General features: G+C 45.0%; 4 protein-coding genes, 1 long non-coding RNA gene and 1 pseudogene across 7 annotated transcripts in view; 3 read left to right on the top strand and 3 right to left on the bottom strand.

The window, feature by feature from the left end:
• Nucleotides 1-351: 351 nt before the first annotated feature.
• Nucleotides 352-6008, bottom strand: EMB3101 (Tetratricopeptide repeat (TPR)-like superfamily protein). Its single transcript, XM_088717526.2, has 2 exons — nucleotides 3492-6008; nucleotides 352-2931 (listed from the first exon to the last, which is right to left on the bottom strand). Exons 1-2 carry the CDS (start codon nucleotides 4941-4943, stop codon nucleotides 2917-2919), a joined length of 1467 nt encoding a protein of 488 aa, XP_088573652.2. The 5' UTR covers nucleotides 4944-6008; the 3' UTR covers nucleotides 352-2916.
• A 2946-nt stretch (nucleotides 6009-8954) lies between these two features.
• LOC103722918 (RING/FYVE/PHD zinc finger superfamily protein) lies at nucleotides 8955-19507 on the bottom strand. 2 transcript variants are annotated; one of them, XR_015976065.2, is made up of 9 exons: nucleotides 18224-19472; nucleotides 17733-18100; nucleotides 13265-14479; nucleotides 12992-13171; nucleotides 12750-12839; nucleotides 12500-12613; nucleotides 12351-12421; nucleotides 12139-12261; nucleotides 8955-9691 (listed from the first exon to the last, which is right to left on the bottom strand). XR_015976065.2 is itself a non-coding variant. In XM_008813649.6 (8 exons), the coding sequence occupies exons 1-8, from the start codon at nucleotides 19071-19073 to the stop codon at nucleotides 9326-9328; spliced, it is 3513 nt and encodes a 1170-aa protein (XP_008811871.3). In that variant the 5' UTR covers nucleotides 19074-19507; the 3' UTR covers nucleotides 8955-9325. The 2 variants fall into 2 exon arrangements, 1 of the variants encoding a protein (XP_008811871.3); XM_008813649.6 differs by having other exon boundaries at nucleotides 12500-12839; nucleotides 18224-19507.
• A 37794-nt stretch (nucleotides 19508-57301) lies between these two features.
• LOC103708299 (uncharacterized) lies at nucleotides 57302-59549 on the top strand. 2 transcript variants are annotated; one of them, XM_008793146.6, is made up of 6 exons: nucleotides 57302-57791; nucleotides 57922-58057; nucleotides 58144-58270; nucleotides 58362-58401; nucleotides 58502-58742; nucleotides 58838-59549. In XM_008793146.6, the coding sequence occupies exons 1-6, from the start codon at nucleotides 57582-57584 to the stop codon at nucleotides 58918-58920; spliced, it is 837 nt and encodes a 278-aa protein (XP_008791368.2). In that variant the 5' UTR covers nucleotides 57302-57581; the 3' UTR covers nucleotides 58921-59549. The 2 variants fall into 2 exon arrangements, with proteins under 2 accessions (XP_008791368.2, XP_038979690.2); XM_039123762.3 differs by having other exon boundaries at nucleotides 57434-57791; nucleotides 58819-58962.
• A 3195-nt stretch (nucleotides 59550-62744) lies between these two features.
• Nucleotides 62745-63668, top strand: LOC149767872 (uncharacterized). Its single transcript, XM_089929362.1, has one exon. It carries the CDS (start codon nucleotides 62745-62747, stop codon nucleotides 63666-63668), a length of 924 nt encoding a protein of 307 aa, XP_089785488.1.
• A 2277-nt stretch (nucleotides 63669-65945) lies between these two features.
• LOC149767873 (secreted RxLR effector protein 161 pseudogene) lies at nucleotides 65946-66575 on the top strand (annotated as a pseudogene).
• Nucleotides 66576-70717: 4142 nt separating this feature from the next.
• The window catches only part of LOC149767874 (uncharacterized), a 4107-nt gene continuing 3833 nt past the window's right edge, over nucleotides 70718-70991 (bottom strand). The window contains exon 3 of the long non-coding RNA XR_016399744.1: nucleotides 70718-70862. This is a non-coding gene — a long non-coding RNA (uncharacterized LOC149767874). The remainder of the gene's footprint in view (nucleotides 70863-70991) is intronic.

Consider the following 70991-nt stretch of genomic DNA (forward strand, 5'->3'; position numbering starts at 1 on the left):
ACAAACAACCTATTTTAAGTAGGTTCAGATTTGACATAGATAAAAAGGTTTGGATCGTAAATGGGCCAACTCTTCCAAACCTATTTATAAATAAGCTGGATTCATATTTAAACCTTTAACCCGTTTAACCCATTTTTACCTATTGAATCATAACCCGACCCATTTAACACATGTTTAACATTTTTAAAATCTGCTTAACTTAACATATTTAATAAACGGATTATGTAAATTAATAAATAGGTCGAATTTAGATTTGGATTTTTGACCTATTTAATAAACAAGCTAAGTTCAAATTCGCAATTTTTTGACCCACCCCACATCCAACCTGACCTGTATCCGATCTGATCCAATTGCCATCCCTAATTCTAGTGTGTATACTTGCATGTCTTCGTCGAAGAGTTGGGATATCTTATGGAAGATCCGTTGTACCACCTAGAGAGTAGACTTTGGAAATTGCTTTAGGGCTGCCTTTCCACATATGAGGACCTTCATAATTTGCACCTCCGACCTGATCATATATGTGTCACCTTGTTGAGGAGAACACTCCTCATCTTTTCTCCAATGCAAGCATGCTAAAAAGAGTGGCCTTTGTTTGATGCAAGAGCAAAAGACTTAGAAGCACAATAATATAGATTTGAGTCATGGGACAGCCACTTTATACAAAACAAACACCAAAGTTAGGCTGTCTTCACTTTACCCCTCAGTATCCCCGATTGTCGGAACAATAATTAGGTAATGGTCCTTTTAGATATGTCAGGAATGTTTGAGAAAAATTTAGAAGCAACCCGGACCTACATGAGCTTAGCCGCAATGATTGGAGTGAAGGAGCTTGGCTTCTTTTTTATGGCAACGGAAAATGATTATTCTTGGCCTATATATCTTGTTTGCTTTTGATGGTATGGAAGCCAAGAAATGGTAAAATTTTCCATGACAAAGTTAAAATCTCGAGGTTACCAGTTTAATAAAATATTAAGTTAGGGTTTGAATTTTTGACATGCCCAATAAAAAAAAGTCAGATTCAAATGGATAAATTTTGACCCGTTATATATCCAATACAACCCGTATCTAATCCGACCTGACCCGATTTCCTCCCCTAGGTCAATTGCCTTTTACAAGGACTAGAAGGATTCTAGCTAAAGCACATATAAATATAGCAGCTCTAGAGAAAGCAGTGGAGCTGCACATCCATTGAGCTCATCGTCGGAAGGGCTACTCTCACCCTTGTCTTCATTGTTGGAGGGGAGAAGAGGATTCCTTAGAGGAATTACAATGCTATAAATCACATTAGGCTTTTGCTTCCTATTATTTGGTAGTGAGTTGGCCTTTGATTCAAATTGGTCAATAGGAATCATATTGAGCTAACTCAAGTTTTGTATTTTGATATTTCAGGTGCATAGTCTAAGACATACAAAAAAATTTAACTGGGGCAGATATAGATGTTACCCTTTAACCAAAGAAGAATTTTTTTTTAATAATCAACAATTATACCAGAAGAAATAGAAAAAAGAAAATTATCAACTGAAAAACACCTTAGTAGTAGTAGTAGCAAGGGTCCATGCCAATATAAAAGAACAACTTTTGAAAAAAGGGAACATATGAATTTAAACAATTTAATAGGGCCTGCTTGGTTGCAAGGAAAATAACTAAAAACTACATTTTTTTCAAAAAATATAAAATTTCATATATTTGGTTCAATAGAAAAGCAAATATTTAGAAAACATTTTTTCCTGGATTTTGGGCATAACTAGTCTTTTTCATTTTCTATCAAAAATATTTAACAAATGAAAAACAGAATTAAGGCCCTCCTAGAAAAGTAAAATCGAAATATTTTTAAATTTCTAATTTTCTTATTTTATAAACCAAAGACTTTCAACTGGGACTTCTCCACTAAAAAAGATCCATTTTCTTTTCATTTTCCAGATCTCTGCTTGCAACCAAACATATTGCTGTCAAAATACTACACTGAAATTGTAATTCTCCACTAACTTCACCTTCGTTAACCTCCATATTTACCACAGTGATCAAAGGAGGAAAGAAAAATGAAGCTATAATTTGTTTTTTCTCAAACGTAAGATAAATTCCTCTATTGTTCTGATACAGTGCTCTCTCACATGTTAGAAAAGAATTTGACCATTGATGCACAGGCATAGTATAAGAAAGTCAAATGTAAGGTAGAGATCTCTCCTAGTAGATCTTTTCATGCAAATGGATTTAAGTGGATTAGAAAAGAATGTTGTTTCCTTGAATACTTATTATGAAATTCAATGATTAAAGTTGCTTATACATCAAGTCTTCCAAGATATAAACTTTTATTTTGAAATTAAAAGTCTATTTATTCTAGGATGATTTGATGCATCTAGAGGATTGTAGTCTCAAACATAGCAATACAAAATCATTGATGAATAATCTGAATGGAGATTCCACACCATTAATCATAATTTATATTATAAAAAATATCTAAAAGGTCCAAAAATGGACTATTTTGATGGCTCAATAAGATGAATTGCTGCAGAAGTGAGACTTGGGGACCTGAACTCAGGCCATCAATACCCAACCTCTAGTGATTTTACCAACCGATAGCAGGTGGCACCCTCATCCAAATTTGTTGGATTTCAACCTACCACTGCATTCAACGTATTTACGATCAATGGTATGAGTTTTTATTGTGTATATCATTTTATATAATTTACCACACTAGCACCAGTAGTACCATTCTTTTCTTTCTGTTTCACATTTGATACATAGATACAAGGCTTCCAAAGAAAAATTATTTTTACTTATACATGATGTAGAACATGATCAATCGTATCGACTCTCAATCTAAAAATTTACATAGCCAAATTTAAGAATGAAGGCTTCAATCCTTTTGTGAAAAGAGTAGACCATCTCTTCCCATATATAGATGTTGGTAGAGCATTATACCTCAATGCGCTGGATGCAAAATCAATATAGGCAATTTAAAATGACAACCTATGCTAGTACTAGGGATACATAGTACCTAAATACCTGTAAATTCCCAATCAATTAACATCATATATGTTGAATGTCACTTACCTCTAAAGTCAGTCAGAAAAGCTGAGCATGCCTTAATTCAAAAGAGACCACTCAAGGCAGTTATTAGATCCTCAAAAGCGAATAATTGCTGGGTTACCAAACAAAATTTTATTTTCATAACCAAAAAAAAAAAACTTGTCATCATATTTCTTGATAAATCATATGGATTTTTCATAATTACATTTATGTTTTTTACAGCAGTATTAAATATTTATAGTCAAAGTTCGCCGTCGTGGTACCAGACTCTGTGCCGATATCATTCTATCACGTCCGGCACAGAGACTGATTCAGCATACCGAGTATCAATATGCCCTTCATACTACTTACCAGTTTAGTACTGGTATAGTATGGTTGGTACGGCAAAGTCAACAGCTAGGCTCATGTTCCAGAAGATCCCAAAATGAAGAAGATTTCACCAAGTCATCAACCAAACATACCATGGACACCAATGAGGTCCAGACATCAGCTTGAGGGATCTTCCCTTGGCTGATCATTTCCTCCAGCCACAGCACAGCTTCATAACTTCTTCCACTGGAACAAAGTCCTCGAATCACATTATCAAAGATGGCACTCTGAGGCCAATACCTCCTCCTCAGCATCCTCTCCAGAATTCGAGCCGCCTCAAGAAACCGGCCTTCCGAGCACAAGCCATCAACCAAAAGCTCAAAACTCTCCTTGCTCGCAACACAACCCACCTGCCTGTCCATCCTGTCCAAGTATCCGGCCGCCCTCGTCGCCTTCCCTCCCTTGCAGAGCCCTTCCATCACCAAATTATAAGCTCTCACAGTCGGGACGCAATCCCTCTCCATCATCTCCACCTCCACCACCCTCGCTCCATCCTCCACTCTTCCTTCTTTACACAGCGCGGCGATCTTGGACTCGAACACCGAAACCGGTGGCCGGAACCCTCTCTGAATCATTTCATCGAACAGCTTATCCGCGTGCCCGAGCTTCCCCTCGGCATACAGATCAACGACCATCGCTTTGTAGCTCGCGAGGCTCCGCACGCCGCCAGACACCAAGGCGTCGCCGATGATGCTCTTCATGTCCTCCAGGCTCCGGCCCTGGAGCTCCGGCGGCCGGAACGCGCGGCGCCGCCGGGGGTACCGGAGCCCTTTCAAGAGGACCTTGGCGAGGAGGTGCTCGGCCTCGGCGACGCGGTCGGCGGCGCAGAGGGCCTCGAGGAGGGTGCGGTAGACGACGACGTCGGCGTCGCAGCCCTTCTGGGAGATGCGGCGGAGCATGGAGTAGAGGAGGTGGACGGCGTCGTCGAGGCGGCCGGCGTCGCAGAGGCCGCGCATGAGGGCGCGGTAGGTGTCGCGGTCGGGGTAGCAGCAGTAGGCTCCGAGATCGGCGAAGACGTGGAGGGCGAGGTCCGGGCGGCGGGCGCGGCAGAGGGCAGCGACGAGGAGGTTGAGGGCGGGGGCGCCGAGGGAGGCCTCGCGGCGGCCAGCGAAGGCGGCGAGGAGGCGGAGGGCGTGGGGGAGGCCGTCGGCGGGGTTGAGGGAGAGGAGAAGCCGGAGAAGGGCGAGGAAGGAGAGGGGCCAGGAGGGGCAGTTGGAGAGGGGGAGGAGGCGGAAGAGGGGGAGGGCGGCGGCGGGGGAGGGGGAGGAGGAGATGGCGCGGGCGAAGATGGGATCGGAGACGGGGGAGGAGTCGAGGGCCATCTGGGAGAGGAGGGAGTGGAGGAGGGGGAGGCGGGGAGGGGGGTAGTTGGAGAGGAGTTGGTCGGCCATGGCGGCGTAGACGACGGAGTTGTGGCGGTACGCGGGGTAGCGGAGAGGGGCGGTCCGGAAGAGGTGGAGGGCGGTCACGGGGTTCTTTTGCCGGCGGATCAGCTGGGCGAGGTAGGTAGGCGTCAGGACCCGCGGCCACCGGACGGTAGCCATGGCGGGGACTGGAGGACGAGGAGAGAGATTTTAAGGTACAATCTTCATCACAGCCTTCTATTTTCTCTTTGGTAAAAATAAAATAATTAAGGTTTTCTTTGGCAAATAACAATTTCATTGGGGTCATTGAACTCATATAAAGTGGCCTAACGACACGAGCATAAGTAACAATATTCAGGAAGTTTTTTTGTTTGGTTTGAGTGGATTACAAAAGTTTTACATGAAATATCATCAAAAAAAAACAATGAGACAACAATCCCACACAATAAGAAATATTGCAACAGCAAGAAAATGTAGCCAAATCTCTCTCTCTTATGTGTGTTTGTCCTTGTTATGGATGTGTGGCTGCATGCATGAAAACTATATATTAAGATAGTCTTATTTTAAAAAATATATGTACAAATTATTAACCAATGTTATTTTTTAAAAATATATGCATAATGCTGTGGTGGCTAAGAATGAGTTTTTGGTTCAATTGCAAATTAATCACAATTGGACCAGATACCAAATGTTACCTTGCGGCCTCCTAATCTCGATCATAGAAAACTTATATCTTCTCTGGACTTTTTCTAAAAGAAAACCATATCTTCCTTGCTTCCCCATGCATCGCCTCACTTCCCCATGTCCTGGATTTCACTCTAGAAAGATGAAGTAGAAGAAGAAAGAGGAGGAAGCGGATGGATCTGAAGGAAGAGAGAAAAAGGACTCGATTGGGCCACTTCACCTCCATTCCATCATACGTATTCTTGGCACCTCATACATGGTTGCAACTACTTCACCCCACCCAAATCTAACTAGTGTTTCATAGGGTTGGAACGGTTAGGTTGGGATCTTCTACCGCTTTGTCCCAGCTCGAGAAGATATTTTGGGCTTTGGACTAGGCTTGGGCCAAGACTAGCCTGAAACCTGGATGACTCCAATGTAAGTAAGCTCGACCGGGCTGAAAAGCTTGGCACGGCACAATTCCCAAACCTAACCCATTTAAGAAACAAAAGTAAATCACCCTTGTGCTATCCAACTACATTCCTGCTGGACTATGCAAAACGTGTATGAAAGAGAGAAGAGAAGGCCCCAGTGGGATGCGGCTGATTCAGGATATCTGTCGACTTTTGGGTGAGTGCGCATTCTATCGAATTGCTCATGCCTACAGAGAGACAAATAATGCGGCAGATTGGGTGGCATCCTTTATGGCTCAGTATTCCGGAGGCTTTATTTGGGACAACCACTCCTCGGTTCCGTCTCCATTGTATTCTCTTCTCCTTCTTGATCTTATGGATAGCACCCACACCCATTGTGAGTCACCGATAATCAAGCAACCAATAATATGCATTTATAAGAACGAAAAATTATGTATTTGCTCGTAGTTAAAGGAAAAATAATTTTTGAAAATAGTAATTAGCTTTCCATGATCTCAAATATCAATAATGTGTTTATCTAACAAGATGTGTAATTGCATGCTCACCTATGTCACATGCCCCTTATTTCTCAAATTTAAGATAAACACATACCCGATGGAATGGAGAATGAAGAGGCACCCACCTTCCATCAAGGGGTGTCAAGAGAAAATTGCAAGCTTGGGTAGAATGTGGTGAAGGAGAGGAGTGTAGTTTCGTCTGTTGTAAAAATAGGACATACATAAATTACATCATTTACGACAAGGTTTTCTTAGAATAGTTATGCCTGTCTTAAAGAACTTTGACTGGCATAACAATTCCTCATTTATGCCAGAAATTTTAAGACTGTTTGGAAGGCATAAGCCTTATTTCATTCCTTATGCTAAAAAAAATGCAGCCTTAATGCCCTTTAACCAAATAACTTTCTAGAATTAAAGCCTATACAGTAATTACATTTCTAATAAGACAAAGCTGTATAAACTGATTATAAACAAAGAGATTGAGAAAACACATTCTAATATATGCAAATATAAAACAATCACTTGCAAAATATTATATTAATTGTGCAGTGGTACTTACTTATAGAGGCCTAAAAGTCTTGGATCAAAATCGTCTTCTTTTATTCTAGCTGATTACCCATTTTTTATTTTGTCTTTTTTGCTCTCTCTTTGCTCTCACTACTATTATTTTTTGGTACATCCTCTCACTACTTTGCTCTATAGTTGTTATTGCTCTTTGCTGTAGGAAAAAATATTGAGGGATTGCTACATCCTCCTATTTCTAGGAGGTTAATTTTGATCAAGTGTCCAAATATTATAAGGTAATAATTAGGTGTCAAACTAAGGCAAGCTATGTGATTCACTTGTAAATAAGGTGGCTATTTTAATAGTGATAAGCATGATGTAATAGCTTAGCAAAAGAGCATGAGATGGCAACATATTAGAAAGCTCAAGTTGGTAGTTCTAAAGCAAGCATGAGGTGCCAACAAGTATGAGGTGGTTGTTTAATAGGTAAGATAGAAGTAGTAGCTCACCAAAGAAGCATGAGATAGCATCTCAATCCCATGCATGATATGGTAGCTCACTAGGAAGCTTGAGATGGTCTAACTATTGGATATTTATGATTGCCCTTGGATTTTTCTTAATTATACTTAGGGTCTTGGTTGCACTAACATTTTAGTCCTAATGCATCATCTGTATCTTTAATATAAGCCTACATAAGTAAATTTACTTCTATATAGATTACATACAACCCAACTCAACTAAGCCTTAATTCCAAGCTAGCTAGGATCAGCTACATGAATCATTTTCATCCATGCTGCTTTGTTTAGAATCACAAGTTTTAAAAGATGTACAAGTTCTTCCTTACCACTTTATTCCATGTAATTTTTAGTGTACCTCTACCCATCTTTCCTTTTATATGTATCAAATCATTCACGTTCTTGGTCATATAACTATCTTATAAAATTATCCCTTCAACTTGGCAAGAATCCTACCATCATATCATATCCCAACTATACTTCATTTTATCCGTCTTACTTTAATGTTATCGATAATATCCTCTTAAATTTTCACTTCTTTATTAATAATCTATCCTAAATATCGAGAAAATAATCAGTGTTAGACACTTTACAACAATTAGTTTTCATTACATCTTATTCTCTATTTTAAATTTTATTAAAACTACATTCCATGTATTCTGTCTTAGCCTCCTTACCCTAAAATCATTAGATTGTAATGCACCCTTCCGTAATTCCAACTTATGATAAACTCTGATCTTAATTTTGTCAGCTAAAACTATAACATCAGCAAATAGGATGCACCAAAGGACACATCTTGCTTGGTAAGCCGATCCATTAATGGTGTAGAAAGACAAAAATTTAGAGCGGATTTTTGAAGTAAACCTATTGTCAACCAATTCATTTTAGAAAGAATCACCGGAACTTTGCCATCTTATTCCCTCCTGCATCCCAAAAAAACCAGGCTCCACTGCATCATTCACGATCATCCGCGAATATTTGACTGCCATGAAGGGGAATCGATCGACTACTAACATTATTATTATTATATAATAATCATAGCGTTGGTAGTCCAAAGACTAACTAAATCCACAGAGAAGCCTTCCCACGGTCTCTTGGGTACGAGCACGGGCTCATACACTCTTCTTGCCACCTTTTCTTCCTGACAAGGACGACACGGCTAGACAAATCTTTCAGCGTCCAATATTAAATAGATTACATAGATATAAGCTGCTAAATATCCAGATCATCATACAAGTAATCATGAATAAGATGCCCCAAAGTTGGATGTTACAAGAAGAATCCTAATGACTCAGGAACCTTACTGTAGAGATTGAAAGCGATCATCTCATTTTACCATACACTATCAGACGGGCGAGTTTATCCCCTTCAACTTCTATACCCTGTTTCAAGACCGCATCAATCTTCTTGTTGGATTTAAAGACATTCATATCATCAGTGATAGGACCATGCTCCTTGGCCAGCCAAATTGAGAGCCATTTTTGCTGATAATGCACCTTGCTCTTGCATAAGTTCTTTGCTGTTTCCCTGCTGTTAAAATTGGAAGACAAGGTACAGGAAAAAGAAGAGTACCAACCATTGTCATAAAGAAGGATTGCTGCTATTATTGAGAGAACTCAAGCTCTTCTGTTCACTACACTGCTGCGAAAGCTGGCAGCAACTAGGTTTAAGATGCAATTTTACATATACACTAATGTTACACTCGCAGACGGACGTCCCAAGCCCACGATACAACATTTAATGTCCAAAAATTGGGTGATATTCTTCCTTGTCAGAGGGAGGTGCTGTCAAAATTACTTTCTCACACCTGTGGTATCGGCATCTCCTGAGACAGATCCAGGGTAAATTTGTGGGTGGGCAGTGCAACGAGTCTGCAAACCAAACATCAACTAAGTATCCATGTTCTTGATGATGTGTTTCTAAAAAAAAACAACATCAGCATTGCTTCACTAAGTATCATCGGAGCTAGAACTGGAGAGATCGGCTCCAACAGCATGTGACCCAACTGCCGGGCTTTCATCCTCGCTAAATAGGTTTTCTTTACCCTCGTTGCTAGAATGAGAGAAGGTATCAGGATCATCATCGGAAGCAGCATCCTGATTGCGTCTCTTCCGGGCCTCCTTCACACCCCTGCCTCGCAGTTCAAGCCATCTCCGCTTTCGGGCCTTTCGCTTGCCCTTTGGGAAATCTTCATGATGTGACTCCGCACCCCTATCTTCTACCTTCCCGGATGCCTTGTTCTTGGCCTTTTCATTTTCTGATTCTGTGGTTGGCATGTCAGAATCAAGCTTTCGCCTCTTCTTGCTGGAATTGGTCTGAAACAGATACTATTCTATTCATATCTTTTACGCAGCCAAGTGCAGAAAAATTTAACCAAGTGATTCATAACAGGCTTTGATAATGCAGCTCTGATCATAAAGTTTGATAAAAAGAATGTGATGCAATGACAATATCCATGTACAGCAGCCGAAGACCATGTTTCAGGAACCAGTAACAGCCGATCAGTCATCTAAGATGGACAACAGAACCATACCAAAAAAAGAATTTTTTTTTTTTGCATGTATGCCCTTCAAAATATACAAGATTGTATGAATACCTTTATAAAATTGCTACTTATATGTATATCCTCATAAAATACTTATTTTGCTTGTATGCCCTTCTTTTTCTTTTTTTTGTATATATGTACCCATACCATCCAACATTGTTGAAAAAATAAACGATTTAAATTTAAAATGACTGAAATACCTTTACAAATAGACATGCAAAAAAAAAACTTTATAAGAATACACATGTAAATAGTAATTTTGCAAGGATATTCATACAATTACGCATATTTAGGAGGGTATACACTTAGAAACATCCAATAAAAAATGATCAAAAATTAGTAAAGATAATATAGTTGTTCTTAATAGAAAAAGATGGCAAAAAAAAAACTAATATTATCATATTATATCACATGATCTCATATTAATATCAACTCTTATAGAATCAATCATGCTGTTTTTATAAAATTCTCACCTCAAAAACAAACAATAACTCAATATTTACAAACCACTAAAAAGTATTTTACTAATCTAAGCATCTATAATTAATTTAAATTTGATATACTTCAATCTTTTAAAAATAATGAAGAATATATAGAAATCATAGATTCAATATTGATAATTATATCAAAATCAAATGGAGAATAGCATTACCAAAATGATTACCTAATATTCCAATTTGACTGAATCATGATCTTAAAAAAGAACTTTGACAATGTGGCTTAATTTTTTTTTGACTTGTCAATCCAACTAAATTGTAAAAGACTTAGCAAGTTTCAACCAAGTTCGGATCTTTTTTTTAATGAATTTTTTGAATGTATACCTTCATAAAGTTACTATTTTTGTATACCCTTATAACTTTATTTTGCATATCTACCCATAAGGGTATTTCAGTCATTTTAGTTTTAACTATTTATTTTTTAACGACGTTAGATGGTACGGATACATATGCCAAAAAAAAAAAGATATAAGTGCAAATAATAAATTTACAAGGATATTCATGCAATTTCATATATTTAGGAGGGTATACATACAAAAAAACCTAAAAATGAATAACATAAACTTCTTGGCTGTAGCACTTTATGATGTGTTATGACCCAACTTTCAGATTTGCATGGCTTTCAACTAATTGCTAGGTGTATTATATTCCAGTCAAGGACCACTTGTAAACTGGACAGCAAAATTCTGGCTTGGTAAAAAAAAATGCACATTCGCTAATTCTATATACAGCCTGTCTGGACAGCCAACCCATTTATCTATATGATAAATGCATGTTGGAAGGTGTGAAGAGCCAAGCCAAAAGGATAAAAATGATGGAGGCAATGCAGGAATCTATAGGACCCACTAGAAAGACTAGAAGCACATTGTTAAACCACCAAACTTTAGCTCGGATGGTACAATCCCTTGCCACTTTAGGCAACAGGCAGGGGTTCGATTAACCAGGGTGTCCTCCCTGTTTCAGTGCCTGTTAAGTCAATTCCCTGGTATCATGAATGCTAGGCTCAGTCTGCCTGGAGATCGGGGCTTCAGCCAGCTAAGGGGATTTGGGGTGGGGGGAGGGTTTTTTTGTCTTCTTTTTTCTCCACTCCTTAGAGTGGGATGGGGTGGTGGTAGAGGCCCTTCCCATTCTCACAAAAAGAAAAAAAGAAAGAAAAAAATTTGTTAGATGCATTCCAGTATCCTGAAGACATTCATGGCTGAGGAAAACAGCCTATGCTGAGTCCTCCTATTCGTATATTCATTCCCTTTCACTACTTAGCAGCCCCACCTGCAAGGAAGAAGTCATGGATAGACGCTAGAGTACTTGGGCATACAAACAAGTCATTAATATACTTCTATTCACAGAAGCATTCACTGTCATTTGTCATTTATTTCAAGGTCTCCAGCAATGAGGAATAAATATCATTGCATCAACCTACCAACTTTAATCCCGCCTGAATGGGCGGTCATCGAAGGAGGAAGCAACAGCAAAACACTTGCAATGGAATCCAATTATTCTCACAATTACCTGGCATATGGGTACCCCTTATCCTGTAGTATTACTAGTTGAAATAGAAAAACATAATAGAATAACGACTGCATCTAATAATCAGGCGTCAAAGCTATAAACTAATCCATTAGTAAGGCTGGTTGCCTAAAATAAGGGTATTGCCAAAGAAAAATAAAGAAGAATGAAATAGTATAGATCAATACAGATGGAACTGATATTGGTTGCATACCTTCGGGGCTAGATCAATGAGATGAGCCCATTCACTCCTGTTTCTCAGACAATCATGAACAGCATGTAAATGACTAGGATAAGCATAACGTTCCCCATTTGGCTTTCTCAGATCATTCCAGTACTGCAAATAACACACAAAGCAACAGACAAGATCAGAACTATAGCAAACACGTAAGGTTAGCAGCATCTGATAGGATGGTAAAGTCATACAGGGTGAACGGCGTCACATAGCTCCTCATATGTAATGTGCCTGTTCTTACTCATTATCTCGTCAATTAACCCTGAAAATCAAGTATAGGAAATATTTGTGATAGAGCCAATGATTTGATCTGTTGCACTTTAAGCAAAACTGGACGTACCTGGCAAAGTGCGTGAAGCAAGAGTACCATCATCACTCGGAACATCCTTAGGTGAGTTACGTATTGATGAAGTTGATCCAGTGGCCTCAGATGAAGGAGGACCACTGTTTGTACCTACAGTGGAGGCAAGAGGAATATTTTTCTTCACTGATGTCACAGTATCAGAAGATCTATTCTGTGTATCCTTCTTGGCAGAACCATCGGACATGAAGGAAGATTCTTGATGTTTCCACTCAGGTGAAGACTGTACCTTGCAGATCCTTCTGGTTTCATCATTTATCTCACGAGAATTACGGGAACTCTCTCTGGATGCATCTTCTTTATCCTTCCTTTTAGAACCCTACAAAATGCACTAAAGCCCAGATCAATTAACCCACATAAATACAATAAAAAAGATCATCTAAATAACGATACTGTAGCACAGAGCAAAGGAAACTGACGTTACTGCAGGCGATACTTCTAGATGGACAGTTTATGGGAAACTAGTCTTACCGAAACATGATCCTTTCCACCAGACCGAGAAGAACGTTGATCCTTTCCACTAGACCCAGAAGAGCGTTTTGAAAGCACACTCGTAGTTGGAGCCAACTGCATGCCAGCTGCCTGCCGCACACGTGGTACCCTAGGAACCCTAGGAGAGCTGTTTAGCTCTTGATGCAGAAGTAGTGCAAGCTGTCAAACAGAGGTAGCGAATATGAGAAACCTGACAATTCATTTTTCTCCTTTATCAAATATGTTACATAGCAAATGCAGTTTCACTCTCACCTCTTCATCACTTAATGTTGTGGTAGCATTAACAGGTGCTGGCGGATGCATAGGCATTGAACTATTGAACACTTTTGATGAGGGTAGGGGAATTGGTTGATGGGTCTTTTCATTTTTCTGGCTTGAGTTTGAAGACATCTTGATTTGAACAGAGGCAGTTTGAGTCTGTGATGATTCATTTGTTTCACCAGAGCCTAACACAACTGTTGTCTCTTCTGCTTTTGATGATGGACAAAGTAGTTGTTCTTTTGAATCTGATAAAGTATGCTTAGAAGCAGAAACAAAAGTTCTGCTTGTTTGAGATGATTTAGATCCAGAAGATATTGATCCTTTTGGATGGCCTTTTGCTGGTTGTCTTGAAACCTCTTGCGTGCTTTCTTCAGAAGATACAGCGGTTGCTGCATTGTCTTTCTTGCTGACTGTACACGCACTCACCTTTACTCGATGTTTAATTAAATGAACAGCCTTTCTAGATGTTGAAGATGTCATGATGCTCTGTGACTTGTAAATACCGGAAACAGATCTTGATATGACAGGTACAGATGAAGTTGAAGAGGCTTTTCCAGCACCTAACACCAACTTCCGTCCACCAGACACTGAATGGCTCTGATTTTGAGAATCAGATTTCATGGTTCCATCAACATTTACTACACAATGCCTCAGTTCTGAGGAAACCTGTTCTGGTGGAGATGTTGCTGACTCTACTTCCAACCCGCATTGATTATGGTCATTAAAACTAGCAAATGTTGCTTCTGTCATATTGTCACAACCTTGATGACTTAGTTCTGGTTCTTTTTTAACATCATGTGCTTTCGGTTCATCAAATGGCGAAGCAGTAACACTTAAAATGTCCCGAAGACTCTCAGATGATTGACCAGGTGGCTTTTGAAGATTATAGGGCAAGTGATCCATGCTATGCAACTTCCCATCAGTAACAGGATAAAATGGTGATTTTGAGTTTCCTGCAGATTGGTGATCACCCATTTCAATCTTCACTTCAGTTTTATCCAGTTTTGAGCTAGGTAAAATCAAACTACTTGACTCAGAAAGATTCGGAGTTTCAAGCACAGCATGATGACTATTCGTGAGATCACCAGTAGCAGGCTTTGAATTCTCCAATTCCAACATTATACTGCATGCACTTCCATTTACACCCCCTTCGAAATGGCTTTCATCCTTCGGTTGTTTCAAAACATGTCCAGCTTTGCCAACAACCTAGTCAAATGTATGAAGGAGAAAAAATTGTTATTCACAAGACATAAGTTTTCTGCAACAGAAATACAAGAAGAAAGGATTGTCCATTAACTTCACCTAAATCAGTTTTGGGACCTTTTAAAAAGCATAATCAAGTATAGTTGCGTTGATCAAATAATTCCTCAACTTAGAAAAGAAATATTTCTCAGATTAATCAAGAATTATAAAGAAAAACCTATCAACTGAAAGAAGAAATGTGATTTGGTTCTGGCCTAATCGATCCTTTGATAGCTCAAATTCCTCATGTTCAAAATTGTACATGATGGTCTATGAGGCACAACATACTCATAATCATGATCATATTCATAATCATCCAGCCTTTTCCCAAATATTTTGGATTGGATCCTCATTTGCCAAGTATTCCTATCTTAAGCCACCTGAAATGTTATTCCAAGTTTCTCCACATCCTTCTTCACATCCATTTATGCTAATTTAGTTCTTCCTCTTCTTTTCTTACAACATTCAACACAAACTCAAGTACCTCTCTTTAATTTAGTTAATATAACCCACATCTATTCTCTAGAAAAGCAAGGCATTTGTTACTTAGATAGATTTGAATTTTTGCTACAATTAGAATCAAACTAGGTTCAGATAAGAAGGAAGAATGAGCTAGAGAAATTTTGGGTCAGGTAAAATTTGTAAAAGAAAGCCCCTCTTACATTTTGGTTCTTAATTGTCTGCCTAAAGAACAAGAATTGGAATCCAATTGGATTTTTTTCTATTTTTTAAAAGCTAGATGGATCAAAGAAGAATAGGGGGTGCCAGAAATTTTGCGTTGTACGGAATTTGCATAAGAGAATAGTGGGATCTCTCTTATATTTTCCTTTTTGGTCTCCTTTAAAAGTAGGATGTGGAATCAATCTAACTTCGAATCAAAGTGAAGAAAGGGCACCAGAAATTTGTTTCCTTAAAAAATAGATAGTAAAATCCATTGGATCTTGAATCAGGATTACCTTACCTTTTTCCACCCAAATAAGAAGAGGTGAGAGAGAAAAGGTGGGTGGAGAGTTGTCATGGACAAAAATTTGAGGAGAGATCAACAAGAGATGAGCATTTTAATTATTTTCTTTTTTTTTAAAATGGCTGGGTTTATTTTGGTGTGATCAGTTATTTCTTATACGAAAATCTGAAGGGCATTTTTCGCAGAAAATATGATAGATGGAGTCAGAGTACAATATTCCCCAATTCCAAAAATATCTTTTATAACATAAAATGTATTGTGGCTATGTTTTAGTATGTAATTCAAGCATTCTTAACTAATGAATTGTTCATGTATAGCAATTAGTAAACCTAAGGAGTTAAAATTGTATGGAACACATCAAGGTGCCTTTTTTCAAAGAATGATTAAATTTTAACAGAAAAATAGAATATATAAAGTTTGATAATAAAATGATGCTTTAATAGGATGTGGCAGCAACATACGCTGTTTGATTTAAGAATAAGGCATCTGGAAGTGAACAGATTCATAGTCAAGTTTTGCTACCAAAAAACTTTATTGTCATGATCTTGAGGTTGAAAATGAAAATTATATATAAAATAACTGAAAAATTATTGAAAGCAAGGATGCAATCAAAGTGAGATTTCTAAAAAAAGGTTAGTATGGACAACTTCAAGTTTTACCTATATTAGTCACCCACAACAATCAGTGCAATTGCAAATCCTTGAATTAACAAATGGATATCTCATTATAATTCTTGAATAATCAATAAATACACTGAAACAATCTTAAATTGTTAAATAATTCATATATAGTTAGTTCAATATTATAAGAATATGTCAAAACAATTCAATCAATGAATATGACAAATAATTAGCCAAACTTTGGGTACCCACAAGAACTACATAGGGTACACATCTCAAAATGATCTTTGCTGAGGTCTGTCACGCATAGATATAAGAATGATGGTGATTAAAATAATAACCAAAAAGCATTTGCTGAACTTTAGGCTAAGTGACATATGGTGAGCACATATGACTGCTAGGAACTACCTCCTCTCTCCAGTAATGGTTTGCATACTTAACATTGCTTTCAAGCTGATAGTCAATATGCCATCCAAGCTGCCTAACTCATGACCCATCATAAATGCTCTCTTTGTATCATCATTAACCTTTCTCAAATCAGATTAAAATTTCCAATCAATTGCTAGGCAAGAAATTGCCTGATTACTTCATCATTCTATTATGAAGCCAAAGTAGTTTTAGACATCCCTAATACTTTTACCAAATAATATTTTATCATCCAAAAAAGATTCATGGGCATAACCTATAATTTGGATTTCATGTTATGCTACCCACTTTTTCTTCCTCTTATTCTTACATTTTTGTACTATATTCAAATTCTGTAGTACAACCAAAATAGCTTCACAGCATAACCTATAATTTAGATTTCATGGTATTCTACCCACTTTTGCATCATCTTATTCTTACTTTTCAGAAGCATACCTTTATTCAAATTCTGTAGTATATATCAGTATTTAGGAAACAATATACTTTCTTTTTTGGGCGCGCCGAGAGGGGGGTGTTAGATATACATTTGTTATCTAATCCAAGGAAGCTTGCTTCGTCATTATCTACATATACATACATAAGTATATCTGCATGTATATGTCTATGTATTATGCATGTATTTGAATTGATATGCCTTGTAGTATCTCTTTCCATCATTGCTGAAGCCACCACAACTTTCTTTTAGTCTAAATTATAAAATTATCTCAACTTTTACCACTCAAAATTATAGATTTACACCAATCTAGGTCTTCACATTCAGAAATAAGATCACCATCTTACCATATTGTCTTTTACCAAGAACTCTGCTAGACCACTATATATGCATCACACCAGATCATATTCCTATTTTTGTTTGTGCTAGCTATGAGTATCCCGCTCCTCTTTTAAGATTGTTAAATAATCAAATGGCACATTTTTTCTATCACTCTCCTTTTGTTTGACACACAAGGAAAAGAAAAGAATCCGGTAACACTTTATCATTAGATCGAGTTGCATGGACCTACTAAGAGGGCTCTACTTTCTGTTTAAGTGGGTATCGTAGTTTCATTCTGTTTACAGCTTCCATCATCTTTGAAGATTATAGGACTGATATAGAGGTAGTCCTTTCAGAATTCACCTCATGTAATGCTGTGTAAGTAATAGTTTCCGAATAAAACAATTTCTCCATGCAGATGTATACAGTAAAAACAATCAAGTGAAAACATACCTCTTCCTTCACAGATTCCTCAGGTAGAACACTTCCTTTCCCGTCAGATCCAACATCAGTTTTTTGAGGAATTTCAGTTCTTACGGGATCTGGCTGAATAGCTTTCTCGATCTTCATGGGTATTTCCATTGAACTCTTTTGTTTCATCCCCTGTCCAGAAAATGCCTCCACAGAAGCCTTTACATCAATTAGGTGTTTGTGATCAACGCCATTATCTGTACCTTCCGGGTGATCAGTAGAGCTGGGCTCCATCGGCATCTCTTCCTTCCTATCTCCGCTCTTCCTATCTGGAATACCAGAGTCTGCAACCTGGAAATCACCATCCTCCCGGAGTTCAGTTTTGTTCACATCAATGATCGGAACAGAACCTGTTACATTAAACCCCAAAAAACAACAAAACCAAATTCTTGAATAATCAATAAACAAATAAAAAAAATCAAGAACAGTTTAACATTTTCTCAAAATTTACAAACAATTTATGCAATACTGACCTCTCTTCTTACTATCACCCAAAGCTTTGTCGACATCAATCCTAGATTTCTTCTTTGCGCTCCGGTCCTTCCCCTCCCCTGCCTCTTCCTTCCTCTTCTTACCCGAAGAAGCCCCGAAAGTGCGAAGCTTGCTCCTCTCCTTCTTCCCAGAACTCAACGAGCAGCCGCCACCGCTTGAAGCTTTCTCTCCCTCTGCCTTCCTGACCCTGTCCGGAGACACTTTCCTCTCAAAAGTCCTCACGGGTACACAAGGGACAGCCTCCTTCTCCTTCGACAGGGAGAACAGCACGTCCGCCCCCCTGCTGGCCTGGTTCTCGCCGTCCTCCTCGTCCCAGCAAGGAAACTCCCTGTACCGGAAATTAAACTTCTTGGGAACGTACCCGGTGCACCGCCACAGCTCGGAGGTGAAGACCGACGAGAGGCCCTGGAAGAGACCCGGGTCGCCGCCAGGGACCCCCTGGACATGGACCCGGTCCTCGATGGGAACGTCGGTCCAGAGGCGGAAGGGGGGGCGGTGAGGCGGCAGGAAGGGATCGGTCTTGGTGGGGAGCTCGATGAGGAACTGGGCGACCTCGGTCTCCTCGGTATCGTCAGAAGGGAAGGAAGGCGACGGGCGGGGGCGCCTGTTGGCCGCTGCGGCGGCGGCCTTGCAGTTGTGGCAGGCGAAGGAGGCCTCGCCCTTGGTGAAGCGGGAGCAGCGGGTGTGGACCCAGACTCCGCACTCGTCGCAACTGACCATCTCCTCCCCGTCGTCGAAGGTCACGCCGCAGGAGCAATCCACCGTCCAGGAGCCGTCGCCCCAGTCGTCCGGCGGCTCCGACGGCGGCAGGCGGTGCGAGCGCCCCTTCATGCCGGTCAAAGATTCTTGGCTTCTGAGAAAATCCCTAATTTCCCTTTATAAGAGGATCTTGGTCTCTGGATCTAGCCCTAAATTGAGAGGGTTTGCTTTTGTAGGGAATACCCTAATTGGAGAAAAAAGGGGTTTTTTTGGCGGAGGTTTCTGCTTATTGGGCGAGGGATCTGATGAAAATGGCTTGGGATTTTGGAGAACAGGGGAAGGCGGGGCGAGGGTGCGCGTTCTTTGTTCTCTGGGGCGCTCTCTCTCTCTTTCTCTCTCTCTCTCCCTCTCGTTTCCGGCTCGCTCTTCCCTTCTTTTTTTTTTTTCTCAACGGTTTGGAAACAGGGGAAGAATAGCGCGGCCGGTTCATGTCTATCCACGCGTAAGATGGCTTCCCCCACACGGAGGAGCGGACTCGGAGGGACATTCGGTTCCGGTTTAACGACGGTGTTGGCGTCCGGTATGGTGGCCGCTTTAGTAGAACGCGGTTTCGCCCAGGAAAATATTTGTAACCCGCTGGTCATTGGTCCGTGGTATGCACGTGAAAATATAATTTTAAAATTTTATTAAAAATATAAATAACAATACCTTACTTATTATATTTTAATAATATGTTTAAAAATTCGGAAATATACCTATACTAAAAAAATATTTAAAGAAAAAGTAAAAGAAAATAAAATATAGAGCTGGGTCCATCTAGTTTTGAGCTAAACCTAGACCATTCTTTTTCCAAGCTAAGCCCCACCAATCCAAATTACTTGGCATCTTTATTTTATGAACCAACTACTTTACGGAGCCCTTGAGTAAGCTTTGCCGAGAACTCCCATAGCACCAAGCTACTATACTTTGCTATCAAGGATGCTACCTAATTGGCCGCATTATTGGCGTCTCAGTAGATATAGGTTGCCCAACAAGAAGTGTATCTAGCTATGAGTTTGTGAACGTCAATCAGTAAAGAAGATAGATATTACAATACTCCATTTCTACATTTATCTGCGATATTACTATCTTAGAGTCCCCTTCTAGAGTCAACATGTCCACCCGTAAACCAAAGATAGCATAAATGAGTCCTTTCCACGCAGCCCCAATTGAACAAAAGAAATTGTTATATCAAACAGTGACGCTCCACCGGCCGCCACCGATGACGATACAAAATCTTACATAACAAAGCTTTCTCTACTGGAATAACTTCTGTTGTTCAAATTGCCATTGAAGTTGATTTTGAAAAAGCTGAAGAATAGAGGTTTTTAAGAGAAGTAAACCATATAAATAGCAAGGTCTGCAAGTATGGGATCTTGAATTTTCCTAGCTATCAAAGATCTCTCCGAGTATCTGGCCCACATCAAGTATAAGGCATTAGTCATAGCTCTCATCACTATCATTATGGGGCTCTCATCGCTATCACTATGGCATCAAAGGGGGTGGGAAAATTGGAAAAAGTAACATAAGTCATTTGAGATGTCTAAAGAAAGAATTTCTAAATGGAAAGAAAATTAGAACTTGTGCTATAATTTGATTCCGCCAAGTGATTCTCTCACATTTTACATCCTAGTTAAAGTTTAAAATGGTCCTACTGATATCCTCTTGAGTACTGAGAGTGAAATACAATCTCACATGTTCATAATAGTAAAACCTAGATTAACCTATCCTCTTGAAAGGTTAGTGTTATGGGGGAATTGAGCCGCCATGCCCCACGTGATCGGCACGCGTATCCAGGAAAGCTACAGCTGCCCTATGATCCAGCACTCCGACCCCGAGTCGGACCTCCTCGGCTCCGCAGCCCGACCCCGGGTCGGCTGCCCTATGATCCAGCACTCCGACCCCGAGTCGGACCTCCTCGGCTCCGCAGCCCGACCCCGGGTCGGCTGCCCTATGATCCAGCACTCCGACCCCGAGTCGGAGATCTTTTGATAACGACAGGCTATTCTCCAGAGGCACGCCGCGGCCTCCTGCTCCACTACTCCCTGCAACGGCTGTACCCGATGCTGCCCACGATCTCCTGTATCAACCGTACAAAGCGGAGCTCCACTACGCCCTGCCATGACCGTACCCAGCGCTGCTCCACGACGCCCCGTAACGGCCATGTCAGTGGCCATTCTATCGTGCCCCACGACGACAAACCCCCCTGAGAGACCTCCCAGCCAGGTATATATGCGGCTGGGGGAGAAGGGGGGGGGGTAAGCAATACCTCCCAGAGCACTCTCTCCCACTTGTGATTATCATCTCTCCTCCTCCAATCTCCTCTGACTTGACCGTCGGAGGGCCATCACCACCCTGGTGGTGGTGCAAGGCTTGTTTGCAGGTTCCTTGGCGGAAGGTGGAGCGCAACCAGCACCAACCAAGACAACTCAGGCGGAACCCCGTTCACACCGTCGTGTCAATCGTTCTCGGTTTGGACCACCAGCAACAGTTGGCGCTAAAGGAAGGGCCGAATCTCAGAACGATCGTAATGGCACGGCGAGGTGGTCGCGGAGCTTCCAATGCTTCCGGTCGCGGAGCCTCTCGCGCCTCTGGCCGGGAGGCTGCTGCGTCCCCAACACACTCTCAGCAGCATTCCACCGCTTCTCCTCCCATTCAGACGGTCGAACCTGCTCAGTTCGACCAGCTAGCCCAGCAGGTTCGCACCCTCGCGGAGGCAGTGCAGAATCTGCAGGGTGTGATCTCTCGGGTGCCGCAGCGGGCTCAGGAGCCGCTGCTCCCCGAGCACTCGCCTCTTCCTCACAACCCGCGCTCCTTCCTCTCCCATGGAGAGGAGCGCCGGCGCGGGGAGGATTCTCGAGTGCGGTCCATTCTGCCAGGACCTTCTCATCGGAGCTGCGCGGGGTACGAGAGGCGGACCCGGGCGCGTTCTCAGACACCCCAGTCCTCGAGGGGCCCGCACTCCAGTCGGTCCCCCTCGCGCCGCTCCTTGTCTCCCACCCACCGGTCGCGCTCCCTGGACCGGCGGGTGGACGATCTCCACAGACAGCTCCAGGTCCTGAAGGGCCACTCCAAAGATCCCTTCGCCGACTTGGAAATCTCCTCCCAGCCGGCGCTTGCCTCAAGGATCCTGCGAACCCTAAACCCGCCGGGGTTCAAAATGCCGGCGATCGAACCCTACGACGGGGCGGCGGACCCACGGGACCACGTGGAGAGTTTCAGGACTCTTATGCTCCTCCATGGAGCATCGGATCCTCTCCTCTGCAAGGCCTTCCCGGCGACCCTCCGCGGCCCGGCAAGGGCGTGGTTCGCCGGCCTGGAGGCTAATTCCATCCAGTCCTTCCACCAGTTCACCCGTCTCTTCATCAGCCATTTCGCCGTCAGTAGCCGGCGAAGACTGGTCTCCGACTCCCTCTTCGATGTCCGGCAGAACGAGGGAGAGAGCCTCCGGGATTATCTCACCCGCTTCAACAAGGCAACACTGGAGGTCCGGAATTTGAGCCAGGAGGTGGCTCTCTCAGCCCTGAAGCGAGGCTTCCGGAAGGGCAGACTCACCTTCTCCCTGGACAAACGCCTGCCGCGGAGCTTTCCGGAGCTGTTGTCTCGGGCAAACCAGTATGCAGACGCCGAGGAGGCAGCCTCCCACCGGAACAAGGAGGCCGCCGAGGCCCCTCTAAAGCCCGGGAAGAAAAGGCGAAAAGAGGCACCCCAGAGGAGGAGCCCGACGCCTCAACGCCGGCGCAGAAGCCCGTCACCAGCAAGGAACCACGGCGCCACACGCCCTCGTTCTCCGCACCGACGCTTCAACCGGTACACCCCACTCCTGGCCCCCCGGGCCCAGATCCTCATGGAGGTCAAGGGGCGGGAGGACCTCCCGGTCCCGAGGCAGATGAAGAAGATCCCTGGGAGGAAGCCTTCTCGGGCGTACTGTGAGTACCACCGAGACCACGGCCACGATACCGAAGACTGCTTCCAGCTTCGGGACGAGATCGAGGCTCTCATTCGCCGAGGGCGTCTCGGTCGATATGTAAACGACCGACGTCCCCCCGCAGACCCGCGTCCAGCCGACCCGGCCCCTCAGGAGCCTCGGGAGCAGAATCAACCCGTTGCGGGAGTGATCCACACCATCACTGGGGGCTGCTCTCGGCCCGTGAGGAACGCAGGGGGCTCGGCGGAAGTATCAGGAGTGGCCGTCGCGAAGAGGCAGCGGGTCGGAAATGTAATCACTTTTTGTGATGAAGATGTAAAGGGGGTTCAGACTCCCCACGATGACGCCATGGTGATCTCTCTCACTATGGCGGACTATGATGTAAGGCGTGTTCTTGTGGATAGTGGAAGCTCAGCTGATATTTTGTATTACGAGGCCTTCCAAAAGATGGGCTTTTCCCGACAATTGTTGCACAAAACATCCACCCCCCTCATAGGATTCACTGGAGACGCTATCTCGGCCGAAGGTGTCATCGAGCTGCCTGTGACTGCGGGCATTGCACCCGCAGAAGCCACGGTGCGGCTCGGGTTCTTGGTCGTCCGTGTCCCCTCGGCCTACAACGCTATCCTCGGACGACCCGGACTGAACGCCCTTCGCACAGTGGGGAATGGATATCCTCGGACCATTCCCCGTCGCTTCCAGCGGAAATTTTTGATTGTCGCCATCGACTACTTCACCAAGTGGGTGGAGGCAGAGCCACTGGCCACCATCACGGAGGCACAAGTCCGGAAGTTCGTGAAGAAGAACATCATTGTCCGATTTGGAGTACCTCGGGTCCTCATCTCGGATAACGGTCGACAGTTTGATAACAAGCACTTCCGGGACTTCTGCGAGGAATTCGGGATCGAGCATCGGTTCACATCCGTGTCGCATCCCCAAACCAACGGCGAGGCCGAGGTCACAAATCGGACAATCCTCCAAGGTATCAAAGCGCGGATCGGCCGGACGGGGCAAGCTTGGGTCGAGGAACTCGAGAATGTCCTTTGGGCGTATCGGACCACACAACGGACTCCTACTGGAGAGACGCCTTTCAGCCTAACCTATGGCACGGAAGCCGTTGCCCCCGTGGAGCTCGGACTCCCCTCGCCTCGGGTGGCCGCGCACCGACCCGAGGCCAATTCAGAGCAACTCCGAGGGAACTTGGATCTCTTGGAAGAGGCAAGGGAAATGGCTCAGGTACGGATGGCAATGTATCAGCAGAGGGTGGCCCGATATTACAACTCCAAAGTCCGACCGAAGCTTTTCAGAATTGGAGATCTGGTGCTGAGGCGAGCTAAGGCATCTCAACCTACGGAAGGTGGGAAGCTAGCGCCAAATTGGGAAGGCCCGTATAAAGTTCGTTGGGTAAACCGACCTGGCTCCTACCAGTTGGAAGCTCTAGATGGCCGAGAAATTCCAAGGGGCTGGAATTCCGCTAACCTGCGGATGTATTACCAGTAGAACAACAAGGCCAGAAAGACAATTTAAAAAGGACGATCCGGGTGACGTATACCCCTAGGTCCACGTGTCTCCGCTCGCGCCCAGGCCGCATCCTCCTCGAAGAACCCGCGTATCGCGGCCGCTCAACTAACACTCCTCACCAGCAGCAACTGGCGATCCGATTTCCCAGGTAACGCATTAATTAGCGTTTAATACCCTTCTCGTGTTCCCCCCAGGCAACGCTTGGAGGAGAGGAGAAACACGGTCGCGGCTGGGCACAGAGAAACCCCGATGGGCGGCGAGCGACAAGTGGCCGACCAACGAGTGGAATGTCCCGAGGCTCGGCCCTCGGATGCCTGGCTAACCCGATGATCATCCCGGGAGCAGACTAGCCGGAAGCCCCGACCGGTCGCCTCGGCTTGCGCCAGCCTTGGCCGACCAATGAGCGGAATTTCCCTGAGGCTTGACAACCCTCAGATGCCTGGCTAACCCGATGATCATCCCGGGAGCAGACTAGCCGGAAGCCCCGACCGGTCGCCTCGGCTTGCGCCAGCCTAGGCCGACTAACGAGTGGAATCTCCCAAGGCTCGGCCCTCGGATGCCTGGCTAACCCGATGATCATCCCGGGAGCAGACTAGCCGGAAGCCCCGACCGGTCGCCTCGGCTTGCGCCAGCCTTGGCCGACCAACGAGCGGAATTTTCCTGAGGCTTGACAACCCTCAGATGCCTGGCTAACCCGATGATCATCCCGGGAGCAGACTAGCCGGAAGCCCCGACCGGTCGCCTCGGCTTGCGCCAGCCTTGGCCGACCAACGAGCGGAATTTCCCTGAGGCTTGACAACCCTCAGATGCCTGGCTAACCCGATGATCATCCCGGGAGCAGACTAGCCGGAAGCCCCGACCGGTCGCCTCGGCTTGCGCCAGCCTAGGCCGACCAACGAGTGGAATCTCCCGAGGCTCGGCCCTCGGATGCCTGGCTAACCCGATGATCATCCCGGGAGCAGACTAGCCGGAAGCCCCGACCGGTCGCCTCGGCTTGCGCCAGCCTAGGCCGACCAACGAGTGGAATCTCCCGAGGCTCGGCCCTCGGATGCCTGGCTAACCCGATGATCATCCCGGGAGCAGACTAGCCGGAAGCCCCGACCGGTCGCCTCGGCTTGCGCCAGCCTTGGCCGACCAACGAGCGGAATTTCCCTGAGGCTTGACAACCCTCAGATGCCTGGCTAACCCGATGATCATCCCGGGAGCAGACTAGCCGGAAGCCCCGACCGGTCGCTTCGGCTTGCGCCAGCCTTGGCCGACCAGCGAGCGGAAGAATTTCCTGAGGCCTAACCCTCGGATGCCTGGCTTAGCGCCGGAAGAATTTCCTGAGGCCTAACCCTCGGATGCCTGGCTTAGCGCCGGAAGAATTTCCTGAGGCCTAACCCTCGGATGCCTGGCTTAGCGCCGGAAGAATTTCCTGAGGCCTAACCCTCGGATGCCTGGCCTAGCGCCGGAAGAATTTCCTGAGGCCTAACCCTCGGATGCCTGGCTTAGCGCCGGAAGAATTTCCTGAGGCCTAACCCTCGGATGCCTGGCTTAGCGCCGGAAGAATTTCCTGAGGCCTAACCCTCGGATGCCTGGCTTAGCGCCGGAAGAATTTCCTGAGGCCTAACCCTCGGATGCCTGGCCTAGCGCCGGAAGAATTTCCTGAGGCCTAACCCTCGGATGCCTGGCTTAGCGCCGGAAGAATTTCCTGAGGACTAACCCTCGGATGCCTGGCCTAGCGCCGGAAGAGTTTCCTGAGGCCTAACCCTCGGATGCCTGGCTCAGCGCCGGAAGAGTTTCCTGAGGCCTAACCCTCGGATGCCTGGCTTAGCGCCGGAAGAATTTCCTGAGGCCTAACCCTCGGATGCCTGGCTTAGCGCCGGAAGAATTTCCTGAGGCCTAACCCTCGGATGCCTGGCTTAGCGCCGGAAGAGTTTCCTGAGGTTTAACCCTCGGATGCCTGGCCTAGCGCCGGAAGAACTTCGGGAATCAAAAGTCAGCAAGAAGCAACCGCCATACGCCATAAAGAAGGCGGGAAGCTTGAAGCGCGCGCGCCTCTCCGAAGGATGGCGGCAATCTCGAAACATCACTCCCTTCACCTGTTCCCCTTCTGGTTCCAGGCTCGGAAGTGGGGGGCTACTGTTATGGGGGAATTGAGCCGCCATGCCCCACGTGATCGGCACGCGTATCCAGGAAAGCTACAGCTGCCCTATGATCCAGCACTCCGACCCCGAGTCAGACCTCCTCGGCTCCGCAGCCCGACCCCGGGTCGGCTGCCCTATGATCCAGCACTCCGACCCCGAGTCGGACCTCCTCGGCTCCGCAGCCCGACCCCGGGTCGGCTGCCCTATGATCCAGCACTCCGACCCCGAGTCGGAGATCTTTTGATAACGACAGGCTATTCTCCAGAGGCACGCCGCGGCCTCCTGCTCCACTACTCCCTGCAACGGCTGTACCCGATGCTGCCCACGATCTCCTGTATCAACCGTACAAAGCGGAGCTCCACTACGCCCTGCCATGACCGTACCCAGCGCTGCTCCACGACGCCCCGTAACGGCCATGTCAGTGGCCATTCTATCGTGCCCCACGACGACAAACCCCCCTGAGAGACCTCCCAGCCAGGTATATATGCGGCTGGGGGAGAAGGGGGGGGTAAGCAATACCTCCCAGAGCACTCTCTCCCACTTGTGATTATCATCTCTCCTCCTCCAATCTCCTCTGACTTGACCGTCGGAGGGCCATCACCACCCTGGTGGTGGTGCAAGGCTTGTTTGCAGGTTCCTTGGCGGAAGGTGGAGCGCAACCAGCACCAACCAAGACAACTCAGGCGGAACCCCGTTCACACCGTCGTGTCAATCGTTCTCGGTTTGGACCACCAGCAACAGTTAGGATTCAAGATCCAAAGAAAATTCAAGCTCATGATAAAAGTCTGAAAACTGAAGTATGCAATGGAGATGCTCAATTGATTTTTTTTTTCTCATATATTTAGAGTGCAAGTCCTAGGAAGAAAATAGTTCCAGCAACCATAGGCCCTAGTAAAAAAAAACAAAACAAAACTTGTAGGGGCTCCGCTTCTTTTAGAGTTCCTCTTCATATGCGCAATTCCAGTCATTTCTTTAGTATAATATTAGCATTTTGCAAGTGCAATGCACGTGCAAGTACGCAAGGATTAAAATTTTTATATAAAAAATATTTTTTTTAATTAATGAATCTTTTGATCATAAAAGCTTAGTTTTGATTAGAAGAGTTTTGGATAAATGAAACTTCTGATTAAATATAAAGCTTATTGATCGACCCAATTTACGAATTTATTCCAACTATCAACAAATTCCTATAATTTTAGGTGGAATGGGAATTATAAGTGTTTCTATGTCTTGAGGTATAATGATAGATTGAGAAGCTCAACTAGAGAGAATTGGAGGAGAAATTTTGTATTATATATAGTGATCCTCCTCTTCTAGTATCCTAATTTTATCTCTAGCTTCTATTTGTGAAATAGAAAGTAAAAGTAAGTTATATACTTCTTCTTTTATTATTTGATATTTCAAGAGGATTACTTAGAATGAAAGACGGCAGAATTCTAAAAAAGATATATTTCCATAGTGGGATTAGAAAAGAAAGGTCTAATTAGTTTGTGTTACGGGGGAACTTAGCCACCATGCCCCACGTGACCGGCACGCGCGCCCAGGAAGACTACGGCTGCCCCTTGATCCAGCAATCCGACCTCGGGTCGGATATCTTCGGCTCCGCAGCCCGACCCCGAGTCGGCTGTCCCTTGGTCCAGCAATCCGACCCCGGGTCGGATAGCTTCGGCTCCGCAGCCCGACCCCGGGTCGGCTGCCCCTTGATCCAGCAATCCGACCTCGGGTCGGATATCTTCGGCTCCGCAGCCCGACCCCGAGTCGGGTGCCCCTTGATCCAGCAATCCGACCTCGGGTCGGATATCTTCGGCTCCGCAGCCCGACCCCGAGTCGGGTGCCCCTTGATCCAGCAATCCGACCCCAAGTCGGCAATCTCTTGACAACAACAGACTGTTCCTCTGAGGCACGCCGCGGCCCCCTGCTCCACTACTCCCTGCAACGGCCATATCCGGCGCTGCCCCACGATCCCCTGTAACAGCCGTACAAAGCGGAGCTCCACTACGCCCTGCCATGGCCGTACCCGGCGCTGCCCCACGACGCCCTGTAACGACCATGTCAGTGGCAACCCCATCGTGCCACACGATGACCAATCCCCAAAAAAACCCCCCAGCCTGATATATATGCGGCTGGGGGGGAAGGGGAGGGTAAGCAAGATTTTTCAGAGTATTATCTTACCTGCTACCTCTTCTTCTCCTTCGATCTCCCCTAACTTGATCGTCGGAGGGCCCCCACTACCCCAGTGGTGGTGCGAGGCTTGCTTGCAGGTCTCCCGGCGGAAGGCGGAGCGCAACCGAAGTAATTCCAAGGGAACCCCATTCACACCGCTGTGCCAATCGTTCTCGGTTTGGACCCCCAGCAACAGTTGGCGCTAGATGAAGGGACCGGATCTCAGAGCGATCGTAATGGCACGGCGAGGTGGTTGTGGAGCTTCCAATGCTCCCGGTCGCGGGGCCTCTCGCGCCTCTGGCCGGGAGGCCGCTGCATCTCCAACACACTCTCAGCAACACTCCACCGCCCCACCGCCCATTCAGACGGTCGAAGCCGCCCAGTTCGACCAGCTAACCCAGCAGGTTCGCACCCTCGCGGAGGCGGTGCAGAATCTGCAGGGTGCGATGTCCCGGGCGCCGCAGCGGGCTCAGGAGCCGCCGCTGCCTGAGCGTTCGCCTGTCCTCCTCAACCCGCGCTCCTTCCTCTCCCATGGGGAGGAGCGCCGGCGCGAGGAGGATTCTCGAGCACACTCCATTCTGCCGGGACCTTCCCACCGGAGCTGCGCGGGGTACGAGAGGCGGGCCCGGGCGCGTTCCCAGACCCCCCAGTCCTCGAGGAACCCGCGCTCCAGTCGGTCCCCCTCTCGCCGCTCCTTGTCTCCCACCCACCGGTCGCGCTCCCTGGACCGGCGGGTGGACGATCTCCACCGACAACTCCAGGTCCTGAAGGGCCATTCCAAAGATCCCTTCGCCGACTTAGAGATCTCCTCCCAGCCGGCGCTTGCCTTGAGGATCCTGCGGACCCCGAATCCGCCGGGGTTCAAAATGCCGGCGATCGAGCCCTATGACGGGGCGGCGGACCCGCGGGATCACGTCGAGAGTTTCAGGACCCTTATGCTCCTCCACGGAGCATCAGATCCCCTTCTATGCAAGGCTTTCCCGGCAACCCTCCGTGGCCCGGCGAGGGCGTGGTTCGCCGGGCTGGAGGCTGACTCAATCCGGTCCTTCGACCAGTTCACCCGCCTCTTCATCACTCATTTCGCTGTCAGTAGCCGGCGGCGACTGGTCTCCGACTCCCTCTTTGATGTCCGGCAAAACGAGGGAGAAAGCCTGCGGGATTATCTTACCCGCTTCAACAGGGCTACGCTGGAGGTCCGGAACCTGAGTCAGGAGGTAGCTCTTTCAGCCCTGAAGCGTGGCTTTCGGAAGGGCAGACTCACCTTCTCCCTGGACAAACGCCTGCCGCGGAGCTTCCCAGAGCTGTTGTCCCGGGCGAACCAGTATGCGGACGCCGAGGAGGCGGCCGCCCACCGGAGCAAGGAGGCCGTCGAGATCCCTCTAAAGCTTGGGAAGAAAAGGCGGAAAGAGGCACGCCAGAGGAGGAGCCCGACGCCCCAGCGTCGGCGCAGAAGCCCGTCGCCGGCGAAGAACCACGGCGCCCCACGCCCTCGTTCTCCGCCCCGACGTTTCAACCGGTACACCCCTCTCCTGACTCCCCGGGCCCAGATCCTTATGGAGATCAAGGGGCGGGAGGACCTCCCGGCCCCGAGACAGATGTACAGGATACCTGGGAAGAGGCCCTCCCGGGCGTACTGTGAGTACCACCGAGACCACGGCCACGACACAGAGGACTGCTTCCAGCTTCGGGACGAGATCGAGGCTCTCATCAGTCGGGGGCGTCTCGGTCGATATGTGAGCGACCGACGTCCCCCCGCAGACCCGCGTCCGGCCGACCCGGCTCCTCCGGAGCCTCGGGAGCAGAATCGACCCGTTGCGGGGGTGATCCACACTATCACTGGGGGCTGCCCCCGGCCCGTGAGGAACGCAGGGGGCTCGACGGAGGCGTCAGGGGAGGCCGTCGCAAAGAGGCAGAGGGTCGGCAATGTAATCACCTTTTGTGATGAGGATGTAAAGGGGGTTCAGACCCCCCACGATGACGCCATGGTGATCTCCCTCACTATGGCAAACTATGATGTAAGGCGTGTTCTTGTGGATAGTGGAAGCTCAGCTGATATCTTGTTTTACGAGGCCTTCCAAAAGATGGGCTTGTCCAGACAATTGTTGCACAAAATATCCACCCCCCTCATAGGATTCACCGGTGACGCTGTCCCGGCGGAAGGTGTCGTTGAGCTGCCTGTGACTGCGGGCGTCGCACCCGCAGAAGCCACGGTGCGACTCGGGTTCTTGGTCGTCCGTGTTCCCTCGGCCTACAACGCTATCCTCGGACGACCCGGACTGAACGCCCTTCGCGCGGTGGTCTCTACGTACCACTTGCTCATGCGGTTCCCCACGGCGGTCGGGATCGGGGTGGTCCGAGGCGACCAACCGACCGCACGGCAATGTTTCCTAGCGACCCTCAAAGGGAAGAAGCCCGCAGAAGCCCTAAGCGTCGAGTCCCTTGATGCCAGAGACGAGGTGGCCTTGCGGCAGGGGGAGCCGGTCGAGGGTGTGGTCGAAGTTCCCCTCGAGGAAGGCCGCTGGGACCGGGTGGTCCGGGTCGGCGCCAATCTCGACCCGGGAGCTCGGGCCCGGTTGGTGGAATTCCTCCGAGCCAATGCCGATGTATTTGCCTGGTCGGCGGCCGATGTACCTGGGATCGACCCGGAGGTCATTTCTCACGCCCTCAACGTCGACCCGACCCACCGGCCAGTGAAGCAGAAGAAGAGACACTGTGCCCCGGATCGGATCCGGGTGGTCGACCAGGAGGTAGACAAACTCTTGGAGGCAGGATTCATAAGGGAGGTGAGTTACCCCGAGTGGCTGGCAAATGTTGTACTTGTCCGGAAGGCGAGCGGGAAGTGGAGGATGTGCGTCGACTATACCGACCTGAACAAGGCGTGCCCTAAGGATAGCTTCCCGCTTCTGCGGATAGACCAACTGGTCGACGCGACTTCCGGATATCAGCTGCTGTCTTTCATGGACGCCTTCTCCGGTTACAACCAGATAATGATGGCCCCACAGGACGAGGAGAAAACTGCCTTTATAACGGACCGGGGGCTGTACTGCTACAAGGTAATGCCCTTCGGTCTAAAGAACGCTGGCGCAACTTACCAGCGCCTTGTCAACAAAATCTTCAAAGAGCAAATCGGCCGGAACATGGAGGTGTACATGGACGATATGCTGGTGAAGAGCCGCCAGGCAGACCAGCACATCGTGGATCTGGAGGAGACTTTCACCACCTTGCGGAAGTTTCGCATGAAGCTGAACCCAGCGAAGTGCGCCTTTGGCGCTTCGGCCGGGAGGTTCCTCGGTTTCATTGTCAACCAGCGGGGTATCGAAGCCAACCCGGACAAAATCAAGGCTATCCAAGGTATGTCCCCTCCGACCAAAGTGAAGGAGGTTCAGGAGCTCGCTGGAAGGGTCGCCGCGCTCGGACGATTTGTGGCAAAATCGGCCGAACGCTGCCAACCATTCTTCAAGGTGTTAAAACGCCCGAAAGACTTCCTCTGGACGGCCGAATGTCAAGCAGCGTTCGACCAGCTCAAGGAATACCTGGCGTCTCCTCCCCTGCTATCCAAGCCGCAGGAAGGGGAGATGCTCTACCTCTATCTGGCGGTCTCCCCAACCGCGGTCAGTGCGGTGCTGGTTCGGGAAGAGGCAAAGCTCCAGAAGCCTGTGTACTACATCAGCCGGGTCCTACGGGACGCCGAGACGCGGTATACGAAGGCTGAAAAAATCGCCTTCGCGCTGCTGACCGCGACCAGGAGGCTCTGCCCCTATTTCCAGGCCCATTCTGTCACCCTCTTAACTGATCAACCGTTACGACAGATCTTCAGCAACCCCGAGAATGCGGGATGGCTGGTGAAGTGGGCAGTAGAACTCGGTGAGTTCGACATCCGCTACCAGCCTCGACCCGCCATCAAGGCCCAGGTGCTCGCGGACTTCCTCGCTGAGTGCACGGTGCAGAAGGCGGAACCTAGACCGCCGGAAACGCCCAGCCTCGACCTCCCGACCTGGACGCTTCACATCGATGGGTCGTCGAACCCCGAGGGTGGAGGGGCCGGGCTGGTCCTTACCAGTCCTGATGGAGTGATAGCCGAGTATGCCTTGAGGTTTGGATTTTCAGTTACCAACAACGAGGCGGAATACGAGGCCCTAGTCGCGGGACTCAAACTCACCGGGGAGCTCGGCATCCGGCGTTTGAAGGTCTTCACCGACTCCCAGCTGGTGGTCGGGCAGGTCCGTGGGGAGTTCGAGGCCCGGAGCCCGACCATGCAGAACTACGTCCGGAAGGTGCAAGCACTCATTCCCGACCTCGGTGGTGTCGACATCCAGCAGGTCCCCAGAAGCGAAAATGCCAGGGCCGACAGGTTGTCCCGCTTGGTGGGCGCAGAGGCGCACAACTTGTCGAGGGCAATCTACCTGGAGACCCTGGATGCCCCGAGCATCGGCGAGGCTGGAGTGGTGATGGTGATTGATCCGGAGCCGTCTTGGATGGACCCGCTCGTCGCCTACCTCGCCGAAGGGATCCTCCCTGAAGACGAAGATCAAGCTCGGCGACTTGTCAAGAAGTCCGCTCACTACGTACTCTATGAAGGGAGGCTGTATCGGGCCTCGTTTACCGCCCCCCTCTTAAGGTGCCTCCGCCCCTCGGAGGCGGCCTACGTCCTCGACGAAGTCCACGAGGGCGTCTGCGGATCCCACTCGGGGGCTAGGTCCTTGGCGCACAAGATCATGAGGCAAGGCTATTATTGGCCTACCTTGTTGGAGGACTCAAAGGATTATGTACGGAAATGCGACGCCTGCCAGCGCCACGCCAACGTCCAGAGAGTCCCTTCTGTCCCCTTGGCACCAATCACCGCACCCTGGCCCTTCGCACAGTGGGGAATGGATATCCTCGGACCATTCCCCGTCGCTTCAGCCCAGCGGAAATTCTTGATTGTTGCAATCGACTACTTCACCAAGTGGGTGGAGGCAGAGCCGCTGGCCACTATCACGGAGGCGCAAGTCCGAAAGTTCGTGAAGAAAAACATCATTGTCCGATTTGGGGTACCCCGGGTCCTCATCTCGGATAATGGTCGACAGTTCACAACAAGCATTTCCGTGACTTCTGCGAGGAGTTCGGGATCGAGCATCGGTTCACATCTGTGTCGCATTTCCAAACCAACGGTGAGGCCGAGGTGACAAACCGGACAATCCTCCAAGGAATTAAGGCGCGAATCGGTCGGACGGGGCAAGCTTGGGTCGAAGAACTCGAGAACGTCCTTTGGGCGTATCGGACCACGCATCGGACCCCTACCGGGGAGACGCCTTTCAGCCTAACCTATGGCACGGAAGCGGTTGTCCCCGTGGAGCTCGGACTCCCCTCGCCCCGGGTGGCTGCGCACCGACCCGAGGCCAATTCAGAGCAACTCCGAGGGAACCTGGACCTCTTGGAAGAAGCGAGGGAAATGGCGCAGGTCCGGATGGCGATGTATCAGCGGAGGGTGGCCCGATATTATAACTCCAAGGTCCGACCAAAACTTTTCAGAATCAGAGATCTGGTGCTAAGGCGGGCCAAAGCATCTTAACCCGCGGAAGGTGGAAAGCTGGCGCCAAATTGGGAAGGCCCGTATAGGGTTCGCTGGATAAACCGACCTGGCTCCTATCAGTTGGAGGCCCTAGATGGTCGAGAAATTCCAAGGAGCTGGAATTCCGCTAACCTGCGGGTATATTGCCAGTAGAAAGACAAAGCCAGAAAGACAGTTCAAAAAATGTATAGTCCTTTTCATCTTAATAATTCCTGGTTACAATGGCGTGTTCGTGTGATTACAAAGAATTTCCGGAGGGGAATTGGGGAGTAAAGAAAGTAAGAAAGAGGTGGGGACTCCGTGGAGCTGAAGATCCGGGATCCCGAACCCTCCATCCGAAGCAGCTGCAATCCCACCGGACGTGGGTGCTTCCCCCGGGAGGCGCCATCGACGCCTCACGCAAAAGACGAAGAGCCGGCGCGGACGAAGAAGTTCGCACTGCTTCTAGAGGAACGCCACATCCAAGGGATATTCCGGTCCTCCCCAGGAGAAGGGGAGGAAAGGAATACAAAGGAGAAGAGCGCGAGGAGGCGCGATCCCGGATGAAGCGTCTAGTGCAGAGCTCAATCGGGAGGTGGGACTGAAAAGAGGGGGGATGTGATCCCGGATGAAACGCCTAGAGCGGAGTTCCACCGGAGAGAATCTCCCTGTTGATCCCAGATGAAACGACTAGTTGGCGGAAGTTGCGAGGGGCGCGCCTCCCGTTCCTCCGGCGGGGGTTTCCCAGCCACGCGCCGGAGAGGAGGTCCACGATCCATGGCAACCTGAACAGCTCCGGCTTGGCAGGCTCCACCGCACCTGCGCTTATATTTATAGCCAAACTGTGGCCCCCTGGTCGTCCCGATGCGGGTGGCTCCAATAAATGCGGGCACATCGAATCAGGAGCCGTTCCGGCTCTCGAGGTTTATCCCCCCACGATCTTCTAAGCGTCGTTCTCCTTAATTGCATTCTTCGTGCAGGACACTCCGGGCGGCGTGTATCCCGCGGCCCACATATCTCCGCACGCGTCCAGGCCGCATCCGCCTCGAAGAACACGCGTATCGCGGCCGCTTAACTGGCACTCCTCGCAAGCAGCAACTGGCCGGTCCGATTTCCCAGGTAACGCCTCAATTAGCATTTAATGGCCTTCTGGTGTTCCCCAGGCGACGCTTCGAGAGGAGGAGAAACACGATCGCAGCTGGCCACGGAGAAACCCCGTCGAGCGGCAAGTGATAGGGGCGCGACCAACGAGCGGAATTCCCCGAGGCTTGGCCCTCGGATGCCAGGCTAACCCGATGATCATCCCGGGAGCAGACTAGCCTGAAGCCCCGACCGGTCGCCTCGGCTTGCGCCAGCCTTGGCCGACCAACGAGCGGAATTCCCCGAGGCTTGGTCCTCGGATGCCAGGCTAACCCGATGACCATCCCGAGAGCAGACTAGCCTGAAGCCCCGACCGGTCGCCTCGGCTTGCGCCAGCCTTGGCCGACCAACGAGCGGAATTCTCCGAGGCTCGGCCCTCGGATGCCAGGCTAACCCGATGACCATCCTGGGAGCAGACTAGCCTGAAGCCCCGACCGGTCGCCTCGGCCTGCGCCAGCCTTGGCCGACCAACGAGCGAATTTCTCCGAGGCTCGGCCCTCGGATGCCAGGCTAACCCGATGATCATCCCGGGAGCAGACTAGCCTGAAGCCCCGACCGGTCGCCTCGGCTTGCGCCAGCCTTGGCCGACCAACGAGCGGAATTCCCCGAGGCTTGGTCCTCGGATGCCAGGCTAACCCGATGACCATCCCGGGAGCAGACTAGCCTGAAGCCCCGACCGGTCGCCTTGGCTTGCGCCAGCCTTGGCCAACCAACGAGCGGAATTCCCCGAGGCTTGGTCCTCGGATGCCAGGCTAACCCGATGACCATCCCGGGAGCAGACTAGCCTGAAGCCCCGATCGGTCGCCTCGGCTTGCGCCAGCCTTGGCCGACCAACGAGCAGAATTCTCCGAGGCTCGGCCCTCGGATGCCAGGCTAACCCGATGATCATCCCGGGAGCAGACTAGCCTGAAGCCCCGACCGGTCGCCTCGGCTTGCCGCAGCCTTGGCCGACCAACGAGCGGAATTTCCTGAGGCCTAACCCTCGGATGCCTGGCCTAGCGCCGGAAGAATTTTCTGAGGCCTAACCCTCGGATGCCTGGCCTAGCGCCGGAAGAATTTCCTGAGGCCTAACCCTCGGATGCCTGGCCTAGCGCCGGAAGAATTTCCTGAGGCCTAACCCTCGGATGCCTGGCCTAGCGCCGGAAGAACTTCAAGAGTCAGGAGTCGGCGAGGCGCTACCAGGAGTTAAAAAGAGGAAGGACGAAAGTGAAATGAGGAAACACTTTGTTTGCATTAACTTTCGTTGCATCAGGGTCGAGACCCATACAACGTGGCAAAACGCCAACATACAAAGAAAAGAACAAAGAAAAGTACAGAGAGTCAGCTTGGAGGAACCCCTGGGTCGGGAACGGCGAGCGCGTCCGCGAAGGGTAGGGAGACGGTTGGAGAATCGGCAGGCAATGGCATCGGAGGGGAGTCGAGGAGGGAGACCCCACTCAGGTCAATTCCGGGGTATTTAGCGGACACCCTTGCCAGGCCTTCATCGAAGCCTAAGGCAAAGGAGTCGGACCCCGCGTCTGACATGTCACGGATGAACTCGGCGGACTGACGATAGGCCTGTACCGCCTGACGCCCGATTTCCGCGCTCTTCTCGGCCAGCGCCGCCTCCGCTCGCTCCGTAATCTGAGCTTTCGCTTCCATGACCTTCGCCACAATCCGGTCGTCCGCCTCGGAGGAGACCCTCAGCAGATCGGCCCGAGCCTCCATGTGCTTCGCCTCGGCAGCGACGCGAGCAGCCTCAGCCTCCTCCAGGCGCGAATGAAGCTCCTGGTTGCTCGCACGAGTCCCCTCAAAGGCCGACTCCAATTCGGCCAGCTTGGCTTCAAGAGATCGGGTTCGGTTGCGGGCGTTGTCGGCCGACTGCTGGGCCTTCTCCCACCTCTCCTGGAAGTCGGCAGCCTTCCGGGACTGCTTTTCGGCCCGCTCCTCTGCCTTCCTGATCTCGCTTTCGAGACCCGAGGCAACCTTGAGTTGCTCCTGAGCCTCCAACAGTTGCCTCTCGAGGGCGGCGAAGCCGAGTGCCCGCTCTTCGGCCACCTGGAGCCTCGTCTCGAGGTCCCTGGTCGTCCTCCCCGCCGCAGCCCGGCCTCCCTCCTCTACAGCTTTCAATCGGCTCTCGGCCCTCGCCAGAAGCCTCGCCTGTTCCTCGTGGCCCTCCTCCAGGCGGATCATGTATTGGGCGAGCTAAGAGGTAGGAAAAATGAGAGCGTCAGACGGGGATCAATAGAGCCTATAAATGACGAAAGCGACCAAAAGAACACTCACCGACATGAGACAGACGCAGCTGGCAGCTCCAACTTCAGGGATACCCATTTGCCGGACCTGCCTACGGTCCCCCTCCAGCAGCACCGTCTCGACGAGGTTTCGGGCGCCGGCGAAAGTGAAGGCCGACCCCGACTTCGTCCTGGAGCCGGATGGTGGTTCTGCAGCCTTACCCTTACCCATCGCTTGGGGGAGAGTCATGCCGACCGCGCTCGGGGCGGGGGCCGCGCCAGAAATCGACAGGGTCCCGCTCGGCCGGGGCCTCGGCGCGCCCCTCCTTCCCGTATCATCCGAAGCTGACCGAGTCGAAGGACGGGCTGGGGACCGACCGCGTCCGACCCGGCCGTCTCGGGCGCGCCCGGATGACACCTCCAGAAAAACGGTAGTCTCATCACCGGAGGGCTGATGCGGCGTCAACTGTCGGTCCGAGCCCGCGGCGTCCCCCTGATCGGTGGGCCCGGACCCGTCTGTCGGCGTCGGAGTCGCCTGCTGGCGGGGCTTCTTCGCCGGTGGGACCCCGCTCGGAGGAGTCCGTTTCTTCCTCCGGACCGCTTCCAGTAGGGACGCCCTACTAACAGCCATTGCCTTGTCCGACTGCATGACGTCGTCGATTTCTGCAAAAAGGACGAGATGGTTAGAAACCGAGAAACTGATGGAAAGAAGAAATGAAAGAGGAGAAAAGAGCTAAAAAGAAGAAGTAGTGGCGGGCTCACGGTCGGCGGGGACCGAGCTCAGACCGACGTTCACCAAGGCATCCTCGGAAATAAGGCGAGCCACCGGGGGGAGCCGGCCCTCGGCAACCAACCCCCTCAAGACGGCGACGCCATCGGACTCCTCCCTCGACAACCTCGATAGGCCGATCGGGGATTTCATCGGCGTCTCCCAGGTTGTCCCGATTCCCCAAGAGGGATCTACGTCGATGAAAAAGAAACGCTCCTTCCAGCCATGAATGGAGGAAGGAGCCTCCTTGACGAGGCCGCACCCTCGCCGCGCCGCAAAGCACCACCACCCTCTGTCCCGGGGGTGGCCGTTCAGGCCGTAGCATTCCCAAAAGACGTTCAGGGTGGCGGGAACCTCGTGCATGCGGCAGAGAACCTGGAAGGCCGTCAGGGTACGCCATGAGTTCGGCACCAGTTGCGTCGGCGCAACTCTTAAACCTCGAAGCACCTGCACGACTAAGTCCGAGAGGGGAAAGCGGAACCCAGCCCGAAGGATGTCCTCATTGATGGCGACCTTTCCTGGAGGAGGATGGGACATCCTCTTCTCAGGCCCCGGAAGCGTAACGTTGCAGGCTTCGGGAAGGTGGTACCGGGCCACGAACCTATCTAGGTCTTCGGGGACCAGCTCCAACTGAATGCGGTCCGCTCTTACTTCGTCCATCCCTAACGGCCAGTGAATCTACGGTCAGGACGGGGTCAAGAGGGGAGAAGGGACCGGAACGACTGGGGTACACTAATACGAAAGGAGAAAGTACGGAGAGCCCTAAATTGAAGAGTGGGGCAACTCACCGGAAGGGAAGGAAGAACGGCTCCGAGAGCGTCAAAGGAGGAGCGAACGAACAGTCCGACGGCAACGGCAGCAAGGCGGGTGACGCCTCGGTGACGCCAGAGGACACCTGGCTACCGAAGGATCGTTCGCGCCCCAAAGGCGAATCGACGCCATTAAGGAAGGATGTCCGCCGAAATCCGCAGACCGCCAGATCAGCGACAACCGCCATACGCCATAAAGAAGGCGGGGAGCTCGGAGCGCGCGCGCCTTTCCGAGGGATGGCGGCAATCTCGAAGCATCACTCCCTTCACCCGTTCCCCTCCTGGTTCCAGGCTCGGAACTGGGGGGCTACTGTTACAGGGGAACTTAGCCACCATGCCCCACGTGACCGGCACGCGCGCCCAGGAAGACTACGGCTGCCCCTTGATCCAGCAATCCGACCTCGGGTCGGATATCTTCGGCTCCGCAGCCCGACCCCGAGTCGGCTGCCCCTTGGTCCAGCAATCCGACCCCGGGTCGGATATCTTCGGCTCCGCAGCCCGACCCCGGGTCGGCTGCCCCTTGATCCAGCAATCCGACCTCGGGTCGGATATCTTCGGCTCCGCAGCCCGACCCCGAGTCGGGTGCCCCTTGATCCAGCAATCCGACCTCGGGTCGGATATCTTCGGCTCCGCAGCCCGACCCCGAGTCGGGTGCCCCTTGATCCAGCAATCCGACCCCAAGTCGGCAATCTCTTGACAACAACAGACTGTTCCCTTGAGGCACGCCGCGGCCCCCTGCTCCACTACTCCCTGCAACGGCCGTATCCGGCGCTGCCCCACGATCCCCTGTAACAGCCGTACAAAGCGGAGCTCCACTACGCCCTGCCATGGCCGTACCCGGCGCTGCCCCACGACGCCCTATAACGACCATGTCAGTGGCAACCCCATCGTGCCACACGATGACCAATCCCCAAAAAAACCCCCCAGCCTGATATATATGCGGCTGGGGGGGAAGGGGAGGGTAAGCAAGATTTTTCAGAGTATTATCTTACCTGCTACCTCTTCTTCTCCTTCGATCTCCCCTAACTTGATCGTCGGAGGGCCCCCACTACCCCGGTGGTGGTGCGAGGCTTGCTTGCAGGTCTCCCGGCGGAAGGCGGAGCACAACCGAAGTAATTCCAAGGGAACCCCATTCACACCGCTGTGCCAATCGTTCTCGGTTTGGACCCCCAGCAACAGTTTGAAATTCATGACATGGTATGCTTAATTACCCTACAATTTTTCTAGTTTTCTTATGAATTTTAAAAAGGGTAGAGATTTATCTTTCCTGTTAATGGGCTATTAGTTGTACTTCCTCTCCTATAAGGAGACCAAGAGTCATATCTTAATAGGATGTTTTCCAACTAGGGTTCAGTCCTTATTGTGATAGGATTTCTATGAAGCCCACATTTTGGCCCATTCTAAGGGTAATGGAAGAACAGACATTACTCTCCTCTCTCATGCAATGTCTCTTGGTGCTATTGTGGCCCATCCATCATTCAGCCCAAGTTTGAGTAGCGATCAAGTATGCCAATTGGTGCAGACACCAGTATCGAACCGCCTGTTATACGGAGCCGCGGTCGTCCCAGAAGGATGGTCCAGCCACTTTCGTTATGGCTGGATTGATTTGGTTTTTATGTTATTTTATTTTATAATTGATTGGGTTTATTTACATATTGTTATTTTAGGGCTTTTGTGGGATTATTTTATTTGTAAGGATTTCTTTGTTATTTTATGACCCTATAAATATGGGTCCATGCACTTGATTTGGGTTGATGGATGAATGATTGAATGAATTAGCCTCCTTTTCTCTGAAATCCTGGCGTGAAGTCATGGCCAGAGCCAGGTGAGAAGCTTGGTTCTCCTTTTTCCCCTCCTCTTCTCTTCTTCCTCTCCTCTCCTCCTTCTCTCTTTCTTCCTCTTTTCTCTGCTGTCCTGCATCACCAATCTCCTTGTGTATCTTGGCGGGGACCTCCTAGGGTAACCTCTTGATACCAATGTTGAAAGATAGGTCAAAGAAGGCCAATGATAATTGCAGCTCAATCATGCTCCAAACTCCAAAGAAGCAATGGGGGCGAGACAATATCCTTGAGGTTGACGATGAAAGACACGAGTAACTCAGCATACACAATCATCCCTCAAACCCGAGCCTCAAAAATGGAAGGATAGTGATGACACCACAAGGATTGCGTGAGATAGAAGGAGACAGAAGAAGAGAGAGATGCCCATGTCTATGATCATCAGCCTCCAGAAGCCTTATATAGACTTTATTAGTCTTATTACAATTCTCATGACTGCAGCCATAGTCAATTTAAGAGGTATAAAAGCATGTACAAAATTAACAACTAGCACAACATCTCATTAGCATAATTTAGCAGCAATTTCTTGAATCAAACTAATAGTCTAACATTAAATCATCTCCTGTAAACAAAGTCTAATTGTTATTGATCAATTCAATTATATGCAAAATCAAGGAATTCAGCAATAATTTCTCAACAATTCTACTTGCCTAAATCCACCCAATCAGTATGGCATTTGAAGCATGTTATCATGCATGCTTATCTCATAGAATTATTCATGCATTCATTCACATAATAATATCTATTTCTATTTAAACATGCCTCAAAAATATATAAATTGCATGATAATATCCCAAATAATTATAATATGTCATGATTCTCAATATCTTACAGATATAATTAAACATGTTATAGAATGCAAAGACATATTTTTCTCAATTTTTCAAAATTAAATATATCTAATTTTTCCACACGCTTTACCGACGCTTTGGTAAACGTCGGGATGGTTTCTACCGACGCTTAAAAGCGTCGCTAATAGCCAAAAAAGCGTCCCTAATGTCCAAATTTTTTGTGGTGATAAGTTATAAATGGTCCATAAGTGGTGCCACGTGTTAAGGGCTTCGTGGGAATCCAACCAAGGGTGCCAAGTCATTTCCACATCAGCACTACCTTGTCACTGTTGCCATTTCACAACCATGTTTGTTCGCTCTGCCATGTCACAACAATGCCATCATGCCAGCACCACGTCACAGACACGTCAGCATTGACTGTGCCAAATACTTACATATTTGCGTCATTTAGCATGGAAAATAGAGCATGATGTTGATTTACTTTACAAAAACTGCTAGTTGATTCATTCAATGGATGCATTCTTCTCCTAAGTCTTCTTCCTACTGCAGAGATCCAATCAGGCCACTAGTCTTCCTCGCGGGTGACTCTCGAGCCAAATGCCACAAGGCCTCCCCTCGGAGGCTTGAAATGTGGCATCATCGATTACTCTCATACTGATAGGTCTGAGTCAGAGGAGAAGTGTGGTCGAAAGGAATAGAAAAGGTCGATTCACAAACTCTCTTCGGGTGAGATCAACCCTTACAATTTCTCTACAAAAACAGTAAGAAAAAAACTCCTCTCCTTTCCCTTCCAGACTCTCCGTTTATATTCCGTCACTCATCCCCATAACTCCTGACGTGAAGCTCTGGCCATCACTCATCAACTTTCCCACGTCCACCCCTTGCTTCGGAGCCCACGTCCCACGTCCTCCAATGTTCTCGCTTCGGAGCCCATGCATGGCTCTCCCTCTAGCGTTCTCCCACTTCTAGCTTCGAACTTCTTCCCACTCCCAACTGTGAATGGCTTCTCACTCCCAGTGTCACGAACTTTCCACTAGCGACGCCCGCTGGCAACGAACCTACGTGTATGGCCCGTCTCGTGCTTCCTTCCGCTCCCAGCCCCATCACTGCGTGATTTTCTTCCTCCTGTGAACCCGGTGCTGCGTTCCACATGTCAACCACGCGGTCGATGGGTAGTTTCTTGCAATGGATAGAGAAGAGGTGGTAACGAGGCATCATCCCATGCGGGATGGCTTCACTTCTGGCCGCTGCCTATGCCATCAACTGCACCTATGGCCACCACACCCTTGCCAACATCACCCTCAGCCGACTGGAGGGAAAATGAGTTGAACCTCAAGCAAGGCTCTACCGCCAGGGTCAGAATGGAGCATGAGTTGATCATCAGTCTTCCAATTGTATCACAAGGTGAAGAACTAATCGATGGAGAATAGATCTATTGAATTGATTAACTTAATGAATTGTAAATCATACCTTGACTCGCTAAATCCATCTTCAATTAAACTTTGAGATGCATACGCAGTCGCGATCAATTTAGATTTCTGAAAAAGGATTAGCGAGAGATCTTCTGGAGAGAGAGCTCTTAATGCGTGTATTAGAGAAGAGGTCTGACAGGCTATTTATAGCCCTCTCCAGGGACCAAACGCCATGATTAGTTACACACGTGAAGAGTCACCCCCCATCAAGGCAACCTTTCACTGCCGTGCAATTATCTTAATGCCCTTGTGATTATCAGGATTTACAAGTGACACTTGTCAAGATGTGGGTTCTAATTAAACGGGATCAAGGTTTAATTAAACGGGATCCAACATTCTCCCACTTGGACCATATTGACGCCATTTGTCAATGTGGGCCACAACTTGATGGGATCCCAACATTCTCCCACTTGGACCATATTGACAAGTGAAATATCCTTAGCACTTGAATTTTATAATCTTTATACGCGTATTCTTTTTATTCTGATATCAAGTCAGGAAAACTTTATGTTTGACTACTTTGAGAATAATAATACGAACCATGGCGGAAATAACACCTATTTATTGGCGTATAACCTTCCATGATCACTATATTACTAAACCATCATAACCAAACTCTTATGAATGAACTTCTCATGAAATTCATTCTTTGGTCACAATTTCTGCTACCATAGTATGCATAAACCATATGAATTCATTAAAGCAGAAAATACAATAAATGTGATTTACAACCATCTAAAATGTGCACAATAATACATCAATTAATTTATACAGAAAAAGGCTCATTTGACCGACATGCTCCTTATGCAATCCCGGAGCTATTGCTTTGGTCAAAGGATCTGCCAACATAAGCACAGTATTGATGTATTGAACTGAAACTTTATGGTCTTCACATTTTTTCTTTATAACAAGATATTTCACCTCCATGTGCTTATTTCCATTGGATATCTTGTTATTCTTTATTGAGGAAACTGCTGCTAAATTATCACAATATAATTTTATGGGCCTTGAAATAGTATCCACGATCTGTAGGCCCGTGATAAAGTTTCTCAACCAAATAGCCTGTGTAACTGCATCATAGCATGCTAATAACTCAGCTTCCATTGTTGAAGCAGCTGTCATCTTTTGCTTCGAACTCTTCCACGAGACTGCACCACCAGCTAGTAGAAAGATATAACATGATGTTGATTTTCTACTATCTGGACATCCCGCAAAGTCTGAGTCTGAGTATCCAACTATCTCCAAGAGATCGGATTTGTTGTATGTGAGCATATAATCTTGAGTTCTTGAAGATATCTCAATACTTTCTTTGCAGCTCTCCAATATTCCATTCCTGGATTAACTTGAAATCTTCCCAGTAATCCCACAACATATGTTATATCAGGTCTGGTACAGACTTGAGCATACATTAAAGTTCCAATTAGTGAAGCATATGGAAATGCTTTCATATGCTCCCTTTCAATTTCATTCCTCGGAGATTGTGATTGGCTCAACTTTTCACCTTTAGTAGTAGGCACTGGGCTTGGTTTGGAATTTTTCATACCAAATCTCTCCAACATTTTCTTAATGTAGGCTTTTTGAGATAGACAAACTTTTTCCTTAGATCTATCTCTATGAACCTCAATGCCGATGACATATGAGGCTTCACCCATATCCTTCATATCAAAATTACTGGAGAGAAATTGCTTAGTCTCCCTAAGCAATGCCAAATCACTACTAGCAAGCAAAATATCATCTACATATAAGACTAGAAAAATGAACATACTCCCACTGATCTTAAGATAAATACATCTACCAACAACGTTTTCTACAAAGCCAAATGTAGAAATGACGTTATTGAAGTTAAGATACCACTGTCGGGATGATTGCTTGAGTCCATATATAGACTTATTTAGCTAGCAAACTTTTTGACTCTGACCTTCTGAAACAAAACCTTCAGGTTGTTTCATGTAAACTTCTTCCTCTAAATCTCCATTAAGAAATGCAGTTCTCACATCCATTTGGTGCAGCTCTAAGTCAAAATGAGCCACCAAAGCCATAATTATCCTTAAAGAGTCCTTCTTTGAAACTGGAGAAAAGATCTCATGATAATCAATACCCTCCTTTTGAGTAAATCCTTTGGCAACAAGTCTGGCCTTATGTCGCTCTACCTTGCCTTTGGAGTCTCTTTTGGTTTTAAAAACCTATTTGCAGCGTACTGCAGTAGCTCCAGGAGGTAGTTCAACTAAATTCGAAACATTATTTTTAGCCATAGAATCTATCTCATCTTTTATAGCATCTAGCCATTTGGAGGAATTTACTGAATTTATGGCTTGTGAGAAATTTATTGGATCATTTATATTCCCTATGTCATAATCACTTTCTTGAAGGTATACTATATAATCTGGTGGAATTGAAGATCTCCTTACCCTTGATGACCTTCTTAAAGTTGCTTCTTGATTCACTGGTTCTATAGGTGGAGGAGCAACATTTTCAGTGATAACTGGCACAGATTCAAGTGAAACATTAAAAGTAGACTCATCCTCCTCCAAATCATTATCAATGATAGGTAGAGGAATCATTGGCTGCTTATTTGAATCTTGCACACCATACGGAGTTTGCTTTTCCTCAAAATTAATTTCTTGAGGTTTTATACTCCCACTGATTTGGTCATTTTTAAGGAATCTAGCATTTCTTGTCTCCACAATCCTCAAAGTATGATTAGGACAGTAAAATCTGTATCCCTTGGACTTTTCTGGATAACCAATAAAATAACAACTAATGGTTCTAAAGTCCAACTTTTTCTCTTGTGGGTGGTACACCCTTGCCTCAGCTTGACACCCCCAAATGTGTAGATGTCTTAAACTAGGTTTCCTACCTGTCCAAACTTCATAGGGTGTTTTTGGGACAGCTGTAGTAGGAACCCTGTTTAGAATATACGCAGCGGTTTTTAAGGCATCACCCCACAGAGAAATTGGGAGAGTTGAGTGACTAATCATACTTCTTACCATCTCCATTAATGTTCGGTTTCTTCTTTCCGCAACTCCATTTTGATCAGGAGTACCAGGCATAGTGTATTGTGCAACTATACCTTGCTCTTGAAGAAATCGAGCAAATGGACCTAAATGTTGTCCTGTTTCAGTATACCTACCGTAATATTCACCACCTCTATCTGATCTCACAACTTTAATCTTTTTATCAAGTTGTAACTCTACCTCTGTTTTGAAAAGCTTAAATGCATTTAATGCCTCAGCCTTATCGTACAACAAGTAGAGATATCCATAGCGTGAGTAATCATCAATAAAAGTGATAAAATACTTATGACCAGTAAAACATGGGGTCGAAAAGAGCCCACATATATCTGTATGTATGAGATCCAATAAATTTGTGCTTCTTATGGCACCTTTCTTAAACTTGTTAGTCTGCTTTCCCTTGATGCAGTCTAAACAAGTTTCAAAATCACCATAGTCAAGAGTTGGTAAAATTCCATCATTTACTAATCTCTTGATTCTTTTTATGGAGATATGGCCTAATCTTCGGTGCCATAACATAGAAGAATTTTTATTTATCATGCTACATTTTAATCCATAATGATCTTTATTTTGCAGGGATAAAAGGGATAGCTCAAAGGATGTATCAAGGTCTAATTTGAATAAACCATCCTCCAACAAGCAATTACCAACAATAATATTATTCAAAGAAAGGTTTACAAATGACCGTCCAAATGAAACGGTATATCCAAAGGAAGTAAGTTTAGAAACAGATATCAAGTTTCTTGAAAATCCAGGTACATAGAAGGTATTTTCTAGATACAAAATATGGCCAGTTTTTAAGGTCAATTTGAACGTTCCAACAGCTTCCACATGTGAACGCATCTTATTTCCCATTATGATGCTTCGTTCACTTTCCGTTGGAATTTTTTTGTTCAACAATCCCTGCAAAGTTTTACATATATGGACAGTAGCACCAGAGTCAATCCACCATGTGTTATGAGGTACATCAATAAAATTTGATTCATAACACACTAAGGAAAGAAAAGTACCTTTCTTTTCGAGCCATTTCTTGTACTTGATGCAGTCCTTTTTTCAAATGTCCCTGTTTCCTACAGAAGAAGCACTTTATTTGCCTTTTGTCAGTCACTTTGGCTAACACTTTCATTTTCTTCTTCTTAACAGGAATATGATGACTGGTACCGCCGACCTCTTTATGTCCTTTTCCCTTATGAGAGGTGAGATAAACGCTCACTTGCCTCTCTTGTTTTATTCTCTGCTCCTCATCAATACACATGGCTAGAAGTTTATTCATAGTCCATTTTTCTGTATGTGTGTTGTATGAGATCTTAAATGGTGCATACTCCATAGGCAGAGAATTAAGAACAAAATGTACAAGAAAAGTCTCTGACATGTCTACTTCCAATGATTTTAATTGGGCAGCGATGTCACGTAATTCCATAATGTGTTCGCGTATGCCACCATTATCATTATACTTTAAGGAAGCAAACCTTGATATTAAAGTGCTGGCTAGGGCTTTCTTTGAACTCACAAATTACTCTTCTACTGCTGTTAAAAATTCTTTTGCAGTTTTGCAATCAGGAATTGAGCCCCTTATCTTTCTGGAGATATGATTTTGTATGAGTAAAAGACTTAAGCGGTTTGATCGCTCCCACCTCTCATACAACTTTTTCTCCTCTGGCGTAGTTTCCTCCGTGGGGACAGGTGGCATGTCCTCACGAAGTGCCAGATCAATATCCATGCACCCTAAAGTAAATGTCAGTCTTTCTTTCCATTCCGAGAAATTTGAATCATTAAGTATTGGGATGCATGATGTAGATTATGAAAAAACTGTCGGAAACAAAGCTGCAAAACATATGCTTACTATCAATATGCATGCTATAAATACGCTAAAACCTTATCTAAATCACTAACCCATATTAGCAATTTAGTGAGTAAATCAAAATTAACTTTACATGATTTACCCCTTTACGATAAAACTAATGCATTAAGTATGACATTTAATGAACTTTATATATCTAGTTGGAAAAATCTAAAGAATAACAGCCAGATCAGCTCCAGATCAGTGGTGGAGCACTAGGCTCACTTAAGTACCATCCTTTCTTAGGCACGTATGCCTTTTTGACAAGCTTTTCTTAGACACCGTTATTCAATGGATAAAAATTTTACTAGATATTGTTCAATATTAATGAAGAATTCAAGGCCTTTGGGCAACAAGATCTCATCATAAATATCATACTAATAACATTATTTCATCCCATCATTAACTTTGTATAATGACTTCCCTTTGGGGCCGGTTCATTATATATGATGCAACTATTCAATTTCATGAGATGGTGATAAAAGACCTTTTTATTGATTAAATTAAATTAAAACATTCTAAAATTTATGGGATGCTTTGGCTCGTCACCACAAATATGCAAAAATTTAATCATTTATATGTCTTTTCCTACATAAGATGCTTTGGCTCGTCTCATGCATACATCACCCTTTTATCATGAAAATATGAATAATATAAATAATCATTAATCATCATAAAAAGCATATAAACTGATCATTTATGTAATAAATTCATTACAGGGACCAATATATAATAATTAGTGTACCATTTTGTAATGAATCCTAAGTACAGGATCAAATAAATATACTTTAGGACCTTTCTGTAATTTAACTTCCGGCTGGGGACCATAGATAAACTTTTTTTTAGAATAATATATTTATCGGGGGTTTAACTGTAAAATGCCCAATTTAAGCCAAAAGGATTCGGGTTTCGGGTCGAAACCCAATAACTCGAAACCTGTTAATCCTTCACCCCTTTTTTTTATTCAAATGGATTCGGATATCGGGTTGGATTCCATGCCCGAAACCCGAAACCCATCTCTTCATCTTCTTCCCCAAATCGTGATGGAAAAGAGGGAAGGGCCAAGTTCGGCAGGCCATCCTCTCCCAAACGACGCCGGCGGCCGCTGGTGCTCACGCCTCCGACCGCCCACACGACGCCGGCGCCCCTTGCCGTTGGCCTCTTCGGCCACATGGGAGGAGGAGGGAAAATGACGGCGTGAAGACCCGTCCCCTTTACACGGCGGCGCGGCCGCTAGCCGGCCCATGCAGCCACCGGTGGCTTCCCCGGCCACCTCATGGGAGGAGGGTACGACCGCAGAAACCGGAGCGCCGCTGTCCTTCCTCCCTTCTCTCTTCCTCTTCTCTTTTTTTTTCTTTCTTTGCCCGCGGTGGCCATGGCGGCCACGGCGAGTTGCAGCCGCTGCCGGCCCGCCGGGGGGCGGGTCGCAGCGGCAGCCGGGGAGGCGGCGGCTGGATGGTGGCCCTGTTGGCCACCGGTTAGGACGGGGAGGGCCGTGACCGAGACCCGTCGCTGCGACGGCCATGGCAGCGGCTCTCCCTTCCTAATTTTCTTAGCAAAGGTGGAAGAAGGGGAAAAAACAGATGAAGGTTTTAGTCCCACATCGCCCAACGGAAAAGATTTCAATGCTTTAAGTAATATGGGCAAACACCTTTCATCCCGAGATAAGGAGTTTAGTCCCACACCGGCTAGCCAAAATTCGTTCCGATGTTTAAATAACATCGGGTTCTCAAGTAGATTAAACTAACAATTCAAATTGGTATGGTTTATTTTGGAATCAAATCCACCCGCTCTGATACCATTATTGAATTGATTAACTTAATGAATTGTAAATCATACCTTGACTCGCTAAATCCATCTTCAATTAAACTTTGAGATGCGTATGCAGTCGCGATCAGTTTAGATTTCTGAAAAAGGATTAGCGAGAGATCTTCTGGAGAGAGAGCTCTTAATGCGTGTATTAGAGAAGGGGTCTGACAGGCTATTTATAGCCCTCTCCATGATTAGTTACACACGTGAAGAGTCACCCCCCATCAAGGCAACCTTTCACTGTCGTGCAATTACCTTAATGCCCTTGTGATTATCAGGATTTACAAGTGACACTTGTCAAGATGTGGGTTCTAATTAAACGGAATCAAGGTTTAATTAAACGGGATCCAACAAGATCATCATCGAGGAAGGTGGAGGAGGTGGACGTAGAGAGTCATCTCGAGCAGGACTATTCCATTCTCGTCACCACCAATGGCAGGATCAGGCTTGGTTGCCTTCGCCTGCAACTCCTAGTTCTTCTCCTCCTCTTGCTTTTCTCCCCCATCTTCTTCTCCCCGGTGTCACCAAACATGGCGCCGATATGAGCAATGTGTGGGAGCCTCAATGGCAATCCACTGTGCACCAATTCTTTATGCTAACGAGCACAATGTGGGTGCCACAAGAACGTCTTGGTGGCAAGTCACCACACATAGTTATTTATCGGGACCCCTTCTTGAAATTGGGTGGAATGGCTCGGAAGGAAGAAGTGAAGACCCTGATGGCCACAGCATGCACATAGCTAGTCTCCATGGCTATCAGAACTCCTTCAATGTCCTTTGTGATGATGCCAGATACCAGGACTTCGCGATGAGACAGGAGTCAATCACCCTGTTGCACTAGCGCATGAATAGATTCAACCACCAAAATTCAGTCCTTATAACTTTCTCGTTTCTCAGCCAAATTTGGCATGTAACCATTCATTGGAAAGCCTTTGTAGTGATCTAATTATCCATAACAACCATGGATAGTCTAGTGCCCTTTGTTGAGAGAAAAATGATCAGGAAAACATGGGTCCCAAATTGTCATAAAAGTTGTGTTCCAATTTTCTCTCAAACTATATGTTAGAATTGGTTAAAAATTTCCAGGCTTAGTCATACTCGAATTGTCTACCTAATGTAAGAAAATGAAACCTTAATATCAAGTGCATAAAAGGTTGCCATGAAAGACCATCACGGCCTTATTAATTGCCAACCCATAAAAACCGCGGATTTTTGGAGTATGTTCATCATCATATTCTTAGAAGCATGAATACTAGCCCAGAGGCTTTGATGCCAATGACAGGAATCAAATCTTCAACAAGAAGGAAGATCAATAATATATTTTTAGGAAGTGCTTCATTATGCTATCAAGATCTTACTTTGGTTAGGATGGCATGATTTGGGTCTTATTATTTTCTTGAACATCTTCTTTGTCTACATAGCCCCAATTTGCTGACAGGAATCCATTTATAATAAAAATGAAAACTCTTTCTGACTACCTAAAAGGCCATTAGGTTCAAGGATGACATAGAGAGATAGGAGAGAGGACTAGAGGACATTGCTTCAATATTCATCTCTCTCATTTCTGATCCCCCCCTCTTATTATAGGGGTGGTTGAGGTGGTTTTTGGGAGTTGTGATTACCACACGACGTAGTTATGATCACCATGTAATAACTCCTACTTAAACCTATTTGAGCCAAGCATGGGCATGTTCTCTTAGGCACCCAACCTTGGTTTCTAACAATTTTCAATACATGAATCAATATGCCAAACATCGAGTGAGTGTTCTCTTAGCTGGCCAATAACTGCATGGATGATTTCTTTTTGACTTGATTCTAGAGTAAAGGTCAATTTATTAGTGACATTGCAAGGTGCAAAATAAACATCCCAACATTGGAGACTTGAAATCACATTTAGACTTGTGATGGAGATCTCAAAAATATTATTTTCAAGTGCATGCATTAATAGTGATTAGTCAAGTTAGCTAGGCCTAAATCATAATTAGATTGACAAAGTTTATTGTCAAAATATAACTTAATATTTCAAAATCACTTATATCACAAATTTTCATAACATAAACATTTCATTAATTCTCAAAATCCACAAGTTCCTAAAAAAAATGTTTCCATGACTACAAAAAGTTGAGTGTAATAAGCTTGCCTTATTTTAGTATTCTTGCCTAACCCAAGTTATAAAAATATCATGCTTATAAAGAATAAATAAAATAAAACTATTTAGTTTAGGAATGTAAGCTTTCAAGTAATAATTATGTAGAAAACTAAGTTTCCAAGGAAATAAAATGGTTTACACCGCATTGCAACTAATGATGGCACTCAAAGGATGCATGCATATTCAACCATATGGCAAGTCCAAGGCATGATGATGATGAGGGGCCTTAAGCCAAACATCCTAAAATATGGCGATAAATCAGAGGCCAAAGTCTTAACGCCATCTAGCAAAATAGACTGAGCAGGCGTGAAAATGGCTTAGCATAGGATAAGCCGAGTAAGAAAAGTATTGGCTAGGGTAAGTTCAATATTAAACACAGACGAAGTGAAGATTTAGTACGAGATCCGGCAATCACTAGAATATAGAGTGTGGAGAACGGTTAGTGCCAATTGCTAAAACTATTAGAGAAGTGGAGACTGGATGCAGACAACTGTCCTTGCATTCCATTTTGTTATGTATCGGTTCATTTGCCAGTATTCCTTGAGAAAATCATGGTTAAAAGTTATTAGAAAAGGTTGAAAACCCTTGAAATAGGCAATGAAGAGATATTGGGTATAGATAATTATTTAATTTCGTTGCTTGCTTTATAAAATTGTAATGAGATGCCTTGCATGCTTGGGGATAGAGTTTCCTATGAGTATACGGCGGCTGCCTTAACCACCGGCTCGTAATCTTGAGTCAGAGGTGTGACATATTTTTAGCACAAAAACAACCTTTTGTTTAGTAACATGAGTAATCCAATATTTTAAGCTGAAACATCTATAAATTAAATAAATTAATTAATAAATATTAAAGTCCATCCTTGATGCAATAGTGAGGCCGATTTCTCCATAGAGCGCTCTTATAATTAAGTTTTCCCATGAGAGATTTTGGACCATATGGAAATTATTCAAATTTAAAATACTAATAGTTATAAGGAAATGGCTGATGCCCTTATTTCAAGATCATTATCCATCAAATAAAAAAAAATTATTTTACAGTTGATTTAATAAAAAATATTTTTGAACAATAAAAATTTTGAAATTAACAAAAAACACTATTTTTATTTAACCGCAAATGGTAAATAGCAATTGCTATTCTTATTATTTAACAGCAATTATAATCAAATTAATAGCGGATGAATAATGATCATTTTTTTGGCTCTCAGAGGATCTCTTTTTTTTCTTTGCTAAGATATGTGGATCATACCTGACGAGTATGGATGCATTCAATAAAATCAAAAATCAAAATACCACGAAGTACCAAGAGCAGCTCTCCATCATTAATCTATAAGGTACTACCAAAATAACTGATTACATAAGTATCCATCCAATCCGTAGCTCTATTAATTTTACGGAACACACTCGGAGGACCATTTTAAGGATCGCAATTTTAAACCCATGGGGTCGACTTGGCCATGCGGGATAGCTGGCGGTGTCAGAGCACCGCCCGCGCAGGTCACATGCGGCCCACAGGAGTGGAGTATTGCTTCTGTATGCTCGCTGCTGGGTACCGGCGGTAGGCCTAAGCAAAAAGTATGACCACGCCTTCGTCTTCTCGCCTGCCTCGCAGCCTTTCCACGACCTCCATAAATCCAGCAGTTCGCTTCACGGGGAGGGAGGGAGACGCAAGGCGGAGAATCAGACACAGTACTGGAAGATGGTAATAATAACAGCAACAGCTGTGGGGAGAAACAAATGGGGCTGGTTCTGAAGAGCATCTGATCACAAACGTAGACAGAGGAAAGCATTTGAAGCCAGCCTTATGATGCAAGTAGTTGATGGTTGAAGGTGGTGGTTGGTGATGTTACACGCTGTATAAATTAATATAGGTTTAAACTTTCTCTTCCTGTTTTAAAGTCTATCTTCGACAGGCCATTTCATGAACTAGATATGAGATTATATAAATAAATGAATGTTAGGGTGGGAGAGAGCTTGTGTTTCTGTGGATGAGTACTGATGGTAATGGTGGAAGGGAAAAAAAGGGAGAGCATGTGGAGGCTCTGACGAGACTGGCCGCTTGTGCAGCCTTCATGTGGATAGTAGGCGGATTCCGCATTTCGGCCCCTCCTTGCTTTTCTTCTGGACATTCCAAAAGCTGGTGGCTCCATAGAACTGGTCCAGCCTGTTGAGGTTTTGATTTTGAAAAAAATATTTTTTAAAATAATAATAAATAAATCTTATTTTTAAAATTTTAGTTGATTTAAATATTTTAAAATATTTTTTGTTTCAAAAGAGAAACCATTACGTTTCTACAATTATCCAGATAGAATCTATAAATAAGCTCATCTGGGATATATCAGTCTGTTTCCACAGCAATTTTTTTTTTTCTTTTTCCTTCTTTTTAGGAAACTGAAGAAGTCGTTCAGAACAAGTCTTCTAATAATTATGCTTGTTAGAAAAGAATTGCACAGAGTCAAATTGTTGTATAGTATACTTTGCACATCTTGATTCAAGCAAGATTTTTTTAATTTTCTATTTTTTTATAATTTGTTTATAATACTATACTAAAATTATAAAAACAGCAACACCTACTAATTTTAGGTATATTCCCCAAACACAGACAACCCATCCCAACCATTCTTCTCTCTCTCTCTCTCTCTCCATGTCCCCCTCTGTTTCTACGTGTATGTGGTGCATCTTGTTACTTAAATACTATCGTACGATGAGACATGTGAGGGTAGGCATGGGACAAGACTGAAAGAAAAGAGAGCTCATAAGTCATAAAGCATATGATGAACCATGCATGTAAAGGATTAGAGGATGCCCATGGCCTATTTAGTTATAAGCCCTTTGCATCCTTACTCTTTTACTTTCTAATTTAGGAAAACATAATTTAACTAGGGCAAGGTCCACTTTGCTGCTAGATTGCAAGCTAGCAAGATGTAGAGTCTTGCCCATGCTTCAGAAAACCATTTACTTTCCACCAAGGGGAATATAATAGCTGATTATGTTAACTCGCAATGCATCATCAATATTGTTCCAAAGCGTTTTAAAATGATAAATATATACTAACATAGGATACGCAAGCTTCAAATCATGCATGTTAACATTAAGCTCCATGTCAAGAAAATGTATTATGCTCCGCATCCAACTAATCATCCTCAGACTCGATAACGATTTGTGGTAAGCTAATTACATACATCGAGTAGGAAGTGCATGCAAATCGCAATTGAAAACCGATGATAATAAGCTAGAACAATTTGGAGAATCGCTACTATTGAATTTGTTCCTAAGTATGAGTCAATTGTGTTCCTTATTTTAACCATTTTTGGTATCATATTTGTACAAACTTACACAATAAATACTGTACTTATGAAACCTATGCAACAAAGTCTATGAGAGGCAATATATGATATAGGAATTTCAGGTGAAGAAAGTTTATCATGGCATATAAAATTCTTGAAACCCCTCCCATCTTTCTATGGGACTATATACATACATGCATACATGCCGTTCCAACGGACCTAGAAGAATGACCAATGTGAGGACAAAACGGTCGGTTTCCTTGGGGCGCGTGGCAGCCAAACCCTGAGCCGAGTTGCCCGCCGCGGCGTCGACGCCGAGTCACAAGAAGCAGGAAATGGTTTATTTTATGGTGAACGAGGGAGAAAGGTGGTGCGAGAGAGAGAGAGAGAGAGAGCTTTGACCAAAAAGAGTCGACAGTCTAAGCTGTCGGATACTAGCGACAGCCATGATTCGGTTCCAGGGTCTCTTTTCTAATTTATATCCCACAAGGTACTAAAACCAATACAACTCACCTTTTATTTAACTACTGTTATGCTTACCAATCTATTCCATAAGGATCGCCGTTTCTTCCGGAATTCAGTACTAGTCTTTTTATTTTTCCCATTAATAAACCACGGAAACAGTAACGAAGAAAGAGAGGGGAAAAAAGACCCAAGCCTCAACACAAATCTCATTCAGATAATCTAAGTCAGTCCCTTCTCTCTCTCTTAATTTTGAAACGGGAGCCGAATGGCCGTAGGCCTCTTTCCTTCTGCAGCTGCACTTTTTGGGCTACGAGGACAGAAGTTAGCAGTGAGGGAAAGGGTAGTCCATCCATCCATGGGGGTGATGATGCAGAAAGACAGGGCTAATAGACGGTCAAGGCATGCATCCCATCCCCCCATCCATACATCAATGGAGTCCTTCTATTCAAAAAAAAAAAAAAAAATCCCGTTCAGTCTATCCATAGATTTTCTTCTTTCTAAAGGGTCCGTTCCTTTTTCGTCCGTCTATGGCACCTTATTCCTCCCTTAAAAGTTTTTTTTTCTTTTCTTCTTTCATCATGGCCACATAATACATACTTAGCAAGTATACATAATCTAACAACCTTATATATATTGAACAAATCAAAATATAATTTTTATAATATAATATTTATCGATACATAATACATGAATAGATGATATACATTATTCAGATAAATTGATATATAACTTAATATGCATTTTCAGATAAATCGATGTACAACTTTCAGTTTCAGAACATAATATTTATTAATATATTTAGCAAATTAACCCTTTAACAATCTAATATGTATCTCCAGACACATTGATATACCATTTCTAAAGTATGATGTTCATCGATATACGATTTATGACCATATGATACAAATTTGGTAAATAAATTATTTTTTGGGTAAAAACGGTATTTCATATTGAGTACAGTCTGCCAAGTTAAATAAAAGTAAAAGATAAAAGAAAGAGAGTATAAATGCCGTTGTCGTCCAGATGAATTCTTCGAAGTGTCGGGCTACAAATAAGGTGACCTAATTTGCTGTTCTATTTGTCTTCTCAAATATATGTACTGTACTTAGAGGAGGTAATTTTTGGAGAGAGAGAGAGAGAGAAAGAGAGAGAGAGAGAGAGAGAGAGAGAGAGAGAGAGAACTTACACAAAGATGGAGAGGGGTGGATGATTTTAGGAACAAGAGCTAAAAAGGATGGCAAGAGGATGCTTTATTTTTTTTTTAATTATTAAATGAGGAAGTCATGATCGACACCGTCAGTAGCAGTCCCCTCCCAGATCTCCAGGCGCGCGGCCAAAATTTTTTGTCCCGCATATAATATTGTGTGTGCCTCGTAAATGTGAAGGTTGAATCCAGCGAAGCAGACGAAGGCTGCCTCCCCATTATTATATATAACGGAGAGCTCTTTCATCGGCCATCGACGGGTCCTTCTCGTCGTGGGCGCCACCACCACCTCCCCCTTGTTTCCCTTCCTGCTTCCTCCCCACATATATACTATTTTCCCTCTCTTCTCCTCCCTTTCTTTCTCTCCCTCCCTCCCTTTCTTTTCCCTGTTCCCTCCTCCATTCCTCTGGCCTGTAATGATTTCTGTGCCCCTGCTATCACTATCTGAGAATCCAAAGGGAAGGTCGGAAATCTTTTCATATAATCTGCGAGCCATTCCTCCTCTATTCTCTCTTGCTGTTGGTGTCTTGTGGTGATGGCGGCGCAGCCACGGCAGTTCCAGATGGGTGGCGGCAGCGGCAATGCCGGCGGCAGCGACACCACCTACACGAAGATCTTCGTGGGAGGCCTCGCCTGGGAGACCCAGCGCGACACCATGCACCGCTACTTCCAGCAGTTCGGCGAGATCCTCGAGGCCGTTGTCATCACCGATAAGAACACCGGCCGTTCTAAGGGCTACGGTTTCGTATGCATTCCCGCCGCTGTCCCTCTCTTTCATCGCTAAACAAAAAAAAAAAAAAAAAAAAAATCTCTACCATGCATTCTTCTTCTTCTTCCTCCTCCTCTGATCTTCTATAGTCTTTTATATGTATCAGGTGACTTTCAAGGATCCTGATTCGGCCATGAGAGCATGCCAGGATCCATCGCCGGTGATCGACGGCAGGCGAGCTAATTGCAACCTGGCATCGCTCGGCGCTTCTCACCGGACCCGGCCACCAACCCCACGACGCGGTCTATCTTGGCAGTCTTACTCCATATATATATTAACATTTCTCGCCAGTTCAAAGGAAGGCTAATGGTTTATGTTTCAAGTGCAGGGATGGCAGGGAGGTTTAGACCTCTGGCTGGACCCAGCATTGCTGCTTCTACGTATCATGGATCAGCTGCCGCCACCTCTTACTTCCATCAGCCTGCCCAATATGCCTACCCTTATTCTGTTTATGGGTAAAGAAATGTGGCCTTTTCTTATTAAACTCAAAGCTCCTTTTCTTGTGAAATCCTTCCTCCTCGGTTCATTGTCCTCTTTTTCTATCAGATACTCCGGAGGATACTCACAAGACAGCATGTATCCAATGGTTAGTATTCTGTGAAGAACCCGAACAAAACTAGAATGTAGGAGAAATGGGGATCTCGGTTCATGGCAATTAATGGGTAATTTTGATGGCATTGATGCAGAGCTACTACGGTTTATATGGTGGAAGTGGGGGGCAGCACCACCAGTTCTCTCCATACTATGCGGCTGCCGGGCCGGGGTTTTTCCAAAATCTCTACCCCTACCATGCCCAATTTCCACAGGATATCCAGGCACAGACTGGCTACGGGCTGCACTATCCACAGATGCTGCAATATCCTTACTTGCCACAGCATTACAGGGCTGGGGTCCTCTCCATGCCTCCCTCCATTGTGCCCACCACTGGTAAAGTTTCTTGCCCGAGGCCTAAACAGCACGTCATATAGCTTCTCTCTAATGGTGGCACTGAAGTCAGTAACAGTGCTGGTTTGATTCAACAGGGGCGACTGCCGCGGCAACTGTTGGTTCCAGCTCTTTGCAGCAGCAGCCCGGAAGCGCCTCGGCGCAGAAGCCATCATCTTAATTCTTGCATCTGATGTTAGGATTCATGCATTCTTCCATCCAAATTACTAACACTGTCGCATTGATAGGAAAAAGAAAAAGGAGGAATCATTTGTTTAGTCATATGAGGGGGGCGAAGGAAGAATTGGGATTTCCTTGCACTCCCCATTCCTCTCTGATTTCGAAGATGATAACCGATTCATCAGGTCATTGTTCGAACGAGCGATCGGGATGCATCGCTTGTGCTTCGCTGACTGACTGTCTTCACCTTCACCATGGTCTGCTCTGTTCTTCACCATCATCATCATCATACATTATTGCATTGTTTTATTGTATGCATCGACTGGAGGCTGGAACGAAATATTTAACTCTCTTTCCAGCCTCAAAATTAGGCTGACAATTTAGAGACAGCGATCGGTGCATGCGCGGCGCCGATCTCTCATCTTTATCATGCTACGAGCTCATGGTTCAGGGAGACAATTTTAAGTCTTGAAGCTGATCCATTGGAAGATAGCAGCAGAGGCCGCCGGGATGGCTCTGCTGGCTGACTTGTAATAATCTTCTTCTTTCTGTTGGCTGTTTCTGATTGTTATCAATTTTTATAAACTAATGCAGGATTACTTAGATTAATGGGATTCATGATTCCTTCAACTCTTTCCATCTTTTCTCTCTTTTCTTTCATATCACTGTGCAACTGTATGATCCGGTCCTGCTTTTTCTCCTCTCTTTTCCCATTTCCTCTCTTTCTGGTGATGGAAGAAAACTGTGAGGTGGAATCCAAGGGAGCAATGCCAGTGGCGTGGCGTGGTGGTAGGAGAGGGGGAGGAGGAGTATCCGAAGTAGCTTTAGCTGTTGCAATGAGAGCTCCAACTAGGTGTACGCAGCTCACATGCCGGCAAAGGAAAGCGAGCCTTTTCTTTGTATATAATCTTTAGGCATGCAGCGAATGGGAAAGGTGGCATGTGAGAGAACGTGGGTTGGACGGGCGGGTGTTGACCGGTGCACTGAGTTGACTGGAATTGTGATGTTCTGAGGAAGGTGATGTGTGCCTTGGAGAGGGACCGACCAGTTCCAATTCCAAGTTTCAGACGCATGAAAACAGTATTGGATACATGTAATGGGTGAGACAGATCACAGCCGTTGATTTCCATTTACAAAATCATGCGAGACAAATCACAGAGTTGTCTGTGTTAAAGATAAGTTGTTGGTAAAATCACAAATTCACAATAGCTTTGTACATGTTTTTGATACGAAGTAATCACAATTTGAAACACTTCTCCAATAGGTTATATTTGCCTTAAGAGTTCTTGCTTGCAGGGAATTAATGGCCGGCCGGTCCATCTCCGGCCCTGGACCGGCAGTTTTGGTCAACAAAGACTTTCTGTTATACCGCAGTCGTCGGGAGGATATCGAACTAATTTCCTTTTTTTTTTTGGTGGGTGGTGGGTGGGGGGTGGGGAACGAAAAGAAGAGGGAGATCCAAACATATAATAATCACCTAGGTCCAAATACTTGAAGATGCTCCATGACTCCAATCCAAGTCTTTATCCTCAAATCTTTGATTGCTAAGGTAACCGGTGTGACCATTCGAGAAATCATCGGTTCACAATTTCGCATATTTCGCATATTTTAAAATCAAGAGTTTTGTAAGTTAATGAGATTTTAGTTTTGCACATAATGTAATCATTGATCTCCTCCATGATTGCTTGCATTTGCACTTAGTGTTGATGATGATGGTACTGTCTGGTATACTTTTGAATTGAGGGTCTTCCAAAATTGCTTCAAGTGAGCTTCTTTGGTTCTTAACTTTGCTTGTAACACAACAATTAATTGCCCTCATCTACAAATTATGACCATTTGCTTAGCTGCTGGCCCATGCAGGCCATCCAACTTAGAAGAAATCTTAGGTTCAATTTCACCAACTTATGGGAAATGAACATGGTCTACATTGTTGCATGATGGTGCGGAGTCTTCTCCCTGCCACGAGATAAGTGGAGGGAGTAATGGCTTAAACCACCTGGCTAGAGATTGGGACTTCCAGATTAACCATGGTGGAGATGTCCATAGAATACATGGATGGCTCATGTTGTACGCATCATCGGAGAACATTAAGGGAGGTATTTCTGTTAGCTACTATGGTAGTTAGTTACCACAAGTAGAAAGACCTCTTGGAGGTTCGAAGAAGTGGTGGGGATTCATTTGGTTCGCGGGGAGAGGAGTGGGGAAAGTGAGGTCTACTGGAAAATAGAGAAATGCATCATGTTTGGTTGGAGTTTTCAAAAAAGAGAAATGAAAAAATAGCTTTTTCATTGAAATAAAAATTTCACTTTTTTCATGTGGGATATGGAAAAAGTCCAATTCCTATCATTTGGAAATTGAAATATTTTTTTTCAAAAATACCCTTAAGCTATTAGATAGAATAGGATAAAGTCTTTTTCTTTATTAAAGATATAATAGATATTTTACACAACTTTCTAAGAAAATTAGATGCTCAATCAGGCATAAGTTACTCTAAAATATGTCATTTTTCCATTATCAACCAAACATAAAAAAATTACTTTTTTAGATATCATATACTCACACATTAGCTTTCCAAAAAAAATAATTCAGTAAAAAAAAAAAATTGTTCGCGAACTAAAACAAGTCCTAGGATGCAACAATTGCCAAGAGTGGCGCCACAATGCCTGGAAATGCAAAGGGCCTAAGGAGCCCAAGCCTCCGCAGAAGGTTGTTTGAATCAAGGAAGGGCAAGCTTCATCCCAAAAGGCAATGCCTGCATTGCAAAAAGAGAACGAAAGCAAGAAAGGCCAAGTTTTCCCCTAGGGCAATCTGTGCCTGTAGCCCCAAAAAGGAAGCAACGTGAGCAAGTGCAGGCTTCATCAACAACAAACAGTGCCTACAGCCCAACAAGGGAGAAAAAAATCCAGTCAGTCCACTGCAAGGGAAAGCAAGAAATTTCCTAACCCTCATGCATTGTCTCCAATTTTTGGTGCCAAGCCTGCCCAACTTCTTCACCAACTTAAGGCTGCCTACTGGCACAAATGGCATCTCAGGTGACAAGGCCTAGAGCACTATCACTGCTGTTGTGTCTTCAAAACCAACCCACATAACTGTTGGATTTATTAATGATTAAATGTTTTATTTTTCCCTCTTTCCACGGGTTTTGTGTCATCCTTTTCATGCTTTTCCTCAGTTTTATGTCATGCTTTTACGTCCGTGCAAGAGGGGCGCGAGTTTTTGAGGGACGCGACCGTGGCTTCGCGGTATCGCGCCTCACGCGAAGGATCGCGCCCGCGACCGGTTTCGCCACGCGAAGGATCGCGCCCGCGACCGTGAAGAGACGCACCCAACAGACCCTCTCGTAGAGGTCTATAAATAGACGGCCTCTACAGATTAGAAAAAAATATGAAAAACATATGAGATTAGAAGCAGAGGATTCCTAATCTCTCTTCTTCTCTACTCTCTCTGCCAGTTAAAATATTTCTTCCATTTTTTTTTTAAACGGGCTTGCTGCATATTGATTCTGGGTTTGAAGCCTTCTTTGATCTGTGCAAATCATCGAGGTTGAAGGAACGGGAGGCTGTTGTATCTCAGGAGTAGAACGCCATCCAAGCCTAGTGCACTGTAAGGCGGCGAAATCTACTTCAAGGAAAGTGACCAACATACCACGCCTCAGCATCTCGGGTTCCATTTTTCCTACTTTTACTTTTTTTTTGTTTTAGCCTATTACTGCCTATTATTTATTGAAGTAGAATAGTTTAGTTTTATTTCTGCTTCAACATTATTTGCAACATTCTTGAAGTAGATCTTCGTACGTATAATAGGCTAGTAATTAGAGTTACCCCAATGGCCAATGCAAGTGATCCGGTTCCTCCTGAAAAGTTTAATGGAACTAATTTTAAGCATTGGAGAGAGAAAATGGAAATCTTCTTAACCACGCTTGGATTATTTTTCATAATTTTTGATTCTCCTCCAAATGAGAATGAGAATGAACTAGCTAGGACTTGTAATTTAGAGGAATTTAAGAAGAAAGACTACCTGTATAGAGGTAGGATTTTGTTCTATCTTTCTGATCCCCTTTTTGATGTCTATTGCACTCTGAAAACCTCTAAGGAGATTTGGGATGATCTTAATAAAAAATATGGTATCCAAGATACCGGAATGGACAAGTATATTGCTAGTCAATTCCTATCTTATAAGATGGTAGACACCAAGCCCATAGTTGACCAAGCTCATGAGCTAACAGTGATTTATCATGAATTAGGCTTAACGGGAATGGGTATAACTGAGAGCCTTCAAGTTGCTTGTACCATTGACAAGCTTCCACCTTCTTGGAAAGATTTTGGGTTGTCCCTAAAACATAAAACCGAGGAAATGAACATGAAAACCCTACTATCTGCCATTAGGATCCAAGAGCAATATCTTGAGAAAAACAATGAGCAAATCATGAACCCTGAATTTCTAACTAAGGTGAACTTTGTAGAAGACCAGAATAAAACCTATAGGTTCAAAAACTCCAAATTTGAAAAGGATGGACCTAAGAACAAAGGAAAATCCATGAAGATAAAACACCAGATCAATAAAAATAATCGAAGGCCGATTTGCTACAATTGTGGAAAATCCGGTCATATGGCACGAGTATGCCGGATGAAGAAGAAGAAGTATCAGAACTATGAACATGCACCTCCTCAACCTGCCAATCCACAAACCAACATGGTGTTATCCAGTACTGGTCCTACTAGTACTGATGATCGGCCTGGAGCGGCCTAATAGTGACTATGGGGAATTCTACCTCGGCACGAGTACTTGGAACTGGGAAAGTACTTCTAAGATTTACATATGGGAACGTGCTTCCTCTATTTAATGTGTACCATGTGCCCGAAGGAAGGAGGAATCTGATCAGTGGATCTCTTCTAATAAGGAGTGGCTATTCTTTATTATTTCAATCTAAGAAAGTAATTATAACAAAGAATGGAACATTTGTAGGCAAAGGCTATGAGTGTGATGGCTTATATGTAATTAATAAAATGAATGATGTACCTTTGGATATTCCTTCTTATAGCAATAATAAAGTTATTCTTTCAGTATGTTCTTCATTTCTTTGGCATGCTAGATTAGGACATGTGAATAATAATACTATTAAAAGAATGATTAGTTCTGGTTTATTGTCTAATGTTTCATTAGATGAAAAAGAAAAGTGCCAAATTTGTGTTCAATCTAAACAACCTAGAAAACCATTTAAAATGGTAAATAGAAATTCAACTTTATTAGAATTAATACATTCAGATGTATGCGATCTAAATGGAACTTTGACTAAAGGGGCTAGAAGGTATTTTATTACCTTCATAGATGATTACTCTAAGTATTGTCAAGTTTATTTAATGAAATCTAAAGATGAAGCTTTTGAGATGTTTAAGACTTATAAATCCTTAGTAGAAAATCAACTTGATAAGAGAATAAAAATTCTTAGGTCAGATAGAGGAGGAGAATACACCTCTAGTAACTTGAATGAATTCTGTAGAGTTAATGAAAATTCTACATGAAGTTACACCTTCCTATTCACCTCAGTCCAATGGAGTGGCTGAAAGGAAGAATAGGACATTGCAAGATATGGTAAGATCTTTGCTTGCCAACTCAGGTTTACCTGAGGTTTGGTGGGGGGAAGCAGTGCTTACTGCATGTTTCCTGCTTAATAGGGTTCCATTTAAAGGTTCTAATGAATCTCCTTATGAACTTTGGAAAGGAAGAAAACCTAACCTAAACTTCCTAAAAGTTTGGGGTTGTTTGGCTAAGGTTAATATTCCTTTAATTAAGAAAAGAAAATTAGGACCTAATACTTTTGATGCTATATTTCTTGGTTATTCTCCTAATAGTGTTACTTATAGATTCTTAGTCATTAGTTCTGACATTAATGACATAAATAAGAATACTATAATTGAATCTAAAGATGCTTCTTTCTTTGAAGACATTTTTCCTTTTAAGGATAAAATAGAAAAGCATATAATAGATAGATCTAATAATGCATCTTGTAATTCACCTTCTAATGAAAATGAAAATGAACTTATTGATGTTAATGAACTTGGTAGAAGCAAAAGAATTAGGAAAAAGAAAGATTTTGGATCTGATTTCTATACCTTTATGGTTGAAGATGATCCTAAAACATATAAAGATGCTATGAACTCATTAGATTCTATATTTTGGAAGGAAGCTATTAATCGTGAAATGAATTCACTTATGACTAATGAAACATGGTTTCTAACTGATTTACCACCTGGTAGTAAGGCTATAGGTTGTAAATGGATTTTTAAGAAGAAATTAAGACCTGATGGTTCAATTAAAAAATATCAAGCAAGATTAGTTGCTAAGGGATTTACTCAGAAAGAGGGTATTGACTACTTTGATACGTGTTCTCCTGTGACTAGGATAACCACTATCCGTACTTTAATTGCACCGGCTTCAATCCATAATTTAATAATCCATCAGATGGATGTCAAGACTGCCTTCCTCAATGGTAATTTAGAGGAAGAGATTTATATGGATCAGCCAGAGGGATATGTGGCTCAGAGACAGGAAAGAAAAGTTTGTAGTTTAGTCAAATCCCTTTATGGTTTAAAACAAGCTCTTAAGCAATAGCATAGAAAATTTGATGAAATAATTGTTTCTTATGGCTTTAAAGTAAATGAATCTGATAAATGCTTATATTCTAAGTTAGAAAATGATTCATGTGTTATCGTATGTTTATATGTTAATGATATCTTAATTTTTGGTACTGATATGAATATTGTAACTGATATCAAGAATTTTTTATCTAATAATTTTGATATGAAAGATTTAGGTCAGGCAGAGGTAATGCTTGGTAATAGGATTACCAGAATACCTAATGGTATAATCTTTGATCAATCACAATATATTGAGAAAATTTTGAAGAAATTTGATAAGTACAACTGTAAACCAGTGAGTACACCTTATGAGCATGGTTTGAACTTGAAGTGCCACAAAGGTGATCCAGTAGCCCAAGAAAAATATGCTCAGATTATTGGGACACTGATGTATATTGCAAATACAAGTAGACCTGACATTTTCTATGTTATAGGAAAGCTCAGTAGATTTAATAGTTGCCCTAGTCGTAGTCACTGGGAAGCACTGGACAGAGTACTTAGATACTTGAGAGGTACCATGTCTTATGGTTTACATTACTCAAGATTTTCCACTGTACTTGAAGGATACAGTGATGCTAGTTGGATCACTGATTTAGTGAACCGAAAAGGAACTAGTGGATACATATTCATGTTGGGTGGTGCAGCTGTTGCTTGGAGATCATCCAAACAAACTGTGATCACCAGATCCACTATGGAGGCTGAGATTGTAGCCTTAGATTCTGCATCTCAAGAAGCAAAATGGTTTAAAAATCTTATGTCAGAAATTCCTATTATGGAAAAGCCTATGCCTGCTATCTCTTTGTTATGTGACAATGAAGCTGCAATTAATACTTGTAGAAATACTGAATATAACAAGAGAAACAGAAGACATATTAGTGTGAGACATAAGACAATTAGATACCTAATTAAAAATGGTATCGTGACTTTGGAATTTGTTAGATCTGAAGGTAACCTAGCAGATCCTTTGACTAAAGGACTAGCTAGAAGCAAAGTTATAGAAATATCAAGGGGGATGTGACTGAAACCCATAAGGAATCATTGACAATGGCAACCCAACCTATTCTGACTGGAGATCCCAAGACGAAAGGTTCAATGGGAAAAACAAGTTGTTTAATGATTAGTTAGCACTATTATTAAAATGACTTTATGTCATTTGGTCTCTCCCTATGATGTGAGTGCTAAACACAGCAGAGGTATACGGAAGAGTTTAAAACTCTGAATGAGTCCGAGTCTATGACAAGGTGCTTTGCTGTGAGCACCCTTGGAGGATTAACCTATGTGAGTGTGACTGTGTGGCGGCAGTCTATGGGGATAAGGGTTTAACCCCTAGAGCGCTCATGAAACTGAGATATTGGTGCATGAGGCCGAAAAGCACCACCTATGATGAACCCAGTATTTGCATTTGTCATGGGGTGAAGTATATGGAAATCTGAACCAAAGGATTTGGTTCAAAGCTTTTTAGCTACCACTATTCCTTTCAGATGTAAGTATACTTTCACTAGGTAAAGGTTTAAAGCCGCAAGCTACCTTTATTGAAGTCGTGACATGAAAAGTCCGGTATAACTATTTTTTATAAAATCTTTAAAAAAAAACATTTTAATCAGGTGGGGGATTGTTGGATTTATTAATGATTAAATGTTTTATTTTTTCCTCTTCCCACGGGTTTTTGTGTCACCCTTTTCATGCTTTCCCTCAGTTTTATGTTATGCTTTTACGTCCGTGCAAGAGGGGCTTCCTTGCACGAAGTGCTTTTACGTCCGTGCAAGAGGAGCGCGAGTTTTTGAGGGACGCGACCGTGGCTTCGTGGTATCGCGCCTCACGCGAAGGATCGCGCCTGCGACCGGTTTCGCCACACGAAGGATCGCGCCCGCGACCGTGAAGAGACGCACCCGACAGGCCCTCTCGTAGAGGTCTATAAATAGACGGCCTCTATAGATTAGAAAAAAATATGAGATTAGAAGCAGAGGAATCCTAATCTCTCTTCTTTCTCTACTCTCTCTGCCAGTTAAAATATTTCTTCCAATTTTTTTTTTTTTAAACGGGCTTGCTGTATATTGATTCTGGGTTCGAAGCCTTCTTTGATCTGTGCAAATCATCGAGGTTGAAGGAACGGGAGGCTGTTGTATCTCAGGAGTAGAACGCCATCCAAGCCTAGTGCACTATAAGGCGGCGAAATCTACTTCAAGAAAAGTGACCAACATACCACGCCTCAGCATCTCGGGTTCCATTTTTCCTACTTTTACTTTTTTTTTTTTTGTTTTAGCCTATTATTGCCTATTATTTATTGAAGTAGAATAGTTTAGTTTTATTTCTGCTTCAACATTATTTGCAACAATAACCACAACACCTCAAGTGACAAGGACACATGGGTCATCAGCTTAAGTCAGGGCTTTGATACCTTTCTAAATGATACATCTCTATTTTGGAATGCTTCAGTTATGTTTATATTAATCTAGGAAAACAGTACATAACAGCAAATGGTAAGTTTGTTGATTGAAGCAGGTTTTTTATACTGAGCTGCACATTAATGGGCTTCCAACCAGGGGAAGAGTTTCCCCCCTCATTCCTCCTATGGGGCTGAACAATCTAATTTCATGTGGAGGGGCAGCATGCACAGACATTAGACAATAGAATTTTGGAATTGGTGAAATATGTGAAGCATTTTAAGAACTACAGTTAGGGATTGATGAAAATTGGGAATGTCTTGGTGTTTGTCATTAGGAATTGGCAAAAACTGTGGAGGAATTTGTGAATGCTGTGTGAATGAATTGGTGTATGCTTTGAAGCATTTTTGAGATTTATCTTGGGCTTCGTTTGGAGTCAATATGTCTTCTTATGCATTGTCATTGTTCTATTAGAAATGAATCAGATTATGTGATCTCTCCCAATGACTTATATGTGCCAGTGAGTTGACTGCTATGTTATCATATATCTTAGTATTAGGAAAATCTTCTATTCCTTACTGCCAGTTATAAGCATTCAATGAATAGATGGGGCAACAAAGCTAGCCTTCACTGACTAGTTTCATGGTCAGGATTGATTTCATTACTTTTACTTTCATCGATGTCTCTAGGTGAAACCCAAACATTATTCAGGTGAACTTCTATGCCAATCCTCTACAGAGCTGTAGCAACTACTGTTTAGGTAAAGTTTATCATGCCTCTTTGCAAAGAATATGTTCATGTAACCAATTTGAGCATTCGGAGTAGGTTCTCAATATATATTCAAAACACAAGTTCTATCAAGATGTATATATATATATATTGATTTTGTGCCAATTTAAGTAGTCATAGCTGACATGCATTTCAGATGACTGAGACTGTACATGTTGAATCATAAAAACCATTATTGTTTAATTGAACTGCTATGTTCTCATTATCATTTCAAAGTTCATATACAGTAACATAACTGGCCCAAAAACAAAGTTATTTCTCATCATACATCATTGACTAACCCAAAACAAGATTCCTTTCGTCTCACTTTAACACCAAAATCCAAACACTAGTCCGCTGCCCACCCCATTACAGCCCAGTGCAACATAATGAAAGTTCCACCCACCCCCAACAAGCCACCAACCATGTGTTGAAAATATTTTACCTAAAAACTACTACATCTTTATTTTATAAAAATTTTATAGAGAAATAATCTACTAGAAAAAAAAAATCAAAAGGTTAAAAAAAGCTTGTCTGGATCGAAGCGTGTGATATACACTGCCATAAGAACGTGATTCACCCCCTACAAGCAGGTTTGCGGCGATCTCATTCCAAGGTACAACAATTCGGTTCAATCCGATTTTTCTCTAACGAGCACGATTGCTGGAGAGGCTTGACCCGACCGACTCTTTTAATTGTCCAGATGAAAAAAAAAACTTAAAAAATATTTAGAAGAAGAGAAAAAAAAAGAAGAATTTTTTATTTCGTCCCAATAAATAGAGAAGTAATGTGAATTGAGTTATCTGAAATACTAGATCAGTGCCTATTTATAGATTTTGTCCAGTGACCGATACGATGCCGCGTCTCTAAGGATGTGATGTTTCAAAAATATCGCACCTACCTCTCCATAAACTGAAGCTGGCATATTTATTATTACCTTTTTTTTCTAAGTTAAAACTCCACCCTATCGCTACAACATCTCCTACAATCGATCACCCAGGAAGCTAGTAAACACCTCATCAGGTACCTTCTTTTATTTCTGCCAACTTTGGAGCTCAGTCTCAAGCCTCCTATTCCTCCGAAGGAGCCTGTTGATGACCTTTCTCCCACATGCACAGGTCCTAGCTACGGTCCTCCCAACTCCCAAGCCAAAGAAGTGCCAACCTGGGTATGCAATTGTTCACGAAGTCCAAAGAAGTCTTTTACAGGGACGTAGATGGATGGGATTGCTTGAGGACAATACTTTAAAAAAAGAGATTGCTTGAGAACAAGCAGGAGCTCTGGCTCAAGTCCATGGCGATCTCACTTGATTTTCGCGTATCTCCCTCCTTCACTGCCTCTCCCAATCACAATGCTAGGCTCGCCATGGTTGTTTCCCCCTACCTCTCTCCTTGGTTCTGCACACTGGTTCAAAAACCCTTCAAGCTCTAGTTTTAAGTGGGAAGAAGACCATTCAAAAAAAAGAAAAGGAGAAGACAATCACACCCAACTCGCACCGTTGAGCTCATAACGATGCCAAAATGGAGAGCATTTCCCTGAGGCTCTGAAATCCAATGGAATGCAGATCCATTCATATCCATAGTTATTTTATTTATTAAATATCAATAAAAATATTTTATATTTATATATAAAAACAGAATATAAGTTAAATAGTTAAACTCATATAATCAAAAAAATATTAAACAAAAATTAAATCAAATTAAAAGTATGTTAATGTAATCATTTATTTTTTTAAAAGTTTATTATTGCTATATAAATTAAATAGGTTACAAATAAAATCATATATTTGGATACGGATCGGATAGTCATTTATCCATGTTTCTTTTTTTTTTAACAGATAAGAATATGAATATTAGTCGGATGCTCTAATTTCTATTTATATCTGTAACGCCCCGGACCCGGATCCGTGACACGGCCGTGCTATTGCCGACTACTGCCCACAATAGCACGCAGCCTCATACCTGGGTAACAGGGTAGTCAAACCAACCAAATCTTTTCATATGAAAGCATTTTTAGTGCAACATGTTGGTCAGTACCCAAATACAGAGCTTCTATGTAGTTTATGTACACAAAAGTATACTTGCTTTACCCCAAAAAAAAAGAAGCCCTGATACCAAATTAACGTGTCTCTGGCAGCTATCAGTGGTGAGGATCTGAAAGAAAAAAGTAAATGAACGGATATGAGCTACACGGCTCAATAAGTAATCATACATAATCTTACCGGATCGGGCATAATGGTAACCATGTTTATGCAGGGTTTGAGAAGCTGACATGCGTATTAT

This window comes from Phoenix dactylifera, chromosome 3 (assembly GCF_051530095.1).
Source record: "Phoenix dactylifera cultivar Ajwa chromosome 3, Ajwa_hap1_PhDact_Kaust_v1.1, whole genome shotgun sequence".
Taxonomy (NCBI): domain Eukaryota; kingdom Viridiplantae; phylum Streptophyta; class Magnoliopsida; order Arecales; family Arecaceae; genus Phoenix; species Phoenix dactylifera.

Bases quoted from the DNA above. Each gene is read 5' to 3' on its own strand.
- LOC103708299 (XM_008793146.6), top strand. From the start codon at position 57,582: ATGGCGGCGCAGCCACGGCAGTTCCAGATGGGTGGCGGCAGCGGCAAT. The intron at 58,058-58,143 runs GTCTATCTTGGC...TTTCAAGTGCAG, and splicing joins GCCACCAACCCCACGACGCG to GGATGGCAGGGAGGTTTAGA. The intron at 58,743-58,837 runs GTAAAGTTTCTT...TTGATTCAACAG, and splicing joins CTCCATTGTGCCCACCACTG to GGGCGACTGCCGCGGCAACT.
- LOC103722918 (XM_008813649.6), bottom strand. From the start codon at position 19,073: ATGAAGGGGCGCTCGCACCGCCTGCCGCCGTCGGAGCCGCCGGACGAC. The intron at 18,101-18,223 runs GTCAGTATTGCA...TTAATGTAACAG, and splicing joins GGGTGATAGTAAGAAGAGAG to GTTCTGTTCCGATCATTGAT. The intron at 9,692-12,138 runs GTATGCAACCAA...TATCTGTTTCAG, and splicing joins TCATTGATCTAGCCCCGAAG to ACCAATTCCAGCAAGAAGAG.
- LOC149767872 (XM_089929362.1), top strand. From the start codon at position 62,745: ATGGCCAATGCAAGTGATCCGGTTCCTCCTGAAAAGTTTAATGGAACT.
- EMB3101 (XM_088717526.2), bottom strand. From the start codon at position 4,943: ATGGCTACCGTCCGGTGGCCGCGGGTCCTGACGCCTACCTACCTCGCC.